This window comes from Leptodactylus fuscus, chromosome 11, assembly GCF_031893055.1.
Source record: "Leptodactylus fuscus isolate aLepFus1 chromosome 11, aLepFus1.hap2, whole genome shotgun sequence".
Taxonomy (NCBI): Eukaryota; Metazoa; Chordata; class Amphibia; order Anura; family Leptodactylidae; genus Leptodactylus; species Leptodactylus fuscus.
The window spans coordinates 78,223,936-78,296,024 of NC_134275.1; the positions used below are offsets into that span (position 1 = coordinate 78,223,936).

Below are 72,089 nucleotides of genomic sequence, written 5' to 3' on the forward strand. Positions count from 1 at the left end.
GAGGAAAAGGACTCCCAAATCTATAAGTTACACTAGTTCTGTCTGCTCTACATATAATACACATATACAACTGTCATTAAGGTGACCTAATTACAATATAGTATAGTGTTTCTCATCCAGGGTTCCCAGGAACCCTATGTTTATCTTCCACAGTAGCACAGTGTTTCTCATCCAGGGTTCCCAGGAACCCTATGTTTTCCTTCCACAGTAGCACAGTGTTTCTCATCCAGGGTTCCCAGGAACCCTATGTTTTCCTTCCACAGTAGCACAGTGTTTCTCATCCAGGGTTCCCAGGAACCCTATGTTTTCCTTCCACAGTAGCACAGTGTTTCTCATACAGGGTTCCCAGGAACCCAATGTTTTCCTTCCACAGTAGCACACTGTTTCTCATCCAGGGTTCCCAGGAAAACTATGTTTTGTTTCCCAAGTAGTGCAGTTTCCCATCTAGGGTTTCCAGAAGCCCTATGTTATACTTCCCCAGTAGCACAGTGTTTCCCATCCTGGGTTCCCATAAATCTTATGTTTTCTTCCCCAGTAGCATAGTATTTCCAATTCAGGTTTCCAGGGAATCCTATAATTTCCTTCCAAAGAAGAACAGTGTTTCCCATCCACGGTTCTCAGGGTTTACTTTCCCCAGGCCACAGCAACAACAAGACCTATCACTTTAGTTGACGCTTGAGAGACAGCCTCATTCTGATGCATGATATAAGTTACTTTACATACCTTTATTTTTAAATCAGGGAGCATTGCATGGCCCATCAGATTTCCTGTGTCAATTTAGCAGAAACATTACCCCCCCCCCCCCCCCGATCCACATAATATGCCCCCACCTCATTGCTCACCACCATGTTCTCCTCTGATGAGGGACAGATCAGTGTTGGAGACAACTGATTGTGCAGGATATCCCAGTATTGTCCTCTAACTTGGCAAACAAAGACATTTTATCACAAGATATATGGGGCCGGGACCAGTGTTGCCACCCAGGACACAAGGACCTGGTATTTACTTCCCCTTTATGCCTTCTCCATGACTTTAGACCAATTTGCCACCCTTTTGTGTGTTGATATCATGTTCTTCTGAAGACAGAAGTCCTGCACAGGTTTTACTACCCAGTAGCGAAGGGAGTGGGTCCAATGTTTAGGACTCATGCACCCTTGACCAAGTCTATACACATCATAAAATATTTTTTCAGAGATTTCTTTAACCTTCAAAACTTGTATTTGGATCTTTACATTTATCCAACAAGACAAGTCTAAGCTCAGATTTTCCCCTCCAGTCTCCAAGAAATACTGTCTCTATAAATCCCCCGAGTAAAAGATATTTTGGCTCATGGGCATTGAGACTATAAGTAAACCCATTGTAGCAAGTATCGGTGGGGTTCTCCCTTCTTCTGATCGCTCATATTCCAGGTCAGTAATTCACAAGATTTCTACGACATTACGGTGAAGCAATACCCCAGGGGTTTCTGGACTCCGGTGAGGGAGTAAGAAATGGATGGTGATGCATACACGTCTGTTGTGTTGACTGAGTTTCTTCCGGGCTAGCAGGAGAAGGGTAACCATACTGAGACGAAGGAGGGGTTAGATATATATTATGCCCAATCTGGTCGGCATGAGGACTCGCTACGTCTTTGTTAGGTGGATGCTCCATAGCTGGAGTAGATGTGTAGTTGGATACAGTGTTTTGGCAGTTTGGTGATTTGGGATAGTGAGCTTCTGGTAGCCAGTGGGCATGAGGAGACATCTGTTGTCCTCCACCTGAATATGAAGCCTCTGGCACTGTACAACCTGATGGACAAAAGTGGACTTTCCAACCTCTATGGCCACCCCATTGACATTGCGCCACGCCTGATGAGAATGAGCCACTTCTGGGATAGGGTGCACAATTTCCTCCATAGTTGGCCATTGCAAGATGGGATTGGCAACAGTTGGTTTCCGGTTGTGATCCTGGTAAATAAGGTGGAGCAGAACCAGGTGGAGCATTGTGATAACATGAACTACTCAAGTCTATGTGAGGTAAAGGTGGTGGTTTGACATGTTCCTTGGGGCGAGGTCGGGGAGCCTTTTTCATCTGAGGAGCTCCAGTGTTTGGGACAGCAGGAGCGCTTCTATTCAACAATTGGCTGCTTTCTTCCAGAAGTCGTAAGATATCCCTATGGCCACGATCTCTAGCTGCATGTCGAGGCTGATGACCTATGTGGTCTGCTAAGTCACGATCTGCCTGATGTTCAAGGAGTACTCGAACGGCTTCATAACTCCCTTCTCGTGCAGCAAGGAAGAGGGCCGTCTGATCCTATACAATCGTGTTAAAAAGAAGTAGATGCAGTTTTAGAAGTAGAAGTAGACAAGCAAAAACAACTGCATTGGACCCATTTCCCCTTACCCAATTTTGGTTTATTTGGGACAAATATTAAAAATCTGTATAGGGCCTTCTGCTAGTTAGAACTACCTTACTAGTGTGCCATGTTACAACGCATCCTGCTGAGGGACAAATAAGACACAACATTTCATAGGACTTCTGCGTGAAAATTGGGTAACCAATGCCTTCAACACGTCATCAAGTAAATTTCATCCATGCACCAGATAAGAAAAGATATATACATGAACCCCAGATGTATTTGCCTTTCTCGGCATTCTTACCCTTTTGTCCTGAAGGTCCTTGTTTGCTCCATTGCTCAAAAGTGTCCTCATCGCTGGGACATTATTCACTGCGGCAGCCCAATGTAGAGCGGATTTACCTATGTAAAGATCAACGGGAAAGACAAAAAGTATGCAGAGGTCAACCAAGCAAGAACTTCTTCATCCCTATAGGCGGTGCAGAGATAGCAATGCTACTGGGCCCTTGCGTCTTAGAGGAACCAAAGGCTTCTCTATAACATAAGAAAACACCAGTATTATAGTGGGGGCTCCACTATATAGGGGTCCAGGGGCTCCCAACAGCTCTGGTTGGTGAAGAGTAGGGACACCTCGTACATAGATAGTTGAAGGTCTGGTTGAAATCAGAAGGTTTGGCCAATATTGATCCAATATCTATAGACACGTTAAGGAAACAATACAACTGCTACCATTGACCATAAGAACATACTCCAACACTAAGTCTACATTATCCGAGGCCACACTGACATAAAATGAGGCTGCAGGAACCTACCTCTGTTATCAGTTGCTCCAATGTCTGCACCACATGCAACAAGCTCTTCCACCATATTTTGTACAGGAAGACGAGAGGCCAGGATTAGAGGTGTACACCCATCATGCATTCGAGCATCAATATCTGTCTGACGGCATCTCAAGAGAGTCTTACAGAGAACGAGAGAAGACAATTACTTATATGGTAACATTTACACCTGGTAAGTAATCTAATTGACCTTGACCATCTCTGTCTACAATCTGTGATGTCCATGACTATCTACAACATCTATTTTCATTTCTTCAGTCTTCACAAGTTACCTGGAAAGCGCCCAGAGCATCAGCAGCAATAGCCGTATGAAGCGGGGTTCTTCCCAGCCTGTCCTGGACATTGGTGTCGGCTCCTGCATCCAACATGCACTTAATAGCATCTTGTCTGGAAAACCGAGCAGCTAGATGAAGAGCTGTTTCTCCAGTCGAATCGGTCTGGGCATTGAGACTGGCTCCCTGGCCAATGAGGTCTGCAATTACACTTGCTGAGCTTTCAACTTCTGGTGGATCCACACCTCCTCCGACAGGTTCTAGACCTCCTCCCGCACAGATGGCTGACATTAGCGGAGTCACTCCATCTATAATGGATCAAAAGGAAGAATTTAGCAAATTTCTAGAATTTAAAGAATTGTGTATTGCCAGTGGTTAGCTCCTACTGGTGTACTCGCTTTCCCTGCAGCCATGACCTTCTCTATACAACGTCCATTCCCTGTACCCTTCCTGACGCTACTGGGTCTGCTCATACACTTTCCCCAGCCTACCTCTGTCAGTTTGCAGGTATAAAAGTCTGCTTTATTTCATGCCCTGCCTGAGCTATTAGGTTCCTAGCTTGTTGTGTACTGTTTTTGTGTATTTATTGTGTTTAACCTAAGTTTCTTCCCTGACTTTGTCCCTGCCTGTTGCCCATACCCTGTTATGAATTCTGGCCTGTTATTGCCTACTGAACTTGTGCTGCCAGCCCTGACCTCCTATTTTTTTTTCTACATGAACTCTGCCAGCCCTGACCACATGCCTGTCCTCTGACTCGTATGTACACTGCCAGCCCTGATCTTGGCCAATATTAAGCCTGATTCTGCCTTGACACTTGTTGCTTTCCAAAATGGTCCGTGACTTGCCTGATCAGGTGTCACCAACACTGGAACCACTCCAAAAGGTAGCTACATAATAGTGTCTCTGCAATGAAGTCCAGATCCCCATATGGGGGTTAATGGAAGGCCAAGGAAGATAACTAGACACTGCTCTGCAGTAAGCCCACAACCCACTTTTTGCTACAGATTGTTACCAATGGATAAACTTGGGGGGCTCACTATAATGTGATAAGAAAGTTTGGATAAAGGAGTTTTGGGGGGAAATAAACCAAAACACCTCGACGCACCTGGACCTCTGACATCAATGTCTCTGCCATCTGGGTCCTCTTGGGGTGGTGTTAAAGCAATGCACTGTGGGAAACGAACTCCAGCATCAATGTGTTGTTGACTCCACTGGCGATGATCAAGTATGGTCGGGTCTGTATTAAGCTGGAAGAATGAAACAGAGAGGAAGATTAGTTGTCGAAAGTTGAGACATGGGGCTGAACCTGGGAAAGCGAATAAATTATCGCCTTACTTTTAGTCTTCTAGATTTAGGTGGCACGATTCCTTCTTCTGGACCTGAATCATCGTAACCAGAATCATGTTTCATGGGTCTAAAATGGCAGGGATATTTTAACATTATAACTATATTTACGGTTCATAGTTTCTGACAACTTTTCTTTTCATGGATCATCAAACCCCAAAAACGTAGAAAATGTACTCACTTAAGACGAACAGAATCTTCACCCACAGGTTCTCGCCTCCTACTCCCTTCTTGCACTCGATGACGGCTGAAACCAGATGGTAGCCATAGTGTCCCATGTTGACGCTTTCTGCTAACTTTCACCCCAATGATGACCACGGCTATCACAATCACGGCAAAAACAACACTCACTGGCAAAAACCATTGTGCCTGATGAAACGGGGTTGGAGTGTTTTGGGAAGGAGGTGTAATAATACCTGATATAAAGATAAAAGCAAATGAGATCAGGGCAAAGATCAAAAATCCAAAAAAAATCTGAACAATTTGATAGTTTTGGAGCCTTCCTGGCTTAAAGCTCAGGCAGCCATGTCTTAAAGTAGAAGATCGAGTGAACGAGGGCACAGATTCTTGGTGGAATCCTTTTCACCAAGGAAAGATAACATATTAGATGAATGGGACAAAAAGTTGATTGTCCATCATGAAGGTTTGAGAATTCCCACCCAAAGCACTTATTGGACTGTTGTCCCGTTCTTGTAATTTGTTACACCTTGAACTTACAATTCTGACAAGAGATTGACTTGGATGTTACTCTACTTTTTGAATGAACTCGTTGAATTTCATGGAAAATCCATTCTAATTGTATTGTCAGATGGACTGGTCTCCTCTGAGCCAGTAAAGGAAGCAGAGGAGCAAAGGTGGACCTAAGTTGAAACGACTGATCTAATGCGCATAGTGGCCAGCTGAATCGTCTCCAAAGTTGGATTTCAACATGTTGAATCTTTCATTCCCACAGGAAGTGTCTGACCGCAACGTATTATTATTTCCCACTCAAAAAACATCTACACTTCAATGCTTTTAAGTAAGGTAGGAGAAAAAAATATTTGCCAGATTTAAGGTGCAAGAGGAAGGATCTAGTCCACAAAGTGAGGAAGACAGACGACGTGGCCAAAAGTAGCCAATTTTTTTTAGCTTTTAACACAAATAATGGTTCCCATACATATAACAGCAAAAGTGAGCAAACCTGCCGAACATCATCAGATTGGTCAACTAGTCCTGGAATTCCCTTCCCTTCTTGGGGGAAAGAAGCATTATTGTTCTTGGGGAAGACGAGCCACCAGAAACATCTTGTAGCAGCTGACTCTCTGTCCACATTGAGAAGACATGTATGAGTCAAGCAAGAATTTGTCTGACAGCTATGAAAGATTTATCACCACCAAAAATGTCTTTTTTTATGTAGATTGCGAGCCCCACATAGGGCTCACAATGTGCATGGGTTTTTTTGGAATATGGGATGGAAATCCATGCAAACACGGGGAGAACATAAAACTCCTTGCAGATGGTTTTTCACCCTTGGCGGGATTTGAACACCAGGACCCAGCGCTGCAAGGCTGCAGTACTAACCATGTTGCCCCCCAAAAATGTCTTATCCTAGGGAATCTGAATATATGATTCGTTGCTCCTTCCTACGAGTGGTTTCTATCATGCCATGGGCTGTCAATACTGTTCCTCTGCATTAGCCTAAAATCTGCATGGCAATAGTGGAGACTTTCCACATGACCTACATCTCTACATTTAGCTATTGTTGGACCAGTATTTACTAAATTATTATCTGGTCAGTTCTTACCTGGAGTATGACTGACTTCCAGAAAAGTATATTGTGAGTCTGTCTCGTTCAAGGCTTCCAAGAAGTTTGCTGCCTCCTCCGAGGTGTCAATACATGACGAGAATGGACAGTTGGAGCTGAGAATCTCCATGTACAGGACGCACCTGGGGAATACAAGACATGAGACACCATAGCTTGGTTTTGCTCGCCATCTTTTCATCAGTTCATCCCACTTACCCAATAGTCTCTTGTCTCCCAGGCTCCTCCATTTCATATTTCCATCTTTCCAACTTCTCTGGTGCTAAGTTTTGCGGATCATTTCCTTTACACAACCTGAACAACTTGTCTCCGTTATTGTCTTTTGCTATTCGTATCCTTGCATGGAGGTGCACGGACAGAAAGCGCAGAAGTTTATTGACATCGTAGCGGTGGAGTACAGAGGCATTGTAACCCAGCACCAGGATCACAGTTCCTTCAGGGTTCTCGTGTCCTGAGCAGTCTCCGCCATCCCAACCACACTCCGCATTATCACATCCCTTCTCACAGTGACCATTAGCGAAATGATCCAGGCAGTACTTGTTATAGAGAAGACTGTGGAAAGAGGGAGAGAAGGAATAAGGAGAAGAACCAGTACAAGAATGGGAGGCACAGCCCCTGAGGGCATCATTAGCCCTACAATGGATATACAGTGCCGTGCAAAAGTCTTACGGCACAGAAAAAAAATGCTACAAAGTAATAATGTTTACAGAAACAGAAGGGTTAATAGTCTATCTTTGTCAATGAATGAAGGAAAGAGAAATTAAAATCCCATCAATATTTGGTGTGACCTTTGCCCTTTGGAGGAGGAGTTCTGAAAGGTGGTGATATGGTCCTCTCAGATATAGCCCTGATCTCAACAACATCTGGTCTGTCTGGGATGACATGGGAGAAAGATGGATTGGAGCAAGTAACATCCACAGAAGATCTGGGCTGCTGGCTGAACTAGCATTTAGCCAAAAATTATTTAATGGTTACGACTGGCCAAAGTCTTCCCTGAAGTTCTAGACATGGTGCTGTCAATCTTTTCAATGACCATGTAGGTTACTACCCCGATTATTGGGGTCTTCCAGAATAGCTCATCGTGATAAGACATATCCCCTGACATAGCCTTTGACCTGTAGGATATTAATTCCGATCCTTTTTGAACATTAAATAGAGTTTCCAATGAATTGCAAAGACAAAAAAATATGACAGATCCAAAGTGTCGTACAGTGTAGCACAGAAATCTATAATCCTAAAATTCAGGACTTACTTGCAGGTTCCTGCCGTGTCACAGTCAAACCCATCATATAGACAAGCCTTATTGTTACATTGTTGGTCACATATTCCGTTTCGGAAGGTTCTTCGACAATCTACATGTGGACACTGTTTCCAAGGCCCCTGGGAGGGTGAAGAGGTAGGTGGTCCCACATACTGTTGGCACCTTGGTCCAGTAAAGCCATGGGAACAATTACAACGTGGTTTCCCATCTATTCCCATGACACAAGTTCCACCATTATAACAAGGGAAGGAAGTGCACATGTTTGTGCCGCAGGTAGGTCCCGAATACCCCTAAATAGAAAGAAAGAGAAAACGGATAAGATGAAGAATATCAGGTACCATAATGGGATTTGACAGTGCTCCAGGATGGAGAGGTGGTCTATAGAAGTGGCTTCCATGTTGACTACCTTGTTTTACATGGGAGACCACTCACCCAAATGACCACCACTTACTCCCCAGCAAAAGCAGCTGTTTGTTGCAGGTGCCACAAAAAGGACCGAGGGAATCGGCAACCTTCTAAAGGGGGTTGACTCTGATCGTCTCCTAGACTCCAACAATGGCTTATCTCCAAGGAGTATCCCATTTCAACAATGGGAGACTGATGGTCTGTACCAATAGACATCAGGTCATTGGACAACCCTGCAGTTGACTTTCCAAGCCATTGTGACTTATTCCAAGCGGTTCCCATATTGGTTGCCCAGTGGGAAAAATGAAGAAGATCAACAATAAAAGTATACAACTATTCTTAACATTTACCAGTCATCCAGTGAATCGGATACTGGGAGTTGTAGGCCAACATGAAGTTGAGACGTGGCTTTCCACAAATACAATTTGGAATGAAAATAAGATCATTGTTTTATCTCTTCTTAACATGTTCTCGGACTTGTGGAAGTTTTGGAGTAGATGTACCATCTGATCATTGATAGTTACCTTTGGACAAGTGCAAGTAAATCCAAGAAGGGTGTTTCCGGCCACCGCACAGAATCCGCCATTCTCACATGGTTTACTGTCACAGACATTGATGATATTCTCACACTTCTGACCTGAGAAGAGGGTAAGATAGACACATGATCAGTTATTGATCCTTATTAACAATGTACTGTTATTTTAACATGTATGGATGCTGAAGGAAAGGATTGAAATAGTCTGGACCGCCCCCTATATGATTTGTAATTGAAGTGAGCAGGCGCTCCAGTTCTGGCTAGCAATACTTGTCTAGAGAACAAGGTGAGCTAGGTCTACACCAGATTCATGTGGGCCCATTCACTGCTGATGACCTTGGTGCGTGCTGCAATGGGTCAGAGATTGGCACACACCAGTTATGGCGTCACCATGTAGCATGCAAACCTTCCATATGCCCAAGAAAACAAAGAAAACATGTTAAAAATAAAAGGTTACAAGACTTTACCAGTATAATTTTGATGGCACTGGCACTGGTAACCATTGGCCACTTCAATACAGGTAATGGTCCCTCGTGGATCACACGGGTTGAAGAGACATTCATTCACATCTCCTTCGCAGCGGTCTCCTACATAGCCTTGAGGACACATGCAAGTGAAACCACCAATCTTATCCAGACAAGTGCCCCCATGAAAACACCGGGGTTCGTTGGTGGCACACTCATCTATGTTCATTTCACAACGGGCTCCTGGTAAAAAAAAAGAAGGAATATTTTAGCCAACACTTCTGTGTGAGGTCTTGTTCACACTACTAGTAGGCATCTCTACTATAGGGTCACTGTTATTTGTTATTAGGGGATGTCACTGTACCCAAAAGGTGCCCAAATACAGAAAAACAAAGGTGCCTGACCTTGCCAAGTGGGTGGGACCCCTAACTATCTGATGTCTATGGGGTTGCTCCAAATGTTGGGAATAAGAAGGATCGGTCAAGTTAAATTTCAGCATACCCCATCCTTTGTTTTTGTCAACACCAAAAGGATATACCAGTGGCTTACACCCCTCTCCCCATTGAAAAGAGGAACAGCTGTTGGCAAAGTGATCATTCAGCCCACAGTTGTTGAAAGTATATGGGTACCTTGGCACAATACTGTGCCCAATTTTTGCATGTGCCAGGTTTTTGGCTCCAACTTTACATTCTTTAAGGCCCTTAACTCATAACTTGTAAACTATTAGAACATGGGCACTTACCTTGGGTTCCTGAAGGACATACACAGTGAAAGCTACTGCCTTGGGGTACGCACACTCCATTGTGTTGACATGGTTGTGGGTGGCATGGGTCTCTTTCTGAGCAGGTTTTTCCTAAGTAACCAGGGGGGCACTGAAAATTGGAAAGTGGCTATTGAATAAACAATGTCATGCAAGTTCCGACATCAATATGAGGATATGAACACTCCCAGCATTATTGTACTGGCTCCAATGTGATGATGCAGTTCCCACATGACTTAGGGGCTGATGTCATCCCAGCCAATTATGTATGGTCCAATCGGCCAAATCTGAATATCTATGGGAGTAGCATTAGGCTAGGTTCCCACCTGTGCTTAGCTCTCCATCATTTGGGTCCAGTGGAGGCCCTAAACAACAGAGAGCAGGACCAAGGACCCAATAGACTTTGACAGGGTCCACTGGGTGTCCATTGGGTTTCCACCATTTTTATATTGACACCTGGGAAGAGAAAAGTCTTCCACGCAGGAGTCTCCTCCAACACAGATGTGAACCTGGCCTTACATTAGATGTGTACGCTTCTTTCTATCCCTGTATTTTTGGGTAGAATAGTCTTTTACCTGGCAGGAAGGTGACCCAGAAATGTCCCAGCAATGGCCACCATTTTTACAAGGGTTGGGCTGACAAGGATCAGTCTTGTCTTGGCAAAGAGCTCCGGAGTAACCAGAGAAACAGTGACAGACGTACGATGTACCAGAATCCACGCAGTGTCCGTGTCCGTTACATAGAGAGTCCGGGTTTATTCCTGCAAGTAATGGAACATTAATACAAAAGCAAAAATACTATTATATCTTCACTTCAAAAATGTAGGTTAGTTTTGGCCCAAAAATGACCAAAAGGGATGTCTTGAAATTAGGAAAGATTATACTAAATGAGCAATGAAGATGTAGCATCACCAGACTCGAGAACTGATCTTAACAATGCCTTGATGGGTTCTTAGTAAAATAACACTACACATAGACGTCAGTGATCAAACGACAATCTAGTGATGTTGTCACCTCCCGTTTCCTGGCTGATCTTCATGGAGGTATATGATGGTTTGTCTTCCATGGCATGGTATGTACCCATTACTTACCTCTGGAAGCCGTGGCCTTACAAGTCAGGAGAGACGTCTCGCAGTGACTGCCACCCCATCCGAGAGCACAGAAGCAGCGGTAGTTGGTCCCTTTTTGGGAGCAGGAGCCTCCATTTTGGCATGGCTTACGAGCACAGAAATCTATGGTGCCCTAGGTAATAATAGAAGAGTAAACCAGAATATTAATGCTTTCAGTGATAAAATATTATCGAGCAGTGTAGATCGATTTGTGGAAATATTGAAGACCATGAATTCATGGAGACAATGTCCCGAGGGGTCTGTAATACAGAACAGGGACCTCAAACCTTCTCAAATTTTTCAATTTTCCTTAAAATAGTTCCTGCTCACCTCACAGTTGTCCCCGGTGTACATCTCAGGACAGGAGCAGATGTAGCCTCCTGGAACATCATGGCAGGTGCCACCGTTCTTACATGGTCCTGGTTTGCAAAACGTCACTTCATCCTGGCACTGGCTACCAGTGAATTTCTCTGGGCATAGACAAGTGAAGGAGGCGACGCCGTCCACGCACGTGCCCCCATTAAGACAGGAACTGAAGGAAAACATACAAAGTGTGTAAAAGTGTAAGTGTTGTAGGGTCAACGGTATATCTGGTCCTACAACTTTACACTTAGGTTCTACATCTCCAATGTTATGTCATTGATATTCATGAATTAAAGTATTTCTTTCCATTAAGTCTATAGAAATCTGTCAAACAATACAGGGGACGCTCATTGTTCCATCATGACTAAGGGATCTTACTGCTCTGTGAAATTGATGGTTCTCTTACCTATTGGTGCAGTCCATGGTGTCCACCTCACAATTTATTCCCTCGTAACCTCTGACACAATCACATGTGTACGAGTTGGTTAGTTTTTTGCAGGTCCCACCATTTTGGCAAGGTAAACTCTTACAATTGTCTACAATCTCTTCACAGAATGTTCCCATGTATCCAGGTGGACAACTACATATGAAGGAATCGATCAGACTTGTACAGGTTCCTCCATTCTGGCAACTGTCTATAGGGAAGAAGAGATAATGTATGAAACAACTAGTAAAAAGTAGAAACAAGTCTCACCATGTGGACCCCAAGGATCACAAGAATGGGATTCCCATTTGCTCTCCATTCAAGGTCTATGGGACTGGTAAGGATGGTTAACCAATGTATACGGGTATCTCTGCCAATTGTATAGAGTAGGCATGACCCACACATTCAAATGGACATATGGGTTCCCCATTCTTGTGATCAGACATGGGGTCAAAAACTTTACATGTATACTCTGAACCCCTTAACACTTTTGCAAGTCTTCTAGGCAGTGGGATCATTAGGGGGGAGTCTACTGTGGCATAGTCACTGGGTGCTTGGTGCTAAAAATCTACTATGCCTTGGATAGAGTATATACATACAAGACTAGGACAATAAACTGGACCTTTGACTCAACCGAAAAAAATCCTAGGTATGACCGTTTCCAACCACGTAGAGAAATTGTCCATGAATTCAATGGCCGTAAGGTCCAACGCACTGGAAGGTCCCTATATAGTTCAGTATAATACATCTATGATACCTGCTGAACAGTGGTCAAGATTCGTCTCGCAGTGTACCCCTGTGTACCCCGGAGAGCAGACACAAGTGTAATTCCCAGGACTATTCACACAATGTCCAGAGTTCTTACAGGGATCTTCCATACATTCATCTACATCAGTTTCACAAAAGGATCCTACAAGGAGACAAAACGTAAACCTGGTTGTCAAACACCTCTGAGGGATATTAGCTAAAGAAGAAGGCTGGTCTCTAAAAATTAGTAGTCAATGTCACCAAACAGTTCCAAATATTCATGACATTAAAGGACTATGAGGAAGCCAACCAGCAAGCCACCAAGATGGAAGAATGAAGAAAGAATCTTCAAAGAGATTCAACGAAGGAAACAAAAGGAAATTGAAAGATTTATCAACAAAATATTACAAGATGGAGCCGAGTGACCAATATGGTTGGCTACAGGTCCGATTAGAGTAAATTTGGTATTTTGCAAATTATGAGAAAACTTCCAAGGTAACTTGACTTACCGTTCCAACCATTAGGGCAGAGACAGGAGGGCTCAGTAAGGTTGGGATGCTCATAGCAGATCCCTCCATTATGACAAGTGTCTGGATGACAAAGTGATATGGCGGCCTCACAATAAATCCCTACAAAAGGAAGGAAGAGCTCAGACCTAAGTCTTATCAACCAGTTCTATATATCTGAAGGAATTCTAGAGCTTTCTATTGGGATACAATAAAGCCCTGACGATCTGACGAAGGGATACGTTCTTCTGGACATTGTTACACCCCCAAATGCATTATCTGTTACTAATAAAGCCCGGATTATTCGTACTCCGAGGCGCCACGGTCGTTTTCTTCATGAGGAGCGCATTATTCATGGGTTTTATGAGCTATATGCTCCATTTTTTGATTGTCTTCTCTGTATTACACTTGGTACCTGTATACCCAGGAGCACAGCTGCAGTTATATCCATCCTGATGGGGTTGGCAGGTGCCGCCATTTTTGCATGGACCAGATGCACACTCATCGATGGGAGAGTCACAATTGGGTCCCGTCCATCCATCATTACAGTCACACCGAGAGCTGCAAAGGACAGCAGAAGACAAGGGTCATCATAGAAAGGGGAACTGTTGGCTTGTCTTTGCAGATAAAGTAAATTTCCAACAACATGCAAAGAATGGGCACGAATCCTGCGCATGCGCATAGGATGATCACTCAGTAAATAATTTGTTAGAATCCTCATAAAATAATAGTATGAGTACAAAACGCACCTATTGTCCTGACAGTCTCCATGAACACAAGTAAGATTGCTACAGCTTATATTCTGCAGAATGCAAACAGGTTGGACGGTCCCCGGAGGGCAGGTACACAGGAAGCTGCCCGCCACGTTCCTGCAAGTCCCTTCATTTTGGCAAGGATTGTTAATACATTCATCAATGTCAACATCACACAGAGGTCCTGGGAAGGGGAAAAGATGGAGCATAAGTTACAGGCTATAGAAGATGCATTATACCAAATTATTACTATGCCTGATCTTTACATGAAATGAATATAAGGCTCAATTCACATCTCAGGATAACATTATGGCTTTGTGTAGTCAGCACTAGGGGCTGGTTGGGATATTACGGTATACTGTTCTATGGGCAAAGGGTTTTTGGCTAAAAGTATTGATGACCTATCCAAGGGATTGATGGCACACCTATTGATCAGGTATTGTCACAGAGAATGGAGCAGGATGCAGACGGCCGTGGGTGAAACAAGTCAAGTGAATAAGAACTGATGTGCAATACCTGGTCTGACCACTACACAGAGAACAGCGCTGTCTGCTTCCTGCTCCATTCCTTTTGTAACAGCTAGGACTCATGACTGGTGGGGGCGCCCAGTGTCAAACCCCACTGATCTGATATTGATGACCAGTCTATAGCCTATTTTTTGCCTGGAAACCCCCTCTAAATCCCATGTATGAGCAGTATAATAAGCTCCCTCTAGGGGTGACACTTTGCATTTACTAATATTGACTCATTGTAAACTTAGTCCTGGCGGTCTAAACATACGCCAATTATATTACATGGGTTCATGCTGGATGACACATTTTGTGCTTCTTTAGATAAATTTGTCTGACCTTACACCTTCTACAGGTTGGCTTACTTTGTACCAAAATATTGTGCCAAATTTTGGCATTTTGGTAAATCTTAAATCACACACCCCTGTCCCATGAAGCCTTGCCCATTTCTCACCCCAAGCCATGTCCTTGTGTTTTCCAGTGGACTACAGAGGTCCGCCATATTTTTAGATTAAAGAAGAGCTTTCATATCCTCGGGCACATGTGGTTTTATACACCGCTAGAAAATTAATTGATTTTCCCGTTATGTGTCCCGGGGCAAGTGCCGTTACCGATAGCTCTTCACTATGAGAGGGGGGCGTCCCTTACCGCCCAGCGTCATGGCTGGACGGTGAGGAACGCCCCATATGACAGTACAGAGCTACAGACAATACTGTCAGGAGGGGCGTACCCAGATACACTGTCAGGAACGCCCTTCTGACAGTGAAGAGCTATTGGTAACATCACCAATCACTCTTGCCCCAGGGCACATAAGGGCAAAAGCCAAGAGTGCGCTGAATTCAATGCACTGTCGGCTTTAAAGCAGTATATAAAACCACATGTGCCCGAGGATATGAAAGGTTCTCTTTAAGATATTAGACTTTGCTTAGTAAATCTGTCGCAAAAATTGCATGCCATGTCCTATTTAGAAATAAATTCACATACTATAAATGCAAAAAAATGTAAAGGTATTTTAATTTAAAAAACAAAAAGATGACCCTCCCGTTGTGTGTCGGCTTTATGGAGGGTTTACTATATTTCATTTTTGTATAACATCATTATTTCTTTGCATTTTCGATCACCTGAGAAGCCCAGATCACACTGACATTGGAAATCATTCACAAGGTCGATGCAGTGTCCTTGCACACACGGGTTACTGGCACATTCATTAATATTTGCATCACAGGTCGGGCCTGCAAAAGAGGGTGACAGTGTGTTAAAATACAACTCCAGCCTGGACCATCTCCAGACCGTGCTGGACTCATCCATCAGAGTATTCGAGGATCCTCCAATGGGCTGTTACATAATAATGGTCCAACAGAAGACACCATATTTGATGGGCGCTATTGTCTATTTCCTAGATGTTGGACCCCTAGAATCATTTTATCTGGTGAACCCAAAGATCCTCAGTCCAACACTATCTGGAGATGAAGATCTGCTGGAAAAAGACTCAAAAAGAAGAAGTGATAAATAGAATTATAAATAGTTAAGAAGAACCCGGAGCATTGTACGGTAGTAGCCTTACCCGTCATCCCTGGCTCACATACACACTCATAGCCATTTTGGCGGTCCAGACATTTGGCCCCGTTTTGGCATGGCTGGCTTAGGCATTCATCAATGTCCTGCTCGCATAGGAGTCCGGTGTAACCTTCATAACATTCACATGTGAAGAAACCCAGGTGGTCTACACAGTCGCCAAAATGGCAAGGAGAACTGGAACATTCCTTTACATCTAATTCACAATATCTGCCCTCAAAACCTGAAGGAAATCAAAGGATGATGGGGTAAGGATAGGATAAGATATGCGGGAAGACAAAACAAGGAAACTGAGAGCAAATACAAAACAGTCAATGGTCTCTGCCACTTATGACTACCATTGTACGCTTCAGCTGGGTTAAACAAGCCATATACAGTACTTTAGATGGCTGTCAAGTGAACAATAGCTATTCTTGTTAAACCCAATGGTACGCTTAGTGGGGAGTGAGAATTAGTCATTGCCAGAGACCTCTAGTGCTGGTTTATGTCTTGTGGTGGCTTATCCGTGGTGGTTGGTTATGTCTTTTGGTGGCCTATCTCTAGTGGTGACTTGTGTCTGGCAGTGGTCTATCTCTGGTGGTGGCTTGTGTCTGGTAGTGGTCTATCTCTGGTGGTGACTTGTGTCTGGCAGTGGTCTATCTATCTCTAGTGGTGACTTGTGTCTGGCAGTGGCCTATCTCTGGTGGTGACTTGTGTCTGGCAGTGGTCTATCTCTGGTGGTGGCCTATCTCTAGTGGTGACTTGTGTCTGGCAGTGGCCTATCTCTAGTGGTGACTTGTGTCTGGCAGTGGCCTATCTCTGGTGGTGGCTTATCTCTAGTGGTGACTTGTGTCTGGCCTATCTCTGGTGGTGGCCTATCTCTAGTGGTGACTTGTGTCTGGCAGTGGCCTATCTCTGGTGGTGACTTGTGTCTGGCAGTGGTCTATCTCTGGTGGTGGCCTATCTCTAGTGGTGACTTGTGTCTGGCAGTGGCCTATCTCTAGTGGTGACTTGTGTCTGGCAGTGGCCTATCTCTGGTGGTGGCTTATCTCTAGTGGTGACTTGTGTCTGGCCTATCTCTGGTGGTGGCCTATCTCTAGTGGTGACTTGTGTCTGGCCTATCTCTGGTGGTGGCTTATCTCTTGTGGTGACTTGTGTCTGGCAGTGGTCTATCTCTGGTGGTGGCCTATCTCTTGTGGTGACTTGTGCCTGGCAGTGGTCTATCTCTGGTGGTGACCTATCTCTGGTGGTGACTTATCTCTTGTGGTGACTTATTTGGTTATTTCATTGGTTAATTCCTCTTGTAATCATGTGATCCTAGGGGTTTGTTTTCTTGTCTCAAAAGCTGTTTGCAAGTAAGGGTAAATATAATAGTGGATATCATGGAAGGTAGTCACGAATTTATCTCACCTGGAGGACATGAACAGTCAACATGATTCACCAGATCTGTGCAGGTCCCTCCATTTTCACAAGGAGAACTTGAACATTCATCGATCTCCACTTCACACAAACGTCCCGTATAACCTGGAGATGGATAGCCAGCACATACATATTTATACACATATTTCTTAGGACGATTTTTGCCAAATCTATCCAACTATTACGACTCCTCCAAGTCTTACCAAGTGAACAAACGCAGCCGAAGTGGCCTGGGTAGTCTAAGCAGGTGCCCTCATTGTAGCACGGATTTGGTTGGCATTCATCCAGTTCGGTTTCACAACGGGTGCCCGTGTAACCAACTGAGCAATGGCACAAGAAGGAGCCATCCGTGTTCACGCATTCTCCACCATGTTCACAAGGAGATGGACCTGGAGAGATATTCAACTTATTAATATGGCTGCGATGGAGAAGATCAGATGACTTGTGATGTGGGAGAAGACACATGAGGATTGGGATTTATTGGGGAACATGAGCAATGAAGAACAAAGAAGTAATGTCTTCACCTAATTGACATTCATTCAGGTCCTCGTAACATGTGGGTCCGGTATACCCTGCCTGGCAGAGACAGAATACCTTGTGAGATGAGGGGTGCGTGTCACATGTGGCGTTTGGATGACACTGATTTTTTTGACATCCGTCCTCCATATGGCACAAAAGCCCTAGAAAACGAAAAGAACCAGAAACACGTTCAGACACCGTCCATGTATGTAGATGGACATATGTAATACTCATATACTGAATGTTATAGGCATTTAGTATGATAAGTCTAATCTTCATGTACCAATAATCACACACAGACATTTGCGGTATTTTCATGGATGATCATTGGCCAAAATAGACAAAATTGGCCACCGAGTTTTGTCCAATATAACTCAGTTCACTAGGGGTTTTATTTCACCAGAATTAGACTAAATCCAGTAAACAAATTGTGGTGTCCTCCAATGGATGTTGAATATCCCCATGGTATGGTCCTGTACGGAGACACCATATGGCAGTACATGGCGTGCCTAAGGCTCTTTATTCAGTTTATAACCATCTCATTCACGAGAACTTACCGATCCTTCCTGGAGGGCACTGGCAGGTATACGTCCCCACCTGATCAATGCATGTAGACCCTTCTGCACACGTGGCTGTTGCACAATCATCTATATTGTGTTCACAATTCTCACCGTCCCAGCCATTGACACACACACACTTGTATTGACCGGGCATATTCTGGCAGGTTCCTCCATTCTTACATATGCCTGGAGATTGGCATTCATCGATGTCTCGAGAACACAAGCCTCCTGGTACAAAGAAAGGTGAATGGTCGTGAGGATGGAAAGAAATAGAAAAATGTATCTATAGGTATAAGCACAGACATTGTGTCGTAAGGACGACTACAAATACCAGGCGACCGCAGGGACTGGTCACAGGTTGGGACCAATCTAGAAAACCAATAATCTGCAAATCATCAGGATGGCATCAAATGTATCTTGAAAATAATGTTTCTTGAGATAGCCATACATATTAGATAGATGAGATATAGGGTACTCAAGGGTGAGGTCCTTACCTTCCCATCCAGGTGGGCATTTACAAGTATATTTTTCAAGCCCATCCTCACAAGTGCCTCCATTTTGACATTTATGGTTGAGACAGTCATCAATGTTCTCCTCACACTGAGAACCCGTATATCCTAATACAAAATACAGGTTCATTCATTAATGATCAGTATGAAGCAAAGAACCCCAATCCCATAGACGGTCCATGACCACAAATATGTCCCCACCCCGACTATATGACCAGACAACGGCCATAGACTCACCTGGAGGGCACGCACACTGGTACAAGTTGGGGTCATCTGTTTGATGACACGTTCCTGAGTTGAAGCAGCTGTATGGAGAACACTTGCCTCGTCTCAATTCACAATGCGTGCCATGGTACATGTCTGGACACTCACATTTGAATAATCCTGGAAAGTTCAAGCACTTTCCACCATTTCTGCATGTACCCACTTCTTGGCATTCGTCAATGTCCTTCTCACAAGCCTCCCCAACAAAGCCGGGCTGGCACTGGCACTCGAATCCCGGGGGCTTGTTGACACACTTTCCACCGTTCATGCATCGATTGGTGGTGCAATGGTCCAAGTCCATACAGTTCTTGCCTATCAGGAATGATAGATTTGGTGTCACACGGCATCTTGAAGTAAAGAAAATCTTACAAATGTACTTGGATTAATGACAAAGAAGGTGAAGCTTACAGGTGTTACTTTCTCTACACAAGAATACACCTTTCAGCTTCCACATGAGATCTTAGTTCCACCTGCATTGTGTCTGGAGATATCACCATTCAGGACTGATATATTTATATCCAACTACTCACTCTCCCGACTGTGTATTGAATTGGTAATATCCCTGGAAATCTTACAAGTAGAACTACAATCCTGGTGTCATATGAGAGCTAAAAAATCTCCTCTTTCACATGACACCAAAACTGTTATAAGTTCTGTAATGCCCTAGATATAGCTGTGTCCCAGTAGTATAGGAAAGCCATGACACGACTCCCCTTCTGGCGCAGTAGTCATGTGACCGCCAGAGGCCGAGTACTGTATGAGTTGTTAGACCCTAAAGGACCCAGATCAAGTCTCCAATGTAGCTCCAAAGGCTTCATTCCTTCTCCTTCTTCTTAGGATATCAGTCCCAGTCATAGGGAAAGTCAGTATAAAAAAGTTATGTTAAAAATAGTTAATGGTGAAGTGGTTAATTAATAGGATTCAATATCTATTGGATACATTCAGTATATCAGTTGTTACACTGACTTCCCTATTGTTCTTCTCATAGGATATAGAGTCTGTAGGTAACAATGTAAATGGAGGTTCTTCGGGCTTAGACAATGATGGGTGATGACAAATCTTAGTACATAAAACTATTGTAGCGTTACGGGAAGACAAAACAATATCACTTCCGTATAAAGTAGTCGTGTACAAGAAGAAGGTGACTCAGTGTCTTGTCCATTTACAGGATTTGGGGTGTGGCCCATTCACCGCTCATAGAAGGGGCAAGAAAGGGAAATCGGACCTTCACTTCCAGAGATCATCAGGTCAGGAAGTCTTCTACATTGGAGAGGACAGACCGGATATTAAAGCAGAATTCCTTCAAGATGCTTCATTCTCTGCCCTTTTAGAAATGTACAAGATATGAATTGTAGTGAATGTAATGTTCTTACCACCGGCTGTATTTGTGATTATCCACTCCCTTGTGGTCCTTAGTTATGTCATGTGATCAGAAATAAGACTCTCAAGATGGCAGAGCGTCTCATGTCGTAGAAGCCAATTTCTCCCTTCATTCCTATGACAGCCCTGAGAGACTGACTGACTGTCCTCACATAACACAATGTATCAGTTTGAGATTCTTATTGTTGGTCACATGACACAGCTGAGCACCAGAAGGGAGAGGGCACCTCACACATGACACAGATGAGGACCAGAAGGGAGAGGGCACCTCACACATGACACAGCTGAGGACCAGAAGGGAGAGGGCACCTCACACATGACACAGCTGAGGACCAGAAGGGAGAGGGCACCTCACACATGACACAGCTGAGGACCAGAAGGGAGAGGGCACCTCACACGACACAGCTGAGGACCAGAAGGGAGAGGGCACCTCACATATGACACAGCTGAGGACCAGAAGGGAGAGGGCACCTCACACATGACACAGCTGAGGACCAGAAGGGAGAGGGCACCTCACACATGACACAGCTGAGGACCAGAAGGGAGAGGACACCTCACACATGACACAGCTGAGGACCAGAAGGGAGAGGGCACCTCACACATGACACAGCTGAGGACCAGAAGGGAGAGGGCACCTCACACATGACACAGCTGAGGACCAGAAGGGAGAGGGCACCTCACACATGACACAGCTGAGGACCAGAAGGGAGAGGGCGCCTCAAACATGACACAGCTGAGGACCAGAAGGGAGAGGGCGCCTCACACATGACACAGCTGAGGACCAGAAGGGAGAGGGCACCTCACACATGACACAGCTGAGGACCAGAAGGGAGAGGGCACCTCACACATGACACAGCTGAGGACCAGAAGGGAGAGGGCACCTCACAAAAGCAGCCATCGGTAAGAAGATTACCTTCACTACAGTTTACACCATGCGCTTTTACTATGGAACAGAAAGAAAACACTTTATGGGAGGCTTCTATGATCTTCTGTTTGGAGATTCCCGAAACCTCAGAATTTGTTGTCCAAAAATTCAAAAAGATAAAAAATCATCATATTATTATCGGGTTTGAACTCTACTTTTATTTGGTTATTCGTTAAGAAAACCAATAAAGCTGCCCGAGCTCGTGATGGGGTTTTCTTCTGTCTTCTGCTGGACCTTTGGTGTCCATCGGAGGTTCCTGTTTGGCCCATTTGGTCAGGACTCCATTTTAATACTGCAGTTAAAGTTTTTTGAGCTGTCATGTATATTTTTTAGTTTATTGACAATCGATTCAGTTCCTATGACCTGGTTGTGTTGTGTCATGGAGACTCACCCGTCCATCCGGGCCCGCATGCGCAGCGATACTCTGTGGCAGACAGGCGGGAGCAGGTACCTCCATTTTGACAGATCGATGGTGAACAAGGTGGCCCAACAATCTGACAGTGGTCACCCGAGTAGCCCTCCGGGCACCTGTAACACAGAACAAGTGCATTGACTGCCAGTGACAGCAAAAAAACATATAAAAAATATAAAAACATATCTTTTCAATCAATTTTACACAGTACAAATGAATAGCAGAAGCTTTGTAACGTATCAGAGAGATTGGATTACTCGTCCACTTATCAGGACCCTTTCTTTCTCCTATATTGCTTCCTACACTGACATCCACACGGATGAATCTGTCTTGCATTGCCAGACGGACTCCAGCTGACAGAGGTGTCAATTACAGATAGCGATAGAAGTCGGAGAATAGAGGGAAACAATCATAGTCATTGCTATATACATTGTATTCTATGGGCTGTAATCATTTACTATGTCATTTAATAAAGTCTGATATTGAAACAGTCTCTTGTCATTTACTTTCCTACATTAACCCTTTCCTGACATCCATCGTACGACCACGAGGGTCCGAAAATAACAGTGAAAAATATACAGAAAAAAATATTACAAGTTGAAATCGCCCTCTTTATTTGGAATTCTGTATAATATATAATAGATTTATAGTAAATAATACAGAAATACATATATATATTACTAAAGCTTTACTGGACAGACTGAGCCATTCTCAATGGGAGGATTTTCTCTGCCTAAAAGCCTCCGTCTGTGATAGGGAATCCCGAGAGCCGGGTGACCAGGTACAGGCGCCATAAAAGCGGGTGAGCTTTACACAAACCATTCACCCCCCTCTTACCTGCAGTAAGTGCCATTCTGGTGATTGAGGAGGATTCCTCCATTCAGACACGGCTCTTGTAAGTTTTTGTATTGTGAGGCTGAAATAAAAGATACAAATGTAACAATTACTTAAAAGAAAGATTTTTTTTCAAATTAATTTTTAAAAATTCCCGTAACCCTTATTGTGATCCTAGTTCAATGAAAAGTGGTAAAATTATATCTAGTCCATTAGGGGATCACACGGCGCAGGATGGGATCTTACATGAAGACCTGCTGCAGTGTAAAGTATGGTGGAGGGAATAGGTAAGGAAAGAAGCAGCGACTGTTCCTGAGCAGGAGTCACCGATAACGGCCCCTGTACCGCGGTTATAGACGATGCCGCACCACACGTATGACCTGATCCTCGTAAGACTCACGCAGCTCCTCTGTCCCATGACATTGCCTGTCTCTCGCTCCGGATACAGACGTGTTGCCAGAGACATTGGACAATTGTGTTTGTTTCCTATTGTGGTTGCCAAATCTGGAAACTAAAGGAAACATTCATAGAGTCTAGAACCAGGGACCGGCCCCGGCTGTATCATCTATTTGTGGACGGTACAAGGGCAGGGTAAGGAGGCCATGGGCCCGGGGTAGAATGATTGGCATAGACGATGATTGGGATATTTTCATGTTATGGAGCATTACATAATAAGGAATGAAGGAACAACAATGATTTAAAGGGATATTACTATCTTGGCAAATTGTTGCTGAGAATATCTGCTCCCGTCCAGATCTCTATGGCCAGAACCTATTGGAACAGTCATGTGGGCTGCTCCAGTATCTCCTGTAGATGGGATGGGAGGTAAGGAAACAATATAGCCCAGCTTAGATACACAACGGATAGAGATTAGCTCAGCTATTACTTTAGCTCCCTTTCACCTCGATATTTACTGGGACAGTCTGAACTACACCAGATTTATCACAGTCACTGATACTGGATGGTAAATCTTCTGTCTAGTCTATGTTTATTCCACTTTTTGGTTGGATTACTTTGAGACAGAATTTTTTGATACTATTTTGGGACCTCTTCGTTGCATCCTGGTATATTTAGGCCGAACCCCCTTTTTCTGAGAACCCACAAATTTAGCACGTCGAAAAATACTAGCCCAAACTAGATGTGCCAAGGATGAGACTTGTGTCTAGTCGTAACCGCAGTACTAAGTCTGGGTCATAGATATTTAATATACAGTATATCAATCTTCTGTAACCCAACGCCGGCCATTCATGGTGATCCACTAAAGCCAGAAATAAAGCTACAAGTACATAAGAAATAGACTTGTCCTCCCTGTTTGTCACTGTCTGGGGCAACTTCTACAAGATCCCAGCACAGGTATATAGAAATCCTGGCGAGAATAAAGATGTCAGTCTCCGGCTCGTCTGCTCCATCTTTAGCCCCCTCTACACTGCCCGAACTTCGGAGGTGATGGTTGAACGTCCTTGGCCTACTGTTGACAACAACAATTATCACAACCATCCTGCAGATCCCTCCAGTGATTTGTATGTGGCAGGACATCCAGAAGAACCAGGGAAAGGAGGAGATTTATGGAGAAAGCCTTGGAGATTTATTACTTTCTGTGTATTTTTTGGGCTTATTATTCCTTAAAATCTTGTGACATTCAGAGCTGCATTCACATTTCTGCTTGTTACTGAGCACACACAGGAGTAAGGGGCTTCACTGCAACATTTAAGATGGGGTTACTTATAGTTATGGTTAACATCTGTGATGTACGGGGGATTCAGAAGCTCTGGTTTCTTTCCCAAAAGTAGTGTTTATTGCAGCAGACAAGTTCACAGGTACAGGTAGTGCTGCTCAGCAGCTCAGCATGTCAAAACAAAGAAATGAAAATAAAGACCTACGCCTGTCCGGCGGCTTACTAAACGAGTTATTCCCTCACTAACCAGGGGGTCAGCCTACTGCTGACCTCCTAACAAACAAGGTTCACAAGTAAACAAGGGGTGCACATACCCGGCCCTTTAACAGCATCCTTTTTGGCAGAACTTTCTCAGGCTGGTTGACTGTGTCAGTGTTTCAGTCTCTCTCCTCTCTCTCACTAACCAGCACACTTGTGCTACTTACAGAACTCTGCTGGTCTGTTTCCAAGCCTGGAATGGATTGCCCTGCAGGACTGGCCCGAACTTTACTCCAGTCCGGGACCTACAAGCTAAACGCCTGTGCATACTGCAACAGTCTTGGGGAAAAATAGCGGTTCTCCCACACTATACCCCTCTCCACTTCGCACGTCATAGAACCTATAACCACCTAAAGGACTATATAATGATATGGGGTGTCCTCTCCAGGGGGCAGAAACATTGGTGGTTGTTACTTATGCCCTTGGATAAATCCAGAGCTCTCTGATAACATTCAGCACAGACACTGAACCAGCAGAAGGTTTCTAGGAGATGTGACCTCAGGGCTACAAGAAGCCGGCAGAATTTAGAATTCCGCTCTGGATATGGATAAATATAATACAGGATATGTTTGTACAATATGATACAAAATCAGATACACAAAGAGTAACAAAGCTTTAGGATGAATAGTTAACAATAAGTTAAAGGGGTTCTCCAAAAAGGATGTACCATAAATATGAGATTACAGGAGCCTGGATCTGGCACCCCCACCGATCAGCTCTTATCTACTCTGTGTACAAAGCCATAAGCAGCTGCTCTGTACACTGTGTACTGACTGGAGCGCGGTGCTGGTGCATTGTCTCCATGTAAGTGAATAGGAATTGAGCTGCAATAACAGTGTACGGAGTCGTCTGCTTCAGGTTACATACACAGTGCAGGAAAGCTCTGATCGGTGGGGGCACTGGGTGTTGGACCTCCCATGATCTCATAGTGATGACTACCCCAAGGATAGTTCATTAATATGAAGTTTTGGAAAATCCCTTTATCTTATGGTTACCCTGATTCTTATTCTTCCTCTTCATATACCTGACTCTTTTCTACTGTTACAATGTATCCTGTATTATACTGATCGATATCCAGAGCTGAATTCAGAATTCTGCCTTCTCCTGGATCAGCGTCTGTAGATCTGTAGGTCATTACCATGAAGCCTTCGAGGACCCCTTTAAGTCCAGTATAATGATGGGATAATAGTCCTTGTTGTGCACATGTTTATATTGTGCTCTATAGGTTCACACTATTCATTGTTACCGTTTCCCTCGTTTCCCTCGGCCTGTGCCAAGAACTTACAATACAGAACTCGGGAAGTTGAGAATTCCTTTTATTTAGGGGATTTTTACAATGTGACCGTGCACTGAGACAGAAAATAGAGTTCAGCTCTGGAGACCTTATCTGCAGCAAGAGATGGATATAACAGGTGCGGGATGGGCTACAACAATGGTGGCGGGTGGAATACGAGCACTTGCCAACTGTGCCAAATGTCTCCCTATTTTTTAGAGGCAAATCTTCGCCTGGACATTGTTCTACAAAACAGGAGAATTTCTAAAATTAGGTAAAGACGGACAATCCCTCACCTCCTTGCCTTCTCTCACTCCTGTCTTGGATAAAAAATATGCAAATCTATTCTCCAGGATGTAATTAGGAGAACAGTGCACTCTGTACGCCGCCCTCTAGAGGGCAAGCTCCTTAACATCATGCATGACTCAGTTAAAAAGTCTATTTAATCATGATGCGGATTTAATTGCCAAATTAGTATTTCTATTCCAAAAGGAACAGATTCCCAGCTATGGACAGCGCTGTTTCAGCCTATTGGGCCTCCTCAGCATAGCGCAGGGATACTGATTTTGCAGATTGAGAGACTATAGACCAGGGTCAGGGGATAATTTCAGGGAGGGAGTGTGCCTACATAGGCAGTACGGAGACTTAGGGGGGCATACAGAGTGCACTGTTCTCCTAATTACATCCTGGAGAATAGATTTGCATTTTTTACCCAGAATCCCTAGCGGAGCAGGAATGACTTGTAAGTCTCCGTACTGCCTATGTAGGCAGACACTCTCCCTGATGTGTACAATTATCCCCTGACCCTGGTCTATAGTCTCTCACTCTGCCAAATCAGTATCCCTGCGCTATGCTGAGGAGGCCCAATAGGCTGAAACAGCGCTGTCCATAGCTGGGAATCTGTTCCTTTTGGAATAGAAATGCTAATTTGGTAATTAAATCCGCATCATGATTAATTAGACTTTTTAACTGAGTCATGCATGATGTTAAGGATGCTGCCCTCTAGAGGGCGGTGTACAGAGTGCACTGCTCTCCTAATTACATCCTGGAGAATAGATTTGCATATTTTTTACCCAGAATCCCTAGCGGAGCAGGAATGACTTATAAATCTCTGTACTGCCTATATAGGCACAAACGCTCCTGTCTTGGATGTGATAATACCCTGATGCCGGCTGACGTCAGGAGGTGGCACCATCACAACCAGTTCAGTGGTACCTGATCCAGGACTGAGGGTGGGCAATGTGTTTGAGGGCAGCACTAAGGACCTGTAAGGTCAGGTGGGACGTGGGCTCTCACTTACCAAAATTTTATATGGGTGTCTATAAAGGGCAACAACCTGATACTGAACAAAAATTTATGGAAACCCTTGATATATTCAGGAACAAGTTCAGGGGCATCACTTTACTATCTAAAGGGGGTAGAACTTTTTCACTGCTGGCCAGTTCTTCCCTGCGGTGCCCAGAGGCAAATTCTCTGCATTACCCTAAATGGGATGGATGAAGGGACACGAAAATCCTCCCTATAAGTCTGTAAACCTGAATCCCATGTATAGTAAGAAGAGGTCGCTGGTGTGTGATGTGCAATGACGTAAGCAGAGATATAGACGTAGCTAGGGTCTGTGCGCAGGACTGCAGCAGGGCGGGATGTGGGGGGGGGATGGGCTCGCTACCTTCCTGTTGTTTTCCTGTTTTGTATGGGAACTAAATAAACAGCGACACAGAAGGTCCATGGACAGAAGGGGGAGAAGATCTGGAGAAATACAGAGATTATCCAGAGACAAAGGTTCTAGATCATAAATGCAAAGGCTCCAGGCAAGAAATCCAGAACTGGGAGGCAAAAACATACAGGTGCAATATTCTGCTGTGTTATGGGGCAGATTTACTGATCCAGTCTGAACATGAGTGTAAACTCCGACCACGACCAATAATGCAGCAGATTATGGCAATGGATGAGGCGGAGATCACATTTGTCTGGTGTTATTTGTACCAAAATTTTGGTAAAATTTTCATACGCATTGACCTAAATTTGCTTATCATTAGATCATGTCAACTAAGAAAGAGGATGAAAATGTCCCGGGAAATCTGGACCAAGGGCTACCAAAATTGTTCCAAAATTGTCCCGGTAAATCCTTGTGGCTGAGGCTGGATGATAAATCTGATGTGTCTTTATATCTGATGATCAGTATTTGATCGGTGGAGAATTCAACACCTGGGCCCCGCACGGCTCAGCTAGTCCGGCTGCCTCAACAGAGGACGGGGCCGGAGGTATCTCTGCAGTAATCGCAATAAAGCTGCGGCCCCCCCTGTCCACTGTTAGTACGTCCTGACATCCCCGTTTCATGTGCCGGACACCTCAAGAATATCCTATAGGTAGCCAGTAATATTAGGTTTATATGGCGGGGGATGGGATGTCACATGACTCTCCACCAATTGGCTCCATGACGAAGCAAGCATGCTGTTCAGGACTCTGGGAAAGTTGGGTGACAATCCTGAAGCAGCTTTCACAACAATTACCATTGCCCTAGATGAATAGAATAGGAAAATTCCTCAATAAGTTTCCATCGTTTCAGTTTTGATTCTCTCCCTCTCTCTGCACCTTCTGTCTGATGACTTCCTCCGCTCAGGCTATATCTGGATAGACGCGATGTTCTGCAGCTGTATCCTGCTCTGTCCTGTCTGCTGATCCTGCCATAGACCCCACGGACCCTCTGCAGACGTCTCTATTATTCTAAGCCGTACGTGCACCTGTGCAAAATACCAAGGCTTACTGCAGAGAGAACGCAACAGGGAAGTGGTACTGTGCAGGGGAGAGATACTAGATTACAGGGCAGAGTAAGAAGTTGTACTGTGCAGGGGAGAGATACTAGATTACAGGTGCAGAGTAAGAGAAGTGGTACTGTGCAGTGGAGAGATACTAGATTACAGGTGCAGAGTAAGAGAAGTTGTACTGTGCAGTGTAGAGATACTAGATTACAGGGCAGAGTAAGAGAAGTTGTACTGTGCAGGGGAGAGATACTAGATTACAGGGCAGAGTAAGAGAAGTTGTACTGTGCAGGGGAGAGATACTAGATTACAGGGCAGAGTAAGAGAAGTGGTACTGTGCAGTGTAGAGATACTAGATTACAGGTGCATAGTAAGAAGTTGTACTGTGCAGGGGAGAGATACTAGATTACAGGGCAGAGTAAGAGAAGTTGTACTGTGCAGGGGAGAGATACTAGATTACAGGTGCAGTGTAAGAGAAGTTGTACTGTGCAGGGGAGAGATACTAGATTACAGGTGTAGAGTAAGAGAAGTGGTATTGTGCAGTGGAGAGATACTAGATTACAGGGCAGAGTAAGAGAAGTGGTATTGTGCAGCGGAGAGATACTAGATTACAGGGCAGAGTAAGAGAAGTTGTACTGTGCAGTGGAGAGATACTAGATTACAGGTGCAGAGTAAGAGAAGTGGTACTGTGCAGGGGAGAGATACTAGATTACAGGTGCAGTGTAAGAGAAGTTGTACTGTGCAGTGGAGAGATACTAGATTACAGGTGCAGAGTAAGAGAAGTTGTACTGTGCAGGGGAGAGATACTAGATTACAGGTGCATAGTAAGAAGTTGTACTGTGCAGGGGAGAGATACTAGATTACAGGGCAGAGTAAGAGAAGTTGTACTGTGCAGTGGAGAGATACTAGATTACAGGTGCAGTGTAAGAGAAGTTGTACTGTGCAGGGGAGAGATACTAGATTACAGGGCAGAGTAAGAGAAGTGGTACTGTGCAGTGGAGAGATACTAGATTACAGGGCAGAGTAAGAGAAGTTGTACTGTGCAGTGGAGAGATACTAGATTACAGGTGCAGAGTAAGAGAAGTGGTACTGTGCAGGGGAGAGATACTAGATTACAGGTGCAGTGTAAGAGAAGTTGTACTGTGCAGTGGAGAGATACTAGATTACAGGTGCAGTGTAAGAGAAGTTGTACTGTGCAGGGGAGAGATACTAGATTACAGGTGCAGTGTAAGAGAAGTTGTACTGTGCAGGGGAGAGATACTAGATTACAGGTGCAGTGTAAGAGAAGTTGTACTGTGCAGTGGAGAGATACTAGATTACAGGTGCAGAGTAAGAGAAGTTGTACTGTGCAGTGGAGAGATACTAGATTACAGGTGCAGAGTAAGAGAAGTGGTACTGTGCAGGGGAGAGATACTAGATTACAGGTGCAGTGTAAGAGAAGTTGTACTGTGCAGTGGAGAGATACTAGATTACAGGGCAGAGTAAGAGAAGTTGTACTGTGCAGGGGAGAGATACTAGATTACAGGGCAGAGTAAGAGAAGTGGTACTGTGCAGTGGAGAGATACTAGATTACAGGTGCAGAGTAAGAGAAGTTGTACTGTGCAGGGGAGAGATACTAGATTACAGGGCAGAGTAAGAGAAGTGGTACTGTGCAGTGGAGAGATACTAGATTACAGGTGCAGAGTAAGAGAAGTTGTACTGTGCAGGGGAGAGATACTAGATTACAGGTGCAGTGTAAGAGAAGTTGTACTGTGCAGTGGAGAGATACTAGATTACAGGGCAGAGTAAGAAGTTGTACTGTGCAGTGGAGAGATACTAGATTACAGGGCAGAGTAAGAAGTTGTACTGTGCAGTGGAGAGATACTAGATTAAAGGGCAGAGTAAGAGAAGTTGTACTGTGCAGTGGAGAGATACTAGAATACAGGGCAGAGTAAGAAGTTGTACTGTGCAGTGGAGAGATACTAGATTACAGGGCAGAGTAAGAGAAGTTGTACTGTGCAGTGGAGAGATACTAGATTACAGGGCAGAGTAAGAGAAGTTGTACTGTGCAGGGGAGAGATACTAGATTACAGGGCAGAGTAAGAGAAGTTGTACTGTGCAGTGGAGAGATACTAGAATACAGGGCAGAGTAAGAAGTTGTACTGTGCAGTGGAGAGATACTAGATTACAGGGCAGAGTAAGAGAAGTTGTACTGTGCAGTGGAGAGATACTAGATTACAGGGCAGAGTAAGACAAGTTGTACTGTGCAGGGGAGAGATACTAGATTACAGGTGTAGAGTAAGAGAAGTTGTACTGTGCAGGGGAGAGATACTAGATTACAGGTGCAGAGTAAGAGAAGTGGTACTGTGCAGTGGAGAGATACTAGATTACAGGTGTAGAGTAAGAGAAGTTGTACTGTGCAGTGGAGAGATACTAGATTACAGGGCAGAGTAAGAGAAGTTGTACTGTGCAGTGGAGAGATACTAGATTACAGGGCAGAGTAAGAGAAGTTGTACTGTGCAGGGGAGAGATACTAGATTACAGGGCAGAGTAAGAAGTTGTACTGTGCAGTGGAGAGATACTAGATTACAGGTGCAGAGTAAGAGAAGTTATACTGTGCAGTGTAGAGATACTAGATTACAGGGCAGAGTAAGAGAAGTTGTACTGTGCAGGGGAGAGATACTAGATTACAGGTGCATAGTAAGAAGTTGTACTGTGCAGGGGAGAGATACTAGATTACAGGGCAGAGTAAGAGAAGTTGTACTGTGCAGTGGAGAGATACTAGATTACAGGTGCAGTGTAAGAGAAGTTGTACTGTGCAGGGGAGAGATACTAGATTACAGGGCAGAGTAAGAGAAGTGGTACTGTGCAGTGGAGAGATACTAGATTACAGGGCAGAGTAAGAGAAGTTGTACTGTGCAGTGGAGAGATACTAGATTACAGGTGCAGAGTAAGAGAAGTGGTACTGTGCAGGGGAGAGATACTAGATTACAGGTGCAGTGTAAGAGAAGTTGTACTGTGCAGTGGAGAGATACTAGATTACAGGTGCAGAGTAAGAGAAGTTGTACTGTGCAGGGGAGAGATACTAGATTACAGGGCAGAGTAAGAGAAGTGGTACTGTGCAGTGGAGAGATACTAGATTACAGGTGCAGAGTAAGAGAAGTTGTACTGTGCAGGGGAGAGATACTAGATTACAGGGCAGAGTAAGAGAAGTGGTACTGTGCAGTGGAGAGATACTAGATTACAGGTGCAGAGTAAGAGAAGTTGTACTGTGCAGGGGAGAGATACTAGATTACAGGTGCAGTGTAAGAGAAGTTGTACTGTGCAGTGGAGAGATACTAGATTACAGGGCAGAGTAAGAAGTTGTACTGTGCAGTGGAGAGATACTAGATTACAGGGCAGAGTAAGAAGTTGTACTGTGCAGGGGAGAGATACTAGATTACAGGTGCAGAGTAAGAGAAGTTGTACTGTGCAGGGGAGAGATACTAGATTACAGGGCAGAGTAAGAGAAGTGGTACTGTGCAGTGGAGAGATACTAGATTACAGGTGCAGAGTAAGAGAAGTTGTACTGTGCAGGGGAGAGATACTAGATTACAGGGCAGAGTAAGAGAAGTGGTACTGTGCAGTGGAGAGATACTAGATTACAGGTGCAGAGTAAGAGAAGTTGTACTGTGCAGGGGAGAGATACTAGATTACAGGGCAGAGTAAGAGAAGTGGTACTGTGCAGTGGAGAGATACTAGATTACAGGTGCAGAGTAAGAGAAGTTGTACTGTGCAGGGGAGAGATACTAGATTACAGGTGCAGTGTAAGAGAAGTTGTACTGTGCAGTGGAGAGATACTAGATTACAGGGCAGAGTAAGAAGTTGTACTGTGCAGTGGAGAGATACTAGATTACAGGGCAGAGTAAGAAGTTGTACTGTGCAGGGGAGAGATACTAGATTACAGGTGCAGAGTAAGAGAAGTTGTACTGTGCAGTGTAGAGATACTAGATTACAGGTGCAGAGTAAGAGAAGTGGTACTGTGCAGTGGAGAGATACTAGATTACAGGTGCAGAGTAAGAGAAGTTGTACTGTGCAGTGTAGAGATACTAGATTACAGGGCAGAGTAAGAGAAGTTGTACTGTGCAGGGGAGAGATACTAGATTACAGGTGCATAGTAAGAAGTTGTACTGTGCAGGGGAGAGATACTAGATTACAGGGCAGAGTAAGAGAAGTTGTACTGTGCAGTGGAGAGATACTAGATTACAGGTGCAGTGTAAGAGAAGTTGTACTGTGCAGGGGAGAGATACTAGATTACAGGGCAGAGTAAGAGAAGTGGTACTGTGCAGTGGAGAGATACTAGATTACAGGGCAGAGTAAGAGAAGTTGTACTGTGCAGTGGAGAGATACTAGATTACAGGTGCAGAGTAAGAGAAGTTGTACTGTGCAGGGGAGAGATACTAGATTACAGGGCAGAGTAAGAGAAGTGGTACTGTGCAGTGGAGAGATACTAGATTACAGGGCAGAGTAAGAGAAGTGGTACTGTGCAGTGGAGAGATACTAGATTACAGGTGCAGAGTAAGAGAAGTTGTACTGTGCAGGGGAGAGATACTAGATTACAGGTGCAGTGTAAGAGAAGTTGTACTGTGCAGTGGAGAGATACTAGATTACAGGGCAGAGTAAGAAGTTGTACTGTGCAGTGGAGAGATACTAGATTACAGGGCAGAGTAAGAAGTTGTACTGTGCAGTGGAGAGATACTAGATTAAAGGGCAGAGTAAGAGAAGTTGTACTGTGCAGTGGAGAGATACTAGAATACAGGGCAGAGTAAGAAGTTGTACTGTGCAGTGGAGAGATACTAGATTACAGGGCAGAGTAAGAGAAGTTGTACTGTGCAGTGGAGAGATACTAGATTACAGGGCAGAGTAAGAGAAGTTGTACTGTGCAGGGGAGAGATACTAGATTACAGGGCAGAGTAAGAGAAGTTGTACTGTGCAGTGGAGAGATACTAGAATACAGGGCAGAGTAAGAAGTTGTACTGTGCAGTGGAGAGATACTAGATTACAGGGCAGAGTAAGAGAAGTTGTACTGTGCAGTGGAGAGATACTAGATTACAGGGCAGAGTAAGACAAGTTGTACTGTGCAGGGGAGAGATACTAGATTACAGGTGTAGAGTAAGAGAAGTGGTACTGTGCAGTGGAGAGATACTAGATTACAGGTGTAGAGTAAGAGAAGTTGTACTGTGCAGGGGAGAGATACTAGATTACAGGTACAGTGTAAGAGAAGTTGTACTGTGCAGGAGAGAGATACTAGAATACAGGGCAGAGTAAGAGAAGTTGTACTGTGCAGTGTAGAGATACTAGATTACAGGTGCAGAGTAAGAGAAGTGGTACTGTGCAGTGGAGAGATACTAGATTACAGGGCAGAGTAAGAGAAGTGGTACTGTGCAGGGGAGAGATACTAGATTACAGGTGCAGTGTAAGAGAAGTTGTACTGTGCAGTGGAGAGATACTAGATTACAGGGCAGAGTAAGAGAAGTGGTACTGTGCAGGGGAGAGATACTAGATTACAGGTGCAGTGTAAGAGAAGTTGTACTGTGCAGTGGTGAGATACTAGATTACAGGTGCAGAGTAAGAGAAGTTGTACTGTGCAGGGGAGAGATACTAGATTACAGGGCAGAGTAAGAGAAGTGGTACTGTGCAGTGGAGAGATACTAGATTACAGGTGCAGTGTAAGAGAAGTTGTACTGTGCAGTGGAGAGATACTAGATTACAGGTGCAGAGTAAGAGAAGTTGTACTGTGCAGGGGAGAGATACTAGATTACATGGCAGAGTAAGAGAAGTTGTACTGTGCAGTGGAGAGATACTAGATTACAGGTGCAGAGTAAGAGAAGTTGTACTGTGCAGTGGAGAGATACTAGATTACAGGGCAGAGTAAGAGAAGTTGTACTGTGCAGTGGAGAGATACTAGATTACAGGTGCAGAGTAAGAGAAGTTGTACTGTGCAGTGTAGAGATACTAGATTACAGGGCAGAGTAAGAGAAGTTGTACTGTGCAGTGGAGAGATACTAGAATACAGGGCAGAGTAAGAGAAGTTGTACTGTGCAGTGGAGAGATACTAGATTACAGGTGCAGAGTAAGAGAAGTTGTACTGTGCAGTGGAGAGATACTAGATTACAGGTGCAGAGTAAGAGAAGTTGTACTGTGCAGGGGAGAGATACTAGAATACAGGGCAGAGTAAGAGAAGTTGTAATGTGCAGTGTAGAGATACTAGATTACAGGGCAGAGTAAGAGAAGTTGTACTGTGCAGTGGAGAGATACTAGAATACAGGGCAGAGTAAGAGAAGTTGTACTGTGCAGTGGAGAGATACTAGATTACAGGTGCAGAGTAAGAGAAGTTGTACTGTGCAGTGGAGAGATACTAGAATACAGGGCAGAGTAAGAGAAGTTGTACTGTGCAGTGTAGAGATACTAGATTACAGGGCAGAGTAAGAGAAGTTGTACTGTGCAGTGGAGAGATACTAGAATACAGGGCAGAGTAAGAGAAGTTGTACTGTGCAGTGGAGAGATACTAGATTACAGGGCAGAGTAAGAGAAGTTGTACTGTGCAGTGGAGAGATACTAGATTACAGGGCAGAGTAAGAGAAGTTGTACTGTGCAGTGGAGAGATACTAGATTACAGGTGCAGAGTAAGAGAAGTGGTACTGTGCAGGGGAGAGATACTAGATTACAGGGCAGAGTAAGAAGTTGTACTGTGCAGTGGAGAGATACTAGATTACAGGGCAGAGTAAGAGAAGTTGTACTGTGCAGTGGAGAGATACTAGATTACAGGGCAGAGTAAGAGAAGTTGTACTGTGCAGGGGAGAGATACTAGATTACAGGTGCAGAGTAAGAGAAGTTGTACTGTGCAGTGGAGAGATACTAGATTACAGGGCAGAGTAAGAGAAGTTGTACTGTGCAGTGGAGAGATACTAGATTACAGGTGCAGAGTAAGAGAAGTGGTACTGTGCAGGGGAGAGATACTAGATTACAGGGCAGAGTAAGAAGTTGTACTGTGCAGTGGAGAGATACTAGATTACAGGGCAGAGTAAGAGAAGTTGTACTGTGCAGTGGAGAGATACTAGAATACAGGGCAGAGTAAGAAGTTGTACTGTGCAGTGGAGAGATACTAGATTACAGGGCAGAGTAAGAGAAGTTGTACTGTGCAGTGGAGAGATACTAGATTACAGGGCAGAGTAAGAGAAGTTGTACTGTGCAGGGGAGAGATACTAGATTACAGGGCAGAGTAAGAGAAGTTGTACTGTGCAGTGGAGAGATACTAGAATACAGGGCAGAGTAAGAAGTTGTACTGTGCAGTGGAGAGATACTAGATTACAGGGCAGAGTAAGAGAAGTTGTACTGTGCAGTGGAGAGATACTAGATTACAGGGCAGAGTAAGAGAAGTTGTACTGTGCAGGGGAGAGATACTAGATTACAGGTGTAGAGTAAGAGAAGTTGTACTGTGCAGGGGAGAGATACTAGATTACAGGTGCAGAGTAAGAGAAGTGGTACTGTGCAGTGGAGAGATACTAGATTACAGGTGCAGAGTAAGAGAAGTTGTACTGTGCGGTGGAGAGATACTAGATTACAGGTGCAGAGTAAGAGAAGTTGTACTGTGCAATGGAGAGATACTAGATTACAGGGCAGAGTAAGAGAAGTTGTACTGTGCAGGGGAGAGATACTAGATTACAGATACAGAGTAAGAGAAGTGGTACTGTGCGGTGGAGAGATACTAGATTACAGGTACAGTGTAAGAGAAGTTGTACTGTGCAGGGGAGAGATACTAGATTACAGGGCAGAGTAAGAGAAGTGGTACTGTGCAGTGGAGAGATACTAGATTACAGGGCAGAGTAAGAGAAGTTGTACTGTGCAGTGGAGAGATACTAGATTACAGGTGCAGTGTAAGAGAAGTTGTACTGTGCAGTGGAGAGATACTAGATTACAGGTGCAGAGTAAGAGAAGTTGTACTGTGCAGTGGAGAGATACTAGATTACAGGGCAGAGTAAGAGAAGTTGTACTGTGCAGTGTAGAGATACTAGATTACAGGTGCAGAGTAAGAGAAGTGGTACTGTGCGGTGGAGAGATACTAGATTACAGGTACAGAGTAAGAGAAGTTGTACTGTGCAGGGGAGAGATACTAGATTACAGGGCAGAGTAAGAGAAGTGGTACTGTGCAGTGGAGAGATACTAGATTACAGGTGCAGTGTAAGAGAAGTTGTACTGTGCAGGGGAGAGATACTAGATTACAGGGCAGAGTAAGAGAAGTGGTACTGTGCAGTGGAGAGATACTAGATTACAGGTGCAGAGTAAGAGAAGTGGTACTGTGCAGGGGAGAGATACTAGAATACAGGGCAGAGTAAGAGAAGTTGTACTGTGCAGTGTAGAGATACTAGATTACAGGGCAGAGTAAGAGAAGTTGTACTGTGCAGTGGAGAGATACTAGATTACAGGGCAGAGTAAGAGAAGTTGTACTGTGCAGTGGAGAGATACTAGATTACAGGTGCAGAGTAAGAGAAGTGGTACTGTGCACTGGAGAGATACTAGATTACAGGTGCAGAGTAAGAGAAGTTGTACTGTGCAGGGAAGAGATACTAGATTACAGGGCAGAGTAAGAGAAGTTGTACTGTGCAGTGGAGAGATACTAGATTACAGGTGCAGAGTAAGAGAAGTGGTACTGTGCACTGGAGAGATACTAGATTACAGGTGCAGAGTAAGAGAAGTTGTACTGTGCAGTGGAGAGATACTAGATTACAGGTGCAGAGTAAGAGAAGTGGTACTGTGCAGTGGTGAGATACTAGATTACAGGGCAGAGTAAGAGAAGTTGTACTGTGCAGGGGAGAGATACTAGATTACAGGGCAGAGTAAGAGAAGTTGTACTGTGCAGTGGAGAGATACTAGATTACAGGTGCAGAGTAAGAGAAGTGGTACTGTGCACTGGAGAGCTACTAGATTACAGGTGCAGAGTAAGAGAAGTTGTACTGTGCAGGGGAGAGATACTAGATTACAGGGCAGAGTAAGAGAAGTGGTACTGTGCAGGGGAGAGATACTAGAATACAGGGCAGAGTAAGAGAAGTTGTACTGTGCAGTGTAGAGATACTAGATTACAGGGCAGAGTAAGAGAAGTTGTACTGTGCAGTGGAGAGATACTAGATTACAGGGCAGAGTAAGAGAAGTTGTACTGTGCAGTGGAGAGATACTAGATTACAGGTGCAGAGTAAGAGAAGTGGTACTGTGCACTGGAGAGATACTAGATTACAGGTGCAGAGTAAGAGAAGTTGTACTGTGCAGGGAAGAGATACTAGATTACAGGGCAGAGTAAGAGAAGTTGTACTGTGCAGTGGAGAGATACTAGATTACAGGTGCAGAGTAAGAGAAGTGGTACTGTGCAGTGGAGAGATACTAGATTACAGGTGCAGAGTAAGAGAAGTTGTACTGTGCAGTGCAGAGATACTAGATTACAGGTGCAGTGTAAGAGAAGTTGTACTGTGCAGTGGAGAGATACTAGATTACAGGTGCAGAGTAAGAGAAGTTGTACTGTGCAGGGGAGAGATACTAGATTACAGGGCAGAGTAAGAGAAGTGGTACTGTGCAGTGGAGAGATACTAGATTACAGGTGCAGAGTAAGAGAAGTTGTACTGTGCAGTGGAGAGATACTAGATTACAGGGCAGAGTAAGAGAAGTTGTACTGTGCAGTGGAGAGATACTAGATTACAGGTGCAGAGTAAGAGAAGTGGTACTGTGCAGTGGTGAGATACTAGATTACAGGTGCAGAGTAAGAGAAGTTGTACTGTGCAGGGGAGAGATACTAGATTACAGGGCAGAGTAAGAGAAGTGGTACTGTGCAGTGGAGAGATACTAGATTACAGGTGCAGAGTAAGAGAAGTGGTACTGTGCAGTGGAGAGATACTAGATTACAGGTGCAGAGTAAGAGAAGTGGTACTGTGCACTGGAGAGATACTAGATTACAGGTGCAGAGTAAGAGAAGTTGTACTGTGCAGGGAAGAGATACTAGATTACAGGGCAGAGTAAGAGAAGTGGTACTGTGCAGTGGAGAGATACTAGATTACAGGTGCAGAGTAAGAGAAGTGGTACTGTGCAGGGGAGAGATACTAGATTACAGGTGAAGTGTAAGAGAAGTTGTACTGTGCAGGGGAGAGATACTAGATTACAGGTGCAGTGTAAGAGAAGTTGTACTGTGCAGGGGAGAGATACTAGATTACAGGGCAGAGTAAGAGAAGTTGTACTGTGCAGTGGAGAGATACTAGATTACAGGTGCAGAGTAAGAGAAGTGGTACTGTGCAGTGGAGAGATACTAGATTACAGGGCAGAGTAAGAGAAGTGGTACTGTGCAGTGGAGAGATACTAGATTACAGGTGCAGAGTAAGAGAAGTTGTACTGTGCAGGGGAGAGATACTAGATTACAGGGCAGAGTAAGAGAAGTTGTACTGTGCAGGGGAGAGATACTAGATTACAGGGCAGAGTAAGAAGTTGTACTGTGCAGGGGAGAGATACTAGATTACAGGGCAGAGTAAGAGAAGTTGTACTGTGCAGTGTAGAGATACTAGATTACAGGGCAGAGTAAGAGAAGTTGAACTGTGCAGTGGAGAGATACTAGAATACAGGGCAGAGTAAGAAGTTGTACTGTGCAGTGGAGAGATACTAGAATACAGGGCAGAGTAAGAAGTTGTACTGTGCAGTGGAGAGATACTAGATTACAGGTGCAGAGTAAGAGAAGTTGTACTGTGCAGTGGAGAGATACTAGATTACAGGGCAGAGTAAGAGAAGTTGTACTGTGCAGGGGAGAGATACTAGATTACAGGTGTAGAGTAAGAGAAGTTGTACTGTGCAGTGGAGAGATACTAGATTACAGGTGCAGAGTAAGAGAAGTGGTACTGTGCAGTGGAGAGATACTAGATTACAGGTGTAGAGTAAGAGAAGTTGTACTGTGCAGGGGAGAGATACTAGATTACAGGTGCAGAGTAAGAGAAGTTGTACTGTGCAGGGGAGAGATACTAGATTACAGGTGCAGTGTAAGAGAAGTTGTACTGTGCAGTGGAGAGATACTAGATTACAGGTGCAGAGTAAGAGAAGTTGTACTGTGCAGGGGAGAGATACTAGATTACAGGGCAGAGTAAGAGAAGTGGTACTGTGCAGTGGAGAGATACTAGATTACAGGTGCAGAGTAAGAGAAGTTGTACTGTGCAGGGGAGAGATACTAGATTACAGGGCAGAGTAAGAGAAGTGGTACTGTGCAGTGGAGAGATACTAGATTACAGGTGCAGAGTAAGAGAAGTTGTACTGTGCAGGGGAGAGATACTAGATTACAGGTGCAGTGTAAGAGAAGTTGTACTGTGCAGTGGAGAGATACTAGATTACAGGGCAGAGTAAGAAGTTGTACTGTGCAGTGGAGAGATACTAGATTACAGGGCAGAGTAAGAAGTTGTACTGTGCAGTGGAGAGATACTAGATTAAAGGGCAGAGTAAGAGAAGTTGTACTGTGCAGTGGAGAGATACTAGAATACAGGGCAGAGTAAGAAGTTGTACTGTGCAGTGGAGAGATACTAGATTACAGGGCAGAGTAAGAGAAGTTGTACTGTGCAGTGTAGAGATACTAGATTACAGGGCAGAGTAAGAGAAGTTGTACTGTGCAGGGGAGAGATACTAGATTACAGGTGCATAGTAAGAAGTTGTACTGTGCAGGGGAGAGATACTAGATTACAGGGCAGAGTAAGAGAAGTTGTACTGTGCAGTGGAGAGATACTAGATTACAGGTGCAGTGTAAGAGAAGTTGTACTGTGCAGGGGAGAGATACTAGATTACAGGGCAGAGTAAGAGAAGTGGTACTGTGCAGTGGAGAGATACTAGATTACAGGGCAGAGTAAGAGAAGTTGTACTGTGCAGTGGAGAGATACTAGATTACAGGTGCAGAGTAAGAGAAGTGGTACTGTGCAGGGGAGAGATACTAGATTACAGGTGCAGTGTAAGAGAAGTTGTACTGTGCAGTGGAGAGATACTAGATTACAGGTGCAGAGTAAGAGAAGTTGTACTGTGCAGGGGAGAGATACTAGATTACAGGGCAGAGTAAGAGAAGTGGTACTGTGCAGTGGAGAGATACTAGATTACAGGTGCAGAGTAAGAGAAGTTGTACTGTGCAGGGGAGAGATACTAGATTACAGGGCAGAGTAAGAGAAGTGGTACTGTGCAGTGGAGAGATACTAGATTACAGGTGCAGAGTAAGAGAAGTTGTACTGTGCAGGGGAGAGATACTAGATTACAGGTGCAGTGTAAGAGAAGTTGTACTGTGCAGTGGAGAGATACTAGATTACAGGGCAGAGTAAGAAGTTGTACTGTGCAGTGGAGAGATACTAGATTACAGGGCAGAGTAAGAAGTTGTACTGTGCAGGGGAGAGATACTAGATTACAGGTGCAGAGTAAGAGAAGTGGTACTGTGCAGTGGAGAGATACTAGATTACAGGTGCAGAGTAAGAGAAGTTGTACTGTGCAGTGGAGAGATACTAGATTACAGGTGCAGAGTAAGAGAAGTGGTACTGTGCAGTGGAGAGATACTAGATTACAGGTGCAGAGTAAGAGAAGTTGTACTGTGCAGTGTAGAGATACTAGATTACAGGGCAGAGTAAGAGAAGTTGTACTGTGCAGGGGAGAGATACTAGATTACAGGTGCATAGTAAGAAGTTGTACTGTGCAGGGGAGAGATACTAGATTACAGGGCAGAGTAAGAGAAGTTGTACTGTGCAGTGGAGAGATACTAGATTACAGGTGCAGTGTAAGAGAAGTTGTACTGTGCAGGGGAGAGATACTAGATTACAGGGCAGAGTAAGAGAAGTGGTACTGTGCAGTGGAGAGATACTAGATTACAGGGCAGAGTAAGAGAAGTTGTACTGTGCAGTGGAGAGATACTAGATTACAGGTGCAGAGTAAGAGAAGTTGTACTGTGCAGGGGAGAGATACTAGATTACAGGTGCAGTGTAAGAGAAGTTGTACTGTGCAGTGGAGAGATACTAGATTACAGGGCAGAGTAAGAAGTTGTACTGTGCAGTGGAGAGATACTAGATTACAGGGCAGAGTAAGAAGTTGTACTGTGCAGTGGAGAGATACTAGATTAAAGGGCAGAGTAAGAGAAGTTGTACTGTGCAGTGGAGAGATACTAGAATACAGGGCAGAGTAAGAAGTTGTACTGTGCAGTGGAGAGATACTAGATTACAGGGCAGAGTAAGAGAAGTTGTACTGTGCAGTGGAGAGATACTAGATTACAGGGCAGAGTAAGAGAAGTTGTACTGTGCAGGGGAGAGATACTAGATTACAGGGCAGAGTAAGAGAAGTTGTACTGTGCAGTGGAGAGATACTAGAATACAGGGCAGAGTAAGAAGTTGTACTGTGCAGTGGAGAGATACTAGATTACAGGGCAGAGTAAGAGAAGTTGTACTGTGCAGTGGAGAGATACTAGATTACAGGGCAGAGTAAGACAAGTTGTACTGTGCAGGGGAGAGATACTAGATTACAGGTGCAGAGTAAGAGAAGTTGTACTGTGCAGGGGAGAGATACTAGATTACAGGTACAGTGTAAGAGAAGTTGTACTGTGCAGGAGAGAGATACTAGAATACAGGGCAGAGTAAGAGAAGTTGTACTGTGCAGTGTAGAGATACTAGATTACAGGTGCAGAGTAAGAGAAGTGGTACTGTGCAGTGGAGAGATACTAGATTACAGGGCAGAGTAAGAGAAGTGGTACTGTGCAGGGGAGAGATACTAGATTACAGGTGCAGTGTAAGAGAAGTTGTACTGTGCAGTGGAGAGATACTAGATTACAGGGCAGAGTAAGAGAAGTTGTACTGTGCAGGGGAGAGATACTAGATTACAGGGCAGAGTAAGAGAAGTGGTACTGTGCAGTGGAGAGATACTAGATTACAGGTGCAGAGTAAGAGAAGTTGTACTGTGCAGTGGAGAGATACTAGATTACAGGTGCAGAGTAAGAGAAGTTGTACTGTGCAGGGGAGAGATACTAGAATACAGGGCAGAGTAAGAGAAGTTGTAATGTGCAGTGTAGAGATACTAGATTACAGGGCAGAGTAAGAGAAGTTGTACTGTGCAGTGGAGAGATACTAGAATACAGGGCAGAGTAAGAGAAGTTGTACTGTGCAGGGGAGAGATACTAGATTACAGGTGCAGAGTAAGAGAAGTTGTACTGTGCAGTGGAGAGATACTAGATTACAGGGCAGAGTAAGAGAAGTTGTACTGTGCAGTGGAGAGATACTAGATTACAGGTGCAGAGTAAGAGAAGTGGTACTGTGCAGGGGAGAGATACTAGATTACAGGGCAGAGTAAGAAGTTGTACTGTGCAGTGGAGAGATACTAGATTACAGGGCAGAGTAAGAGAAGTTGTACTGTGCAGTGGAGAGATACTAGATTACAGGGCAGAGTAAGAGAAGTTGTACTGTGCAGGGAAGAGATACTAGATTACAGGGCAGAGTAAGAGAAGTGGTACTGTGCAGTGGAGAGATACTAGATTACAGGTGCAGAGTAAGAGAAGTGGTACTGTGCAGTGGAGAGATACTAGATTACAGGTGCAGTGTAAGAGAAGTTGTACTGTGCAGGGGAGAGATACTAGATTACAGGGCAGAGTAAGAGAAGTTGTACTGTGCAGTGGAGAGATACTAGATTACAGGTGCAGAGTAAGAGAAGTGGTACTGTGCAGTGGAGAGATACTAGATTACAGGGCAGAGTAAGAGAAGTGGTACTGTGCAGTGGAGAGATACTAGATTACAGGTGCAGAGTAAGAGAAGTTGTACTGTGCAGGGGAGAGATACTAGATTACAGGGCAGAGTAAGAGAAGTTGTACTGTGCAGGGGAGAGATACTAGATTACAGGGCAGAGTAAGAAGTTGTACTGTGCAGGGGAGAGATACTAGATTACAGGGCAGAGTAAGAGAAGTTGTACTGTGCAGTGTAGAGATACTAGATTACAGGGCAGAGTAAGAGAAGTTGAACTGTGCAGTGGAGAGATACTAGAATACAGGGCAGAGTAAGAAGTTGTACTGTGCAGTGGAGAGATACTAGATTACAGGTGCAGAGTAAGAGAAGTGGTACTGTGCAGTGGAGAGATACTAGATTACAGGTGCAGAGTAAGAGAAGTGGTACTGTGCAGTGGAGAGATACTAGATTACAGGTGTAGAGTAAGAGAAGTTGTACTGTGCAGGGGAGAGATACTAGATTACAGGTGCAGAGTAAGAGAAGTTGTACTGTGCAGGGGAGAGATACTAGATTACAGGTGCAGAGTAAGAGAAGTTGTACTGTGCAGGGGAGAGATACTAGATTACAGGTGCAGTGTAAGAGAAGTTGTACTGTGCAGTGGAGAGATACTAGATTACAGGGCAGAGTAAGAAGTTGTACTGTGCAGTGGAGAGATACTAGATTACAGGGCAGAGTAAGAAGTTGTACTGTGCAGTGGAGAGATACTAGATTAAAGGGCAGAGTAAGAGAAGTTGTACTGTGCAGTGGAGAGATACTAGAATACAGGGCAGAGTAAGAAGTTGTACTGTGCAGTGGAGAGATACTAGATTGAAGGGCAGAGTAAGAGAAGTTGTACTGTGCAGTGGAGAGATACTAGATTACAGGGCAGAGTAAGAGAAGTTGTACTGTGCAGGGGAGAGATACTAGATTACAGGGCAGAGTAAGAGAAGTTGTACTGTGCAGTGGAGAGATACTAGAATACAGGGCAGAGTAAGAAGTTGTACTGTGCAGTGGAGAGATACTAGATTACAGGGCAGAGTAAGAGAAGTTGTACTGTGCAGTGGAGAGATACTAGATTACAGGGCAGAGTAAGACAAGTTGTACTGTGCAGGGGAGAGATACTAGATTACAGGTGCAGAGTAAGAGAAGTTGTACTGTGCAGGGGAGAGATACTAGATTACAGGTACAGTGTAAGAGAAGTTGTACTGTGCAGGAGAGAGATACTAGAATACAGGGCAGAGTAAGAGAAGTTGTACTGTGCAGTGTAGAGATACTAGATTACAGGTGCAGAGTAAGAGAAGTGGTACTGTGCAGTGGAGAGATACTAGATTACAGGGCAGAGTAAGAGAAGTGGTACTGTGCAGGGGAGAGATACTAGATTACAGGTGCAGTGTAAGAGAAGTTGTACTGTGCAGTGGAGAGATACTAGATTACAGGGCAGAGTAAGAGAAGTTGTACTGTGCAGGGGAGAGATACTAGATTACAGGGCAGAGTAAGAGAAGTGGTACTGTGCAGTGGAGAGATACTAGATTACAGGTGCAGAGTAAGAGAAGTTGTACTGTGCAGTGGAGAGATACTAGATTACAGGTGCAGAGTAAGAGAAGTTGTACTGTGCAGGGGAGAGATACTAGAATACAGGGCAGAGTAAGAGAAGTTGTAATGTGCAGTGTAGAGATACTAGATTACAGGGCAGAGTAAGAGAAGTTGTACTGTGCAGTGGAGAGATACTAGAATACAGGGCAGAGTAAGAGAAGTTGTACTGTGCAGGGGAGAGATACTAGATTACAGGTGCAGAGTAAGAGAAGTTGTACTGTGCAGTGGAGAGATACTAGATTACAGGGCAGAGTAAGAGAAGTTGTACTGTGCAGTGGAGAGATACTAGATTACAGGTGCAGAGTAAGAGAAGTGGTACTGTGCAGGGGAGAGATACTAGATTACAGGGCAGAGTAAGAAGTTGTACTGTGCAGTGGAGAGATACTAGATTACAGGGCAGAGTAAGAGAAGTTGTACTGTGCAGTGGAGAGATACTAGATTACAGGGCAGAGTAAGAGAAGTTGTACTGTGCAGGGAAGAGATACTAGATTACAGGGCAGAGTAAGAGAAGTGGTACTGTGCAGTGGAGAGATACTAGATTACAGGTGCAGAGTAAGAGAAGTGGTACTGTGCAGTGGAGAGATACTAGATTACAGGTGCAGTGTAAGAGAAGTTGTACTGTGCAGGGGAGAGATACTAGATTACAGGGCAGAGTAAGAGAAGTTGTACTGTGCAGTGGAGAGATACTAGATTACAGGTGCAGAGTAAGAGAAGTGGTACTGTGCAGTGGAGAGATACTAGATTACAGGGCAGAGTAAGAGAAGTGGTACTGTGCAGTGGAGAGATACTAGATTACAGGTGCAGAGTAAGAGAAGTTGTACTGTGCAGGGGAGAGATACTAGATTACAGGGCAGAGTAAGAGAAGTTGTACTGTGCAGGGGAGAGATACTAGATTACAGGGCAGAGTAAGAAGTTGTACTGTGCAGGGGAGAGATACTAGATTACAGGGCAGAGTAAGAGAAGTTGTACTGTGCAGTGTAGAGATACTAGATTACAGGGCAGAGTAAGAGAAGTTGAACTGTGCAGTGGAGAGATACTAGAATACAGGGCAGAGTAAGAAGTTGTACTGTGCAGTGGAGAGATACTAGATTACAGGTGCAGAGTAAGAGAAGTTGTACTGTGCAGGGGAGAGATACTAGATTACAGGTGCAGAGTAAGAGAAGTGGTACTGTGCAGTGGAGAGATACTAGATTACAGGTGTAGAGTAAGAGAAGTTGTACTGTGCAGGGGAGAGATACTAGATTACAGGTGCAGAGTAAGAGAAGTTGTACTGTGCAGGGGAGAGATACTAGATTACAGGTGCAGAGTAAGAGAAGTTGTACTGTGCGGTGGAGAGATACTAGATTACAGGTGCAGAGTAAGAGAAGTGGTACTGTGCAGTGGAGAGATACTAGATTACAGGGCAGAGTAAGAGAAGTGGTACTGTGCAGTGGAGAGATACTAGATTACAGGTGCAGAGTAAGAGAAGTTGTACTGTGCAGGGGAGAGATACTAGATTACAGGGCAGAGTAAGAGAAGTTGTACTGTGCAGGGGAGAGATACTAGATTACAGGGCAGAGTAAGAAGTTGTACTGTGCAGGGGAGAGATACTAGATTACAGGGCAGAGTAAGAGAAGTTGTACTGTGCAGTGTAGAGATACTAGATTACAGGGCAGAGTAAGAGAAGTTGAACTGTGCAGTGGAGAGATACTAGAATACAGGGCAGAGTAAGAAGTTGTACTGTGCAGTGGAGAGATACTAGAATACAGGGCAGAGTAAGAAGTTGTACTGTGCAGTGGAGAGATACTAGATTACAGGGCAGAGTAAGAGAAGTTGTACTGTGCAGGGGAGAGATACTAGAATACAGGGCAGAGTAAGAAGTTGTACTGTGCAGTGGAGAGATACTAGATTACAGGTGCAGAGTAAGAGAAGTTGTACTGTGCAGTGGAGAGATACTAGATTACAGGTGTAGAGTAAGAGAAGTTGTACTGTGCAGGGGAGAGATACTAGATTACAGGTGCAGAGTAAGAGAAGTGGTACTGTGCAGTGGAGAGATACTAGATTACAGGGCAGAGTAAGAGAAGTTGTACTGTGCAGGGGAGAGATACTAGATTACAGGTGTAGAGTAAGAGAAGTTGTACTGTGCAGGGGAGAGATACTAGATTACAGGTGCAGAGTAAGAGAAGTTGTACTGTGCAGGGGAGAGATACTAGATTACAGGTGCAGAGTAAGAGAAGTGGTACTGTGCGGTGGAGAGATACTAGATTACAGGGCAGAGTAAGAGAAGTTGTACTGTGCAGGGGAGAGATACTAGATTACAGGTGCATAGTAAGAGAAGTTGTACTGTGCAGGGGAGAGATACTAGATTACAGGGCAGAGTAAGAGAAGTTGTACTGTGCAGGGGAGAGATACTAGATTACAGGGCAGAGTAAGAGAAGTTGTACTGTGCAGGGGAGAGATACTAGATTACAGGGCAGAGTAAGAGAAGTTGTACTGTGCAGGGGAGAGATACTAGATTACAGGTGCAGAGTAAGAGAAGTTGTACTGTGCAGTGGAGAGATACTAGATTACAGGTGCAGAGTAAGAGAAGTTGTACTGTGCGGTGTAGAGATACTAGATTACAGGGCAGAGTAAGAGAAGTTGTACTGTGCAGTGGAGAGATACTAGATTACAGGTGCAGTGTAAGAGAAGTTGTACTGTGCAGGGGAGAGATACTAGATTACAGGTGCATAGTAAGAGAAGTTGTACTGTGCAGGGGAGAGATACTAGATTACAGGGCAGAGTAAGAGAAGTTGTACTGTGCAGTGGAGAGATACTAGATTACAGGTGCAGAGTAAGAGAAGTTGTACTGTGCAGTGGAGAGATACTAGATTACAGGGCAGAGTAAGAGAAGTTGTACTGTGCAGTGGAGAGATACTAGATTACAGGGCAGAGTAAGAGAAGTTGTACTGTGCAGTGGAGAGATACTAGATTACAGGTGCAGAGTAAGAGAAGTTGTACTGTGCAGTGGAGAGATACTAGATTACGGATGTAGAGTAAGAGAAGTTGTACTGTGCAGTGGAGAGATACTAGAATACAGGGCAGAGTAAGAGAAGTTGTACTGTGCAGTGTAGAGATACTAGATTACAGGGCAGAGTAAGAGAAGTTGTACTGTGCAGTGTAGTGATACTAGATTACAGGTGTGGAGTAAGAAGTTGTACTGTTCGGTGGAGAGATACTAGATTACAGGTGCGGAGTAAGAGAAGTTGTACTGTGCAGTGTAGAGATACTAGATTACAGGTGCAGAGTAAGAGAAGTTGTACTGTGCAGTGGAGAGATACTAGATTACAGGGCAGAGTAAGAGAAGTGGTACTGTGCAGTGGAGAGATACTAGATTACAGGTGTAGAGTAAGAGAAGTTGTACTGTGCAGGGGAGAGATACTAGATTACAGGTGTAGAGTAAGAGAAGTTGTACTGTGCAGTGGAGAGATACTAGATTACAGGTGTAGAGTAAGAGAAGTTGTACTGTGCAGTGGAGAGATACTAGAATACAGGGCAGAGTAAGAGAAGTTGTACTGTGCAGGGGAGAGATACTAGATTATAGGTGCAGAGTAAGAGAAGTGGTACTGTGCAGTGTAGTGATACTAGATTACAATGGCAGAGTAAGAGAAGTTGTACTGTGCAGTGGAGAGATACTAGATTACAGGGCAGAGTAAGAGAAGTGGTACTGTGCAGTGTAGAGATACTAGAATACAGGGCAGAGTAATGAGAAGTTGTACTGTGCAGTGTAGAGATACTAGATTACAGGTGCAGAGTAAGAGAAGTTGTACTGTGCAGTGTAGAGATACTAGATTACAGGTGTAGAGTAAGAGAAGTTGTACTGTGCAGTGGAGAGATACTAGATTACAGGGCAGAGTAAGAGAAGTTGTACTGTGCAGTGTAGAGATACTAGATTACAGGTGTAGAGTAAGAGAAGTTGTACTGTGCAGTGGAGAGATACTAGATTACAGGTGCAGAGTAAGAGAAGTTGTACTGTGCAGGGGAGAGATAATAGATTACAGGTGTAGAGTAAGAGAAGTTGTACTGTGCAGTGTAGTGATACTAGATTACAGGTGCAGAGTAAGAGAAGTTGTACTGTGCAGTGTAGTGATACTAGATTACAGGTGCAGAGTAAGAGAAGTTGTACTGTGCAGTGGAGAGATACTAGATTACATAGTGCGCTGTTATACAGGATACAGAGAAGAGATTAGGAGAAGGACACAGAAGTGATACTGTGCGGGGTTCGCTCCTCCACATCTCTGCTCATCTGACTTTTCGACAATCCATTACTTCTGGTCCTTTCATCGCAGCTCTGGGAGACTTTTCAGCGCGTCTTCCGCCATCTCCTCCTGACCACATCCACATTCTGCTATTCCTAGCCTGACCCCTCACCTTTACATCCGGCTACTTGTCTTCCTCGGCTACTGACTGCCTTCCATAACGGCCACAGTTTCCAGATGAGCCCAATACTAGTAATCGGTGGATGACCATATTGAGCGATAGGGTGGCGACCACCATCACGGTAACAGCTTGGCCATAGTAGCGCCCCCTTCACCTCTCTGGCCACTATATGCCATGACTTACCTTTACAAATGGTCAGTGAGGACAGAGCTATAAGCGTCCATAGGGTGCCCATCACAGCGCCACATCTAGTCCAAGGCTGGAAGGTTCTCACCAAGGTTTGGGCATCGCACTATGTCTCCCCGCTCCACACAACTCCTTCCCCATCATACAATAAGAGAATGAGTGAGGTCAGAGATGCAGGAAAGTGCCCCCCCCCCCCTCATCCTATATCATTATAGGACAAACTGCACCCTGCTAACTTCCTGACTGCAGACAATAGGGAGAGCCTGAGAACCGAGCCGGCAGGAGGGGGTGGGGTGCGAGGGGAAATATTACTTCTCTAGATGGCTCGTATATGAGTGGATGTAGGAAACGCGCTGCTCTAGTATACAGTAGTACAGAAATACAGGGGACACACCTACAGGACTCCTAGAGTAACCCAGAGGGGCCCTCGCTGTGTCCTGGGAGCACCGGACATCTTCCATAACTCACCTAACAATGTTGTAGTGAGATGTAAGATTCCTCGCAGGTTTCTTCTTCCTGCTGAGAAGGCTGACCCCATCTACAGGTTGACGACATCCATGTCATGGTTAATATCCTAAGCTAAACGGGGTCTGTCAGGTCTAAAATGCAAATCAGCCTGGAAGTGCACTGGAGGTGGGGCTTATTTACCAGATTAAGCTACAGACAGCTGCAAGTGCACTAGGGGCGGGACTGATTTACCTACATCTAGTTGCAAGAGCACTAAGGGTGGTCCTAATATATCAGATGTAGAGAGCGGCCAGTGCACTGGGGACAGGACTGATTTCCCTAGACAGTTGCAAGTGCACTAGGGGTGGGGACCGACTTACCAGATTTACCTACAGATGCAAGTGCACTAGAGACAGGCCTGTCTTTCCGGAATTACCAATAAAGAAGTAACAAGTACAGTGGGTGCGGGTCTACTCTACCTACAGCGTGTAGGAACCAAATACAGTATAGAAGGGACACTTAGTCCCGGATAACCAGACTCCAATGAGCACTGAGCAGCCAATACCCTCCAAACCGGAGAAGAACCAGCCCCAGAGGTCATCGCCAGAGCTACTGATGGTGGAGATGGGCTGGTAAATTCTGGGACCCAGAACCGAAACCATCTAGAACACGTCACACGCATAGCGCACCCCAAGTTACAGCAGGACCCAGAAATCCGAAAACCACTCCCCTAAGTGGATGAAGAAACAGATGAAGCTAGTCAGCAGAGTTGAGCGCAGTAATGGGAGTTCACCACGAGATGGTAGAAGCACCGCAGAGTAGTCGTACAGGCAGGGTCAGTAGTCAGGAGGGCAAGCAGTTTCCAGGTATGAGACAGAACGTAGTCAGACAAGCCAGGTCACACACCGGAGATCACGTGGGTCAGAATTGCAGGTCAAGGAGAGGTGGTCTGAAGTAAGCCGGGTCATACACGGGAAGCAAATAGCAGATACACAGCAGGAGCAGGAAACCAGGTCAGGGGCAAACAGAAGGGTGGGGTGGGCTGATATCAGGGAGAACTGAATAACCAGCGGCAACCTGGAGCCAGAGCCAGGCCCAAATAGCCTCCAGCTCGCGCCTGACACCGGACGTCTGGAGGAGACCAGCAATCCCCAAAGACTAATACAGAGGTTCTGGTCTTCCCCTTACAGAACCCGGAACCGGACCAGAGAGCTGCAAGTGCACTGGAGGCCGGACTAGATGATCAGATTTATTTAATATACTTTTTGTATCAATCCTCGCAGTTTTCTAGATCTCTGGTGGCAGCCATTATTTATTTACTTCCAGTGGGTAAAAAAAATCAGTCCATGGTCATGTGATGTACGGTTTATGGTCATGTGATATACAGTCCATGGTCATGTGATGTATGGTCTATGGTCATGTGATGTATGGTCTATGGTCATGTGATATACAGTCCATGGTCATGTGATGTACAGTCTATGGTCATGTGATATACAGTCCATGGTCATGTGATGTACGGTTTATGGTCATGTGATATACAGTCACTGGTCATGTGATATACAGTCCATGGTCATGTGATATACAGTCCATGGTCATGTGATGTATGGTCTATGGTCATGTGATATACAGTCCATGGTCATGTGATGTATGGTCTATGGTCATGTGATATACAGTCCATGGTCATGTGATGTACGGTCTATGGTCATGTGATATACAGTCCATGGTCATGTGATGTACAGTCTATGGTCATGTGATATACAGTCCATGGTCATGTGATGTACGGTTTATGGTCATGTGATATACAGTCACTGGTCATGTGATATACAGTCCATGGTCATGTGATATACAGTCCATGGTCATGTGATGTATGGTCTATGGTCATGTGATATACAGTCCATGGTCATGTGATGTACGGTCTATGGTCATGTGATGTACGGTCTATGGTCATGTGATATACAGTCCATGGTCATGTGATGTACAGTCTATGGTCATGTGATATACAGTCCATGGTCATGTGATGTACAGTCTATGGTCATGTGATATACAGTCCATGGTCATGTGATGTACGGTTTATGGTCATGTGATATACAGTCACTGGTCATGTGATATACAGTCCATGGTCATGTGATATACGGTCCATGGTCATGTGATATACAGTCCATGGTCATGTGATATACGGTCCATGGTCATGGGACGAACATACAGTTGCACAGCTCATTACAGTCACAGTACAATAGTCAGACATCTGTCTTGTAACAAGCAGTGTACATGTGTGTCTAGCACTTGAACATGGACTGTATGTTCATTGGAAACAGAGGTGTTGCTAGAAGGGGGCAGGTTGGGTGATGGCCCAGGGACCACTAACTTTGTGGGGCCAACTTCAGAGCCACCAAAACCCAACACTGTATCTGCGTGTTGAAGTTGAAATATGTAGTAGAGCAGTAACGGCAGCTTCCTGCTCTACCATTCCGCTACTGTTCGGCAGCTGTTTTTGTTGCAGATTTTGTAGAGTTTTTTGCACCACATACACATTGGGTTTCCCTGTGTCTGAAAACACTTGATGGTGAACATGAAAAACAAGAAGCAGAACAAAAAAAAACACAAAGTGACTAATTCCTGGCGGGGGGGGGGGGGGAGTTCCCATTTGCTCTGAAAATGTAAAATAATAGTTATATGTACTTGAAAATGGTGACACAAAATACAAGTCACCCCGCAGATAAAGACAACTACGGCTCGGTTGGTTTTAAAAGGAACAGCCCAGAAACCTGAGATTTGTAACGTTGAACCGGGATGGCCAAATACAGTACAAGTATATAGACATGTCCAAAAATGACAAGTCCGTGAACGTGACCATTAGCCCTCCAGATGGAGACGCCTTGATTTTTTCTTGAGGGCCCTGAACCCTCGTTGGCTCCTGCAGATGAAATCTCCACCTTAGAGCCCGGTGGCATTTTCAGGTCCTTCCAGCCGAACGACAAGGACCTGCAGCAAATATTCTGCCTAAAGAGCGACACCTACTGGTCAACCAAAATATAACACTATAGGCCGAATTCTGCCATTAGCAGTCCATAGACACTTTATTTACGTAGCTATGGGCACCACAAAAATTCTATCCAATGTCCAAAAATACTGATTTCACACAAAATGAATAGTAAACTGCTATACGGGACACAGCCATGAGCTAGAATGATGTTGCTCCTGAAAATAATTGGTCAGCCAGCCCCTTCCCCATCAAAGGGTACACGAATATACCGACCACATCACGTAGCTACAGGTTTCGTATCCCACGGCACATGACCTGGTGAAGTTCTTCAGTGTCCTTCTCTAGACTTGATGTTTGGGGTAAAGGATCATGGAAGACGACGCTCACCGACTTACCCGGCATTGTATGGCCTCGTACTTTGGGAAGAGTTCTTTATGAGGGTTTCTCCAGAATTGCACATAGTCTGAGGTGATGGAACAATGGGAACGTAAGGATAGAAGACCGAAGAAATGCTGACAATGTACAAGACCACAGAAGAGGGAGAGAAGACATCCAGACAAAAATTCAAGAGCTCCTTTTCAGCAGCGATCTGGCTCATCCGCCATGTTAGATGTGACGTAACAGCTTATGGCGTCGCTCCTGGAATTCTGTCCTATATTATATTACTAGAATAGGCCACAGCAACCAGACACATGTATGGGGTGTCCCAACTCATTCCCTACAACAAGGTCAGAGGATAGTAGGGTCAGACTAGCATTCCACCATCTTGTCTGCGTATATTCCATATTGCTCTCACCGATGTCTCACGCGGCTACTAGGAGAGACTTACAATTGTGCTTTTTTATCATATTTAGGAAAAAGGTTGGAATGTTTCTGAGTTTCTCCTATTACTCAGCTTCTCATGTCCCGTAACGAGGCACAGAATGTCCATCAGATATGAGAATAGTTTAAACTAGATCTAAGTATCAAGGACATGCCGTCCATCTTGGATGACACGTACAACCATGTGTTAACTCATGTACTGCTTATGCACGTATTTATCATTTTGTACTCTGACCAATGATTATTCATATTTCTATGTGATGTAGTTTGTTGTACCTAAATTAGCATACAGCCATTATTCCTCTGTAGAAGCTGTCTACTAACTCTGGGCATATAGCCAGTAGTAACAGATAAGATGCTTCCCCAGGAGGGGATGGGTGCAGGTGGGTGCAGTAACCCTGAGACTTATGTTTTGACTAAATGTGCTGATCTTTGTGTGCTATGTGCATATTAGAGTATAACTAGTTAAAAACCAGTTTTTTCCGCCTCTCTGTGCTACGTACCGGCGGGTGTGAATTGCCATATTTGTACATCATAACACGTGATGGTTATACGATGACTCTGACTATATAAACCCTTCCTTTTTGAATAATAAATTAGAACATTCTGATTACGATACTTGAGTGTCTATCTGTCTGTTCTCCGAGCGCTCGTGAAGTCATCATTTTGGACTACGACAGCCTATCCAGGGGCAGTTGCCCCCTTATCACTCTCTAGTGACTAGAGTTCTACCATGTATCTGCTACGTCCACCTAAGACGTTCCGCCATTGAGCCTGGAACCATGAACACAACACCAGGGTCATAGTACCTTATATTGAAAGGGGCACTTCCGCCACCGTGTAAAAGGGGTTTCCCAGGATTCATTATTTGATGACATAGACTCGGGATATTGTACAATTTAAAAAAAAATTTACTTTGTTAAAAAATTGAAATTGGAAATTGAAATGTTTAATTTTAGTTGCACCTTGTCAATAAATGCTGACACTGACAGACATGCAAAATGGCCATGAAAAGGGGACGGTTCCCACAGCTGTTTTGCCTCCATGGGGCATGTTTTAGGCTTCTCTGGATCTACCTGAACAATCCAACCAACGTCTACGCTTCAGAAGGAATCAGAAGAAGGACAGGAACTACTTAAGAGCTTTATAATAGCAAACACCCTCAAAGGAACAAAGGAACCCGAGCGAAGCAAAAGAAACCTTCACAGCACAATCGGAAGCCTTCCCATACCTCAGTGCAGAGGCCGCGGCTCCTTCTCATGGGACCCGGACCAGGCAACCCGGAGCCAGAAGAAAATGCAACGTTATACAATAGGAAACTCAGACAAAAATGATCAAAACAATGCGAGGTGAAGAAGAATGTGAGCGATTCGTGGCGGCACCCCGAGAACCGTAACAGCGAGCAACAACCAACAATAGAAGATGCCGGCAAGTCAAGCCAGGTCCAGGCCTGTAGGTTTGGGGGGGTTTTCAACTGTAATTTTGATTGAATTTTAGAAAATAAAGAGAGATGAAGATTTCCAAATCTTCCAGAATTATGAAAGTGAACAGTGACCAATAAAAATTGGAGAGACAACAGACCCATTCACAAGCAGACGCTTTCTCTCCACCTGATGCGTGCGGAAACCACATGGACCCCATTATAGTCTATGTAGTCCATGGGGTTTCTTAGCTAAATGCTGTTTAATGCATATAGGCTTCTGTTTGGGATGAGGGGGGTCCCCAATGGACTCCTCGAACAGAATACCGAATGCAAATGTGAACCAGACCTTATAGAGAACCGCCCTGCATTGCATCGCTTCTCAGATGTGGTTGGGAGGGAAACCTTTTAGCTACCAAATAGTAAAGACAAAGTGGCCAATCTGTTAATAGTGGAACCATTGGCCCCTGGAAGGTAGAAATTGGAGGTGAAGTATTCAAAGGGCCTGAGCTCCAGAGTCAAAGGGGCAAAGGAGTCAATTAACCAGAACATTCCTCTTATTGTCTATTGACTAGTGGAGCACAGTATATAGAATAATAGGAGGAGGACTAGTGGAGCACAGTATATAGAATAATAGGAGGAGGACTAGTGGAGCACAGTATATAGAATTATAGGAGGAGGATTAGAGGAGCACAGTATATAGAATTATAGGAGGAGGACTAGAGGAGCACAGTATATAGAATTATAGGAGGAGGACTAGAGGAGCACAGTATATAGAATTATAGGAGGAGGACTAGAGGAGCACAGTATATAGAATTATAGGAGAGGACTAGTGGAGCACAGTATATAGAATTATAGGAGGAGGACTAGAGGAGCACAGTATATAGAATTATAGGAGGAGGACTAGTGGAGCACAGTATATAGAATTATAGGAGGGGACTAGTGGAGCACAGTATATAGAATTATAGGAGAGGACTAGTGGAGCACAGTATATAGAATTATAGGAGGGGACTAGTGGAGCACAGTATATAGAATTATAGGAGGAGGACTAGAGGAGCACAGTATATAGAATTATAGGAGGAGGACTAGAGGAGCACAGTATATAGAATTATAGGAGAGGACTAGTGGAGCACAGTATAAAGAATAATAGGAGAGGACTAGTGGAGCACAGTATATAGAATTATAGGAGGAGGACTAGAGGAGCACAGTATATAGAATTATAGGAGGAGGACTAGAGGAGCACAGTATATAGAATTATAGGAGAGGACTAGTGGAGCACAGTATAAAGAATAATAGGAGGAGGACTAGTGGAGCACAGTATATAGAATTATAGGAGGAGGACTAGTGGAGCACAGTATATAGAATTATAGGAGAGGACTAGTGGAGCACAGTATATAGAATTATAGGAGAGGACTAGTGGAGTACAGTATATAGAATTATAGGAGAGGAATAGTGGAGCACAGTATATAGAATTATAGGAGCGGACTAGTGGAGCACAGTATATAGAATTATAGGAGGAGGACTAGTGGAGCACAGTATATAGAATTATAGGAGAGGACTAGTGGAGCACAGTATATAGAATTATAGGAGGAGGACTAGAGGAGCACAGTATATAGAATTATAGGAGAGGACTAGTGGAGCACAGTATAAAGAATAATAGGAGGAGGACTAGTGGAGCACAGTATATAGAATTATAGGAGAGGACTAGTGGAGCACAGTGTATAGAATTATAGGAGAGGACTAATGAAGCACAGTATATAGAATTATAGGAGGAAACTAGTGGAGCACAGTATATAGAATTATAGGAGAGGACTAATGGAGCACAGTATATAGAATTATAGGAGAGGACTAGTGGAGCACAGTATATAGAATTATAGGAGGGCTAGTTGAGCACAGTATATAGAATTATAGGAGGACTAGTGGAGCACAGTATATAGAATTATAGGAGGGCTAGTGGAGCACAGTATATAGAATTATAAGAGAGGACTAGTGGAGCACAGTATATAGAATTATAGGAGAGGACTAGTGGAGCACAGTATATAGAATTATAGAAGAGGACTAGTGGAGCACAGTATATGAAATTATAGAAGAGGACTAGTGGAGCACAGTATATAGAATTATAGGAGGAGGACTAGTGGAGCACAGTCTATAGAATTATAGGAGAGGACTAGTGGAGCACAGTATATAGTATTATAGGAGGAGAACTAGTGGAGTACAGTATATAGAATTATAGGAGAACTAGTGGAGCACAGTGTATAGAATTATATGAGAGGACTAGTGAAGCACAGTATATAGAATTATAGGAGGAGACTAGTGGAGCACAGTATATAGAATTATAGGAGAGGACTAGTGGAGCACAGTATATAGTATTATAGGAGAAGGACTAGTGGAGAACAGTATATAGCATTATAGGAGAACTAGTGGAGCACAGTATATAGAATTATAGGAGGAGACTAGTGGAGCACAGTATATAGAATTATAGGAGAGGACTAGTGGAGTACAGTATATAGAATTATAGGAGGAGGACTAGTGGAGCACAGTATATAGAATTATAGGAGCGGACTAATGGAGCACAGTATATAGAATTATAGGAGAGGACTAGTGGAGCACAGTATATAGAATTATAGGAGAGGACTAGTGGAGCACAGTATATTGAATTATAGGAGGAGGACTAGTGGAGCACAGTATATAGAATTATAGGAGAGGACTAATGGAGCACAGTATATAGAATTATAGGAGAGGACTAGTGGAGCACAGTATATAGAATTATAGGAGAGGACTAGTGGAGTACAGTATGTAGAATTATAGGAGAGGACTAATGGAGCACAGTATATAGAATTATAGGAGAGGACTAGTGGAGCACAGTATATAGAATTATAGGAGAGAACTAGTGGGGCACAGTATATAGAATTATAGGAGAGGACTAGTGGAGTACAGTATATAGAATTATAGGAGAGGACTAGTGGAGCACAGTATATAGAATTAAAGGAGAGGACTAGAGGAGCACAGTATATAGAATTATAGGAGAGGACTAGTGGAGCACAGTATATAGAATTATAGGAGAGGACTAGTGGAGTACAGTATATAGAATTATAGGAGAGGACTAGTGGAGCACAGTATATAGAATTATAGGAGAGGACTAGTGGAGCACAGTATATAGAATTATAGGAGAGGACTAGTGGAGCACAGTATATAGAATTATAGGAGAGGACTAGTGGAGCACAGTATATAGAATTATAGGAGAGGACTAGTGGAGTACAGTATATAGAATTATAGGAGGAGGACTAGTGGAGAACAGTATATAGTATTATAGGAGAACTAGTGGAGCACAGTATATAGAATTATAGGAGAGGACTAGTGGAGCACAGTATATAGAATTATAGGAGAGGACTAGTGGAGCACAGTATATAGAATTATAGGAGAGGACTAGTGGAGTACAGTATATAGAATTATAGGAGAGGACTAGTGGAGCACAGTATATAGAATTATAGGAGAGGACTAGTGGAGCACAGTATATAGAATTATAGGAGAGGACTAGTGGAGCACAGTATATAGAATTATAGGAGAGGACTAGTGGAGCACAGTATATAGAATTATAGGAGAGGACTAGTGGAGTACAGTATATAGAATTATAGGAGGAGGACTAGTGGAGAACAGTATATAGTATTATAGGAGAACTAGTGGAGCACAGTATATAGAATTATAGGAGAGGACTAGTGGAGCACAGTATATAGAATTATAGGAGAGGACTAATGGAGCACAGTATATAGAATTATAGGAGAGGACTAGTGGAGCACAGTATATAGAATTATAGGAGAGGACTAATGGAGCACAGTATATAGAATTATAGGAGAGGACTAGTGGAGCACAGTATATAGAATTATAGGAGGAGGACTAGTGGAGCACAGTATATAGAATTATAGGAGAGGACTAGTGGAGCACAGTATATAGAATTATAGGAGAGGACTAGTGGAGTACAGTATATAGAATTATAGGAGGAGGACTAGTGGAGCACAGTATATAGATTAATAGGAGGAGGACTAGTGGAGCACAGTATATAGAATTATAGGAGAGGACTAGTGGAGCACAGTATATAGGATTATAGGAGAGGACTAGTGGAGCACAGTATATAGAATTATAGGAGGAGGACTAGTGGAGCACAGTATATAGAATTATAGGAGAGGACTAGTGGAGCACAGTATATAGAATTATAGGAGGGGACTAGTGGAGCACAGTATATAGAATTATAGGAGAGGACTAGTGGAGTACAGTATATAGAATTATAGGAGAGGACTAGTGGAGTACAGTATATAGAATTATAGGAGGAGGACTAGAGGAGCACAGTATATAGAATTATAGGAGGAGGACTAGAGGAGCACAGTATATAGAATTATAGGAGAGGACTAGTGGAGCACAGTATATAGAATTATAGGAGAGGACTAGTGGAGCACAGTATAAAGAATAATAGGAGGAGGACTAGTGGAGCACAGTATATAGAATTATAGGAGAGGACTAGTGGAGCACAGTATATAGAATTATAGGAGGAGGACTAGAGGAGCACAGTATATAGAATTATAGGAGGAGGACTAGAGGAGCACAGTATATAGAATTATAGGAGAGGACTAGTGGAGCACAGTATATAGAATTATAGGAGAGGACTAGTGGAGCACAGTATAAAGAATAATAGGAGGAGGACTAGTGGAGCACAGTATATAGAATTATAGGAGGAGGACTAGTGGAGCACAGTATATAGAATTATAGGAGAGGACTAGTGGAGCACAGTATATAGAATTATAGGAGGAGGACTAGTGGAGCACAGTATATAGAATTATAGGAGAGGACTAGTGGAGCACAGTATATAGAATTATAGGAGAGGACTAGTGGAGCACAGCATATAGAATTATAGGAGAGGACTAGTGGAGCACAGTATATAGAATTATAGGAGAGGACTAGTGGAGCACAGTGTATAGAATTATAGGAGAGGACTAATGGAGCACAGTATATAGAATTATAGGAGGAAACTAGTGGAGCACAGTATATAGAATTATAGGAGAGGACTAATGGAGCACAGTATATAGAATTATAGGAGAGGACTAGTGGAGCACAGTATATAGAATTATAGGAGGGCTAGTTGAGCACAGTATATAGAATTATAGGAGGACTAGTGGAGCACAGTGTATAGAATTATGGGAGGGCTAGTGGAGCACAGTATATAGAATTATAGGAGGGCTAGTGGAGCACAGTATATAGAATTATAGGAGAGGACTAGTGGAGCACAGTATATAGAATTATAGAAGAGGACTAGTGGAGCACAGTATATAGAATTATAGAAGAGGACTAGTGGAGCACAGTATATAGAATTATAGGAGGAGGACTAGTGGAGCACAGTCTATAGAATTATAGGAGAGGACTAGTGGAGCACAGTATATAGTATTATAGGAGGAGAACCAGTGGAGTACAGTATATAGAATTATAGGAGAACTAGTGGAGCACAGTATATAGAATTATAGGAGGAGGACTAGTGGAGAACAGTATATAGCATTATAGGAGAACTAGTGGAGCACAGTATATAGAATTATAGGAGGAGACTAGTGGAGCACAGTATATAGAATTATAGGAGAGGACTAGTGGAGTACAGTATATAGAATTATAGGAGAGAACTAGTGGAGCACAGTATATAGAATTATAGGAGAGGACTAGTGGAGCACAGTATATAGAATTATAGGAGAGGACTAGTTGAGCAAAGTATATAGAATTATAGGAGAGGACTAGTGGAGTACAGTATATAGAATTATAGGAGGAGGACTAGTGGAGCACAGTATATAGAATTATAGGAGCGGACTAATGGAGCACAGTATATAGAATTATAGGAGAGGACTAGTGGAGCACAGTATATAGAATTATATGAGAGGACTAGTGAAGCACAGTATATAGAATTATAGGAGGAGACTAGTGGAGCACAGTATATAGAATTATATGAGAGGACTAGTGAAGCACAGTATATAGAATTATAGGAGGAGACTAGTGGAGCACAGTATATAGAATTATAGGAGAGGACTAGTGGAGCACAGTATATAGTATTATAGGAGGAGGACTAGTGGAGAACAGTATATAGCATTATAGGAGAACTAGTGGAGCACAGTATATAGAATTATAGGAGGAGACTAGTGGAGCACAGTATATAGAATTATAGGAGAGGACTAGTGGAGTACAGTATATAGAATTATAGGAGAGAACTAGTGGAGCACAGTATATAGAATTATAGGAGAGGACTAGTGGAGCACAGTATATAGAATTATAGGAGAGGACTAGTTGAGCAAAGTATATAGAATTATAGGAGAGGACTAGTGGAGTACAGTATATAGAATTATAGGAGGAGGACTAGTGGAGCACAGTATATAGAATTATAGGAGCGGACTAATGGAGCACAGTATATAGAATTATAGGAGAGGACTAGTGGAGCACAGTATATAGAATTATAGGAGAGGACTAGTGGAGCACAGTATATAGAATTATAGGAGGAGGACAAGTGGAGCACAGTATATAGAATTATAGGAGAGGACTAATGGAGCACAGTATATAGAATTATAGGAGAGGACTAGTGGAGCACAGTATATAGAATTATAGGAGAGGACTAGTGGAGTACAGTATATAGAATTATAGGAGAGGACTAATGGAGCACAGTATATAGAATTATAGGAGAGGACTAGTGGAGCACAGTATATAGAATTATAGGAGAGAACTAGTGGGGCACAGTATATAGAATTATAGGAGAGGACTAGTGGAGTACAGTATATAGAATTATAGGAGGAGGACTAGTGGAGCACAGTATATAGAATTATAGGAGAGGACTAATGGAGCACAGTATATAGAATTATAGGAGAGGACTAGTGGAGTACAGTATATAGAATTATAGGAGGAGGACTAGTGGAGCACAGTATATAGAATTATAGGAGAGGACTAGTGGAGCACAGTATATAGAATTATAGGAGAGGACTAGTGGAGTACAGTATATAGAATTATAGGAGAGGACTAGTGGAGTACAGTATATAGAATTATAGGAGGAGGACTAGTGGAGAACAGTATATAGTATTATAGGAGAACTAGTGGAGCACAGTATATAGAATTATAGGAGAGGACTAGTGGAGCACAGTATATAGAATTATAGGAGAGGACTAATGGAGCACAGTATATAGAATTATAGGAGGAGGAATAGTGGAGCACAGTATATAGAATAATAGGAGGAGGACTAGTGGAGCACAGTATATAGAATTATAGGAGAGGACTAGTGGAGTACAGTATATAGAATTATAGGAGGAGGACTAGTGGAGCACAGTATATAGAATTATAGGAGAGGACTAGTGGAGCACAGTATATAGAATTATAGGAGAGGACTAGTGGAGTACAGTATATAGAATTATAGGAGAGGACTAGTGGAGTACAGTATATAGAATTATAGGAGGAGGACTAGTGGAGAACAGTATATAGTATTATAGGAGAACTAGTGGAGCACAGTATATAGAATTATAGGAGAGGACTAGTGGAGCACAGTATATAGAATTATAGGAGAGGACTAATGGAGCACAGTATATAGAATTATAGGAGGAGGAATAGTGGAGCACAGTATATAGAATAATAGGAGGAGGACTAGTGGAGCACAGTATATAGAATTATAGGAGAGGACTAGTGGAGTACAGTATATAGAATTATAGGAGGAGGACTAGTGGAGCACAGTATATAGAATTATAGGAGAGGACTAGTGGAGTACAGTATATAGAATTATAGGAGGAGGACTAGTGGAGCACAGTATATAGAATAATAGGAGGAGGACTAGTGGAGCACAGTATATAGAATTATAGGAGAGGACTAGTGGAGCACAGTATATAGGATTATAGGAGAGGACTAGTGGAGCACAGTATATAGAATTATAGGAGGAGGACTAGTGGAGCACAGTATATAGAATTATAGGAGAGGACTAGTGGAGTACAGTATATAGAATTATAGGAGAGGACTAGTGGAGCACAGTATATAGAATTATAGGAGGGGACTAGTGGAGCACAGTATATAGAATTATAGGAGAGGACTAGTGGAGCACAGTATATAGAATTATAGGAGAGGACTAGAGGAGCACAGTGTATAGAATTATAGGAGAGGACTAGTGGAGCACAGTATATAGAATTATAGGAGGAGAACTAGTGGAGCACAGTATATAGAATTATAGGAGAGGACTAGTGGAGTACAGTATATAGAATTATAGGAGAGGACTAGTGGAGCACAGTATATAGAATTATAGGAGAGGACTAGAGGAGCACAGTGTATAGAATTATAGGAGAGGACTAGTGGAGCACAGTATATAGAATTATAGGAGGAGAACTAGTGGAGCACAGTATATAGAATTATAGGAGGAGGACTAGTGGAGCACAGTATATAGAATTATAGGAGGAGGACTAGTGGAGCACAGTATATAGAATTATAGGAGGAGAACTAGTGGAGTACAGTATATAGAATTATAGGAGGAGGACTAGTGGAGCACAGTATATAGAATTATAGGAGAGGACTAGTGGAGCACAGTATATAGAATTATAGGAGAGGAATAGTGGAGCACAGTATATAGCATTATAGGAGGAGGACTAGTGGAGCACAGTATATAGAATTATAGGAGGAGGACTAGTGGAGCACAGTATATAGAATTATAGGAGGAGGACTAGTGGAGCACAGTATATAGAATTATAGGAGGAGAACTAGTGGAGTACAGTATATAGAATTATAGGAGAGGAATAGTGGAGCACAGTATATAGAATTATAGGAGCGGACTAGTGGAGCACAGTATATAGAATTATAGGAGAGGACTAGTGGAGCACAGTATATAGAATTATAGGAGAGGACTAGTGGAGTACAGTATATAGAATTATAGGAGGAGGACTAGTGGAGCACAGTATATAGAATTATAGGAGAGGAATTTTGGAGCACAGTATATAGAATTATAGGAGCGGACTAGTGGAGCACAGTATATAGAATTATAGGAGAGGACTAGTGGAGCACAGTATATAGAATTATAGGAGAGGACTAGTGGAGTACAGTATATAGAATTATAGGAGGAGGACTAGTGGAGCACAGTATATAGAATTATAGGAGGGGACTAGTGGAGCACAGTATATAGAATTATAGGAGGAGGACTAGTGGAGCACAGTATATAGAATTATAGGAGGAGGACTAGTGGAGCACAGTATATAGAATTATAGGAGGAGAACTAGTGGAGTACAGTATATAGAATTATAGGAGGAGGACTAGTGGAGCACAGTGTATAGAATTATAGGAGGAGGACTAGTGGAGCACAGTATATAGAATTATAGGAGAGGACTAGAGGAGCACAGTGTATAGAATTATAGGAGGAGGACTAGTGGAGTACAGTATATAGAATTATAGGAGGAGGACTAGTGGAGCACAGTATATAGAATTATAGGAGAGGACTAGTGGAGCACAGTATATAGAATTATAGGAGGAGGACTAGTGGAGCACAGTATATAGAATTATAGGAGAGGACTAGTGGAGCACATGTACTCGATAGAACGCTCATCTGTAGTCCTTATGTCCTGGGTGGCAACACTGGCCCCGGCCCATATATCTTATAATAAAATGTATTTGTTTACCAAGTTAAAGGACAATACCGGGATATCCTGCACAATCAGTTGTCTCCTTGTCTAATTCTGTTGGATTTTATATCACTGTCTGCTTTGCAGAATACCAAACCACCGATCCCAAACATTTGTACTGGAGAGAACCCCTGAAATCTATCATGGCAAACCCAAGACCTTACCCTGCTGATGAGACAATCTGCGTCGCTCGGCACAGTTATAAGACACATTGCAGGAGAAGAGATCACAGGATTTGAAAACTTTTGCATTTATTTGTAGAATTTTATAGCAGATACAAAACAGCACATTAGAAAGATGGCGGCACTTTGTTCTGAGTGAGTTAAAGGGAAAGTCTTTAGCAGGTATTTCATTAACACAATCACAAAGGGTTTATGTACAACCAGCGCCGGCCTTCATTAAACTGTATGTAGAGCTTGGGAAAAACGTATAGCGGCACATTATGTATGGAGGGGTAATTCAGTGTAGACTACTTACGGTACTCATGAGTAAGGCGCTGTTCACATATCCATCACAGTTACAGTCCTAAAAGAGCCATGATACTAATGTTATACAACAGACTCTACAAATCCCCAGGGGTCCCTATTGACTTATAATGTGGTCTGCCAGGGTTCTGTTCTGTTTTTTTGCAGGTAGTGACAAGAATATCCCCAAATGCTTCGCTCTTTATCAGATGGAATCGCCAATGGAGTCTCCAATGCAAATAGGTACATGGCCTCCGTTTGTTGCACATAACTTTGCAGTGATGGATTTTCTATGGTGCAATGCATTCTGGGATTTTTTCTCCGATGCTTTGGTGTAAGCACTACATCTCCCAGCATGCAAAGCAGCAGGAGCTTTCCAGGAGAAATAATCGTAAATCCTATCTCAATGCAAATAAGAAGATTGACCGATTTACCTGGAAGTCGTAAAGGAATTATCAGTAGTGACCTGAAGGATAAGATCAAGTAAGATGTTGTATGGTCAGAATATAGAGATTGTCTAGTAGTCTCATATCATACACTACAATAGCCAAGCCTGTGCAGCAGAGGAAGGCAGTGCATTATACAGCAGGTACAAGGCCCTAGGACCCCGTCATACATGGAGCTGAATGGTGGCCATATGGTAGTCACTCACAAGACTTGGCTAGGCGACCCGAACTAACACAGACTGTAGAATACACTAAGAGCAGCGGCACAGTGACCATGAGGGCAGTGACCAAGGGCCCATTGGCAGAGGGGTCCCAGAATCCCTGTAGGACAGTGCAGGGCCAGCAACAAAAAGTGCAGGGGATTCTCCTAGGATGCATTTTATTAGCTCTATAGTAAAGAGGCCCCTGATCTTTACTGCCTAAAGTCCACCCAGGACCCAGGGAAGGAATAAAAAAATATATTTTCTAAGAGAATTTATAGCATGTGCATTATTACACCCCAGGATCTCATCATCAAATCAAAAAATATTACAAAAATCCTTTAAAAAAATGAGAATATTTTTGTTGCCCCTTATCATTGCCGCCCTAGGCACTTGCCTCATTTGCCCACATGATAAGCCAGTTACTTTGTTATGTCTCTGGAGGATTGGGTTGTCTCTTCTCTAGACACCACAGGAGGAGATCTTCTCCAGAAGGTCCAGGACACATGTAAGGCTTCTCCTCTTTGGTTAGCCTTAAAGGAAAGGATCAACCCCGCACTACCGAATATTTCTTAAAGGCACAGACAACTATGTGAAATGCATTTTGACCCCGACTGAAGAACAATATCTTTTCCAGAATCCCCATGAGATCATCCTAAGAAAAGTGGTCCATGGTCACTTCCACTTGAGTTGTCCTTTGTCTTCTGCAGAGGTCAATATAAAGGAAACCTTCAGTCCATGAGGAGACTTCACAGAGCAGATTTTGGGTACAGAGGGGACTGATACGTATCGTTGTTAACCCTTCACCTCATCTCCCCTTAAGAGCAGGCGCCCCCTAGTGCCTCAGGCATCTCCACTCGTTGTTCGTCCAGACGACTTCCCTGAAGGCGAAATAAGATCTCGAATAGATCTGCAGCAGCTTGCGGAATTGGCGGAGAACTGCGCTGGTCATTCATTCTCTGAGACTGGAAAGGAAAGGAAAACCCAAAGATTCAGAAGGAATTCTACAACCTCAACACCGGCCCTACAGGATCTAGGGATGTGCAGGTCTGTAACAAGGCACCGCAACACACTACATATAGGGATGTGCAGGTCTGTAACAAGGCACCGCAACGCACTACATATAGGGATGTGCAGGTCTGTAACAAGGCACCGCAACGCACTACATATAGGGATGTGTAGGTCTGTAACAAGGCACCGCAACGCACTACATATAGGGATGTGCAGGTCTGTAACAAGGCACCGCAACGCACTACATATAGGGATGTGCAGGTCTGTAACAAGGCACCGCAACACACTACATATAGGGATGTGCAGGTCTGTAACAAGGCACCGCAACGCACTACATATAGGGATGTGCAGGTCTGTAACAAGGCACCGCAATGCACTACATATAGGGATGTGCAGGTCTGTAACAAGGCACCGCAACGCACTACATATAGGGAGGTGCAGGTCTGTAACAAGGCACCGCAACGCACTACATATAGGGATGTGCAGGTCTGTAACAAGGCACCGCAACGCACTACATATAGGGATGTGCAGGTCTGTAACAAGGCACCGCAATGCACTACATATAGGGATGTGCAGGTCTGTAACAAGGCACCGCAACGCACTACATATAGGGATGTGCAGGTCTGTAACAAGGCGCCGCAACGCACTACATATAGGGATGTGCAGGTCTGTAACAAGGCATCGCAACGCACTACATATAGGGATGTGCAGGTCTGTAACAAGGCATCACAACGCACTACATATAGGGATGTGCAGGTCTGTAACAAGGCATCGCAACGCACTACATATAGGGAGGTGCAGGTCTGTAACAAGGCACCGCAACACACTACATATAGGGATGTGCAGGTCTGTAACAAGGCATCGCAACGCACTACATATAGGGATGTGCAGGTCTGTAACAAGGCATCGCAACGCACTACATCTAGGGATGTGCAGGTCTGTAACAAGGCACCGCAACGCACTACATATAGGGATGTGCAGGTCTGTAACAAGGCATCGCAACGCACTACATATAGGGATGTGCAGGTCTGTAACAAGGCATCACAACTCACTACATATAGGGATGTGCAGGTCTGTAACAAGGCATCGCAACGCACTACATATAGGGAGGTGCAGGTCTGTAACAAGGCACCGCAACACACTACATATAGGGATGTGCAGGTCTGTAACAAGGCATCGCAACGCACTACATATAGGGATGTGCAGGTCTGTAACAAGGCATCGCAACGCACTACATCTAGGGATGTGCAGGTCTGTAACAAGGCACTGCAACGCACTACATATAGGGAGGTGCAGGTCTGTAACAAGGCACCGCAACGCACTACATATAGGGATGTGCAGGTGTGTAACAAGGCATCGCAACGCACTACATATAGGGATGTGCAGGTCTGTAACAAGGCATCGCAACGCACTACATATAGGGATGTGCAGGTCTGTAACAAGGCACCGCAACGCACTACATATACGGATGTGCAGGTCTGTAACAAGGCATTGCAACGCACTACATATAGGGAGGTGCAGGTCTGTAACAAGGCACCGCAACACACTACATATAGGGATGTGCAGGTCTGTAACAAGGCATCACAACGCACTACATATAGGGATGTGCAGGTCTGTAACAAGGCACCGCAACGCACTACATATAGGGAGGTGCAGGTCTGTAACAAGGCACCGCAACACACTACATATAGGGATGTGCAGGTCTGTAACAAGGCATCGCAACGCACTACATATAGGGATGTGCAGGTCTGTAACAAGGCATCGCAACGCACTACATATAGGGATGTGCAGGTCTGTAACAAGGCACCGCAACGCACTACATATAGGGATGTGTAGGTCTGTAACAAGGCACCGCAACACACTACATATAGGGATGTGTAGGTCTGTAACAAGGCATTGCAACGCACTACATATAGGGATGTGTAGGTCTGTAACAAGGCATCGCAACGCACTACATATAGGGATGTGTAGGTCTGTAACAAGGCATTGCAACGCACTACATATAGGGATGTGCAGGTCTGTAACAAGGCACCGCAACACACTACATATAGGGATGTGCAGGTCTGTAACAAGGCACCGCAACGCACTACATATACGGATGTGCAGGTCTGTAACAAGGCATCGCAACGCACTACATATAGGGATGTGTAGGTCTGCAACAAGGCATTGCAACGCACTACATATAGGGATGTGCAGGTCTGTAACAAGGCACCGCAACACACTACATATAGGGATGTGCAGGTCTGTAACAAGGCACCGCAACACACTACATATAGGGATGTGTAGGTCTGTAACAAGGCACCGCAACGCTCTACATATAGGGATGTGCAGGTCTGTAACAAGGCATCACAACGCACTACATATAGGGATGTGCAGGTCTGTAACAAGGCATCGCAACGCACTACATATAGGGATGTGCAGGTCTGTAACAAGGCACCGCAACGCACTACATCTAGGGATGTGCAGGTCTGTAACAAGGCACCGCAACGCTCTACATATAGGGATGTGCAGGTCTGTAACAAGGCACCGCAACGCACTACATATAGGGATGTGCAGGTCTGTAACAAGGCACCGCAACACACTACATATAGGGATGTGCAGGTCTGTAACAAGGCATCGCAACGCACTACATATAGGGATGTGCAGGTCTGTAACAAGGCACCGCAACACACTACATATAGGGATGTGTAGGTCTGTAACAAGGCATCGCAACACACTACATATAGGGATGTGTAGGTCTGTAACAAGGCATCGCAACGCACTACATATAGGGATGTGCAGGTCTGTAACAAGGCACCGCAACGCTCTACATATAGGGATGTGCAGGTCTGTAACAAGGCACCGCAACGCTCTACATATAGGGATGTGCAGGTCTGTAACAAGGCACCGCAACGCTCCACATATAGGGATGTGCAGGTCTGTAACAAGGCACCGCAACGCTCTACATATAGGGATGTGCAGGTCTGTAACAAGGCACCGCAACGCACTACATATAGGGATGTGCAGGTCTGTAACAAGGCACCGCAACACACTACATATAGGGATGTGTAGGTCTGTAACAAGGCACCGCAACGCTCTACATATAGGGATGTGCAGGTCTGTAACAAGGCACCGCAACACACTACATATAGGGATGTGTAGGTCTGTAACAAGGCATCGCAACGCACTACATATAGGGATGTGCAGGTCTGTAACAAGGCACCGCAACGCTCTACATATAGGGATGTGCAGGTCTGTAACAAGGCACCGCAACGCTCTACATATAGGGATGTGCAGGTCTGTAACAAGGCACCGCAACGCTCCACATATAGGGATGTGCAGGTCTGTAACAAGGCACCGCAACGCTCTACATATAGGGATGTGCAGGTCTGTAACAAGGCACCGCAACGCACTACATATAGGGATGTGCAGGTCTGTAACAAGGCACCGCAACACACTACATATAGGGATGTGCAGGTCTGTAACAAGGCATCGCAACGCACTACATATAGGGATGTGCAGGTCTGTAACAAGGCACCGCAACGTACTACATATAGGGATGTGCAGGTCTGTAACAAGGCACCGCAACACACTACATATAGGGATGTGCAGGTCTGTAACAAGGCACCGCAACACACTACATATAGGGATGTGCAGGTCTGTAACAAGGCACCGCAACGCACTACATATAGGGATGTGCAGGTCTGTAACAAGGCACTGCAACGCACTACATATAGGGATGTGCAGGTCTGTAACAAGGCACCGCAACGCACTACATATAGGGATGTGCAGGTCTGTAACAAGGCACCGCAACGCACTACATATAGGGATGTGCAGGTCTGTAACAAGGCACCGCAACGCACTACATATAGGGATGTGCAGGTCTGTAACAAGGCACCGCAACGCACTACATATAGGGATGTGCAGGTCTGTAACAAGGCACCGCAACACACTACATATAGGGATGTGCAGGTCTGTAACAAGGCACCGCAACACACTACATATAGGGATGTGCAGGTCTGTAACAAGGCACCGCAACACACTACATATAGGGATGTGCAGGTCTGTAACAAGGCACTGCAACGCACTACATATAGGGATGTGCAGGTCTGTAACAAGGCACCGCAACGCACTACATATAGGGATGTGCAGGTCTGTAACAAGGCACCGCAATGCTCCACATGACACCACCCTACAAGTAGCAGACCTATCATCTATCCTTCTGTCTTGTGTTTACAGCTCACGTGGATGTGTCTCCATGGTAACAGACAACAAACAGACCTTGTGTGTAGTCGGATCCTCCATCCGATTTCTCTTCCCCATTTCTATGATCATATACAATAGGATCATATCAGCTGACCCCGACGCAGGGGCGGATCCAGGGCCGGGCGAGCTTAGCAGGGCCCTGCGGCCCGGTCCTAGCGAAATGGTCCCGGTCAGCCTCGGCATAGTCGGGCAAGTGTCGGGGCCCACAGAGCCTCTGGGGGCCCCCCGGCCCTTGCCTGTCACGATTTCAGCTCATCGGCGTCCGTCCGCCGATGAGCTGAATACATACGCGATGCAGGAGCTGTGAGCTCAGCTCCTGCTTTAAAGCTCCGGCCCGGCTTGCGTGTGTAGGCGCGATGACGTCATCACATCACACTTACACACGCAAGCCGGGCCGCAGCTAAGCAGGAGCTGAGGTCACAGCTCCTGCATCGCGTATGTGACTGGAGAGAGGAGCGTCGGGGGAACGATGGAAGGTGAGTGATAGAAGGTGAGTGTAAGTGTTTGTTTTGTATTAAATATTAAGGTGGAACATAATGAAGGGGGCCCATGAAACTGGGGGGCAAATGAAGGGGAGGGGGGGAACGGCATGACACTGGGGAAGATGAAGGGGGTGGGGAGAGAACGGCATGAAACTGGGGACAAAGATGGAGGGGGCCCAATGAAACTGGGGGGCAAATGAAGGGGAGGGGGGGAATGGCATGACACTGGGGC

The 72,089-nt window shown here is 44.2% G+C and overlaps 2 protein-coding genes across 2 annotated transcripts in view; both read right to left on the minus strand.

The window, feature by feature from the left end:
* Positions 1-856: 856 nt before the first annotated feature.
* On the minus strand, positions 857-49,817 carry LOC142184431 (uncharacterized). The gene is made up of 32 exons (XM_075259294.1): positions 49,682-49,817; positions 22,805-22,883; positions 21,947-22,083; positions 19,224-19,562; positions 18,972-19,094; positions 18,475-18,705; positions 17,923-18,078; positions 17,602-17,787; positions 17,390-17,503; positions 15,990-16,223; positions 15,547-15,657; positions 13,914-14,100; positions 13,580-13,725; positions 13,168-13,287; positions 12,669-12,821; positions 11,894-12,122; positions 11,455-11,656; positions 11,107-11,257; positions 10,592-10,776; positions 9,999-10,128; positions 9,260-9,499; positions 8,782-8,894; positions 7,844-8,142; positions 6,790-7,143; positions 6,574-6,716; positions 4,972-5,206; positions 4,782-4,860; positions 4,552-4,693; positions 3,447-3,754; positions 3,148-3,295; positions 2,640-2,737; positions 857-2,292 (listed from the first exon to the last, which is right to left on the minus strand). The coding sequence occupies exons 1-32, from the start codon at positions 49,731-49,733 to the stop codon at positions 1,438-1,440; spliced, it is 6,279 nt and encodes a 2,092-aa protein (XP_075115395.1). The 5' UTR covers positions 49,734-49,817; the 3' UTR covers positions 857-1,437.
* A 15,447-nt stretch (positions 49,818-65,264) lies between these two features.
* Positions 65,265-72,089, minus strand: part of GPSM3 (G protein signaling modulator 3) — a 21,993-nt gene continuing 15,168 nt past the window's right edge. The window contains exon 5 of the mRNA XM_075259340.1: positions 65,265-67,084. Coding sequence (XP_075115441.1) covers positions 66,938-67,084 — 147 coding nt within the window. The 3' untranslated portion in view covers positions 65,265-66,937. The remainder of the gene's footprint in view (positions 67,085-72,089) is intronic.

Bases quoted from the DNA above. Each gene is read 5' to 3' on its own strand.
- LOC142184431 (XM_075259294.1), bottom strand. From the start codon at position 49,733: ATGGGCACCCTATGGACGCTTATAGCTCTGTCCTCACTGACCATTTGT. The intron at 19,095-19,223 runs GTGAGTCTATGG...ATTTTGTATTAG, and splicing joins CCAGTGTGCGTGCCCTCCAG to GATATACGGGTTCTCAGTGT. The intron at 17,788-17,922 runs GTGAAGACATTA...ATATCTCTCCAG, and splicing joins CCTGAATGAATGTCAATTAG to GTCCATCTCCTTGTGAACAT.